Genomic DNA, 65,378 nt, shown 5'->3' with positions numbered 1-65,378 from the left:
CACTACTCTACTCTTACTCCTCCCCCCAGCCAGAAGATGCAGTCACCCTACAAACTAGGGGCTTGTTCTCCCCTTCTGGTCAGGGATGGGCTTGTGTGTGGATGCATGGTTTACTTAGTGTAGGGAGCTCCATTTACTTTTAGACACGATACCACCACTGGTTAGGGAGGCGATACCATTGTGGAAGTGGGACCGCAGGGGTTACAAGCAGAGGTTGGAGCTGAGCTCTGATTTCTACTGTTAACCATTTAAATGCCCCTCTAAATCTGTAACAAAGGCATTTAAGTATTGCAGTTTCTGGTGCTCACTTGAACTGGCTCCCCTCGGCTCCTCGCAACACAATTACAGTGCATTGATGGGTTACCATAGCATATTCGGGTCTGTGAAGTCTCTGTCACTGCCATCTGAATTCGCATATAAACCTCAGCCACAGGTGAAGCCTCATAGGTGACTGTGATTTTAACTATATACTATGGTATTGTAATATACAGAATAAGTGACTGAACATTTGCAGGTTCAAATCCCCTAAGGGGATTAAAAAGTAAAGTAACAAAATGAAGAAATTAAAAAAATTAGAATCTCGCCTCTTTTCCAACCTAAAAATATAGCAATAAAAAAATCATTTTGGAATTGTGACATCCATAAAACTCCAATTTATTAAAATACACTTTTCACTAATGAAATTGCAACACTAAGAAGGAAAAGTTGTGAGATTATTATAGACCTGTTCATGATATAGAATTAAAAAAACATTGAAACGTAATTTTCAAAACATTTTGATTTACTAAGTAATGAGTATGAGTGCCATGCACAGGACTAGACACACAGTACACGCCTTGGATACTATCAGGTTATTAATGGCTGTCTGTAAAATATTCTGCCACACTGAATGAACTTGGTAAATCATCAAGATCCACTGCTGGCAGCTGTCTTTGCAATTGCCGAACTATGATGTCCCAGATGTGCTCAATTGGAGACTATTCCAGTGTGAAATTTCCTCATGAAGGCTTCTTCATGGCATCATTGTCACGTGGTCTGCAAAAGGAGACCAGAGGCTAAAATGGAGCAATGGAGACTGGATAAGTGGTTTATCCTCTTTAGTGAAAAGTCCTGTTTTTCTCTTGGATGCAATGCTAGCTGGAGATTGGCCTGAATACCATGTGGGCAAGTTCACAAAATGGCCTTCATAAGGGAACATCACACCAGTCCTTCTCCCAAGAATTATGGTGTGGGGTGGCATAACGTGCTGTAGCTGGACCCTTCTAATCTTTATTCTAGGTACTACTCAGCACTACATTGATTTAGTCATGAAACCAGTTGTATGGCCATTTCTTCAAAGTGGCCCAGGAGCCTTTTCAAAATGACAATGCCAGGCCACATGTTGCTGGTACTGCGGTGTGCAGTCTGCATGGACTAATCATGGCCTGCAGTGTCTCCAAACTTGTATCCCATTGAGCACATCTGGGACCTCATTGATTGGTAAACTTGATTATTTGTGTGCAAAAAGTGGTACTGAGAGTGGCAGAACTTTCCTCAGACAACCAATTAGGTCATGGATAGCATGCCTAAGAGATGGAGCAGCAGGTTGATGCAGAGCGGCTCATTTAGTTATACCAAGCAGGGGTTGCACCTCACAATCCAAGTGAAATTAATGATAGCTTGCTATGATTACCAACAGCCAGAATGGCGGAAAGTGAACCAATGGGAACCTCGGTGGTGCCAGCGAGCATGGCAAGTTGCATGGTGGATTGTTTGTGGGTAACAAACATAGTGCTAGCATAAAGCAAGGAATAACTAATGGATAGCCATGCCTTTCGACCCTCTCTATAAATGCAAAGTGGGGTAAGTGTTCCTGCTTCCAATAAGGAGGCAAAATAGGTGTATTATGAGGATGCTGTGTTCCCTGCTTGGCAAAGCTTTCATTTAGCGAATATCTGCCTGTAAGACGTGTATCGGCAAGGTTTGCTTTACGGTCCCCAAAAACCCTGTTGCTGTACCCCTGAGTGTGTGTGTGTGTGTGTGTGTGTGTGTGTGTGTGTGTGTGTGTGTGTGTGTGTGTGTGTGTGTGTGTGTGTGTGTGTGTGTGTGTGTGTGTGTGTGTGAAATCTGGGATTTTGCTGCTTATCCATTTTCAGGCAATAAGTGATATGATGGTATGGGGACCTTGTCTTTACAAGGTGACAAATCAGTGAGACCAGAATCCATTTTAAAAAGATTAAAACTCCATTACTGGAATTTTTCAAACAGGATTTCAACAATTGATATGCATTCTGTACATTTCGTCTTCATCATGCAGAGGCTCCTTCATTGAGAGAATTATATAAGACATTTCGATAGCATAGGCACAATTCAAGAGCACAGAGTACTTCTCACGCTCTCTAGCTCTGTTTCAACATTCTTTATCCTCCACCCCAATGGGTACCTTGTGTTCCTTCACTGTCAGATTAGAACTTCTCTAAATCTCCAGAACCGGTTTACATGCTGCCTATATGTAGCCCATTCCTTATAGGTGTGAGGTGACCAGGGTGGTAGTCATAGTGAGGGGCTGTTGTGTTCCTACACCCTGGCACCCGCAAAGAAAACATAATGTCCCGTCTGTTGTGTGATGTGGGAGTATTGCACAAAAGTCACGTTTGCATTTACAGATCCTGGTTATCCCATAGTCCCGACTCCGGATGATATTACACACTCAGGAACAGACACCGTATTCTGCTTTAACAATGCAACTTGGTAACAAACAATCCAAAGCAGTTTCAGTACAGTACAAGTTCATGTTTGCAGCCTGAGCTTTCCCTCTCAATGCTGGCTCCTCTAGCCTCTGAGAAGATTGTCCTGGCTCTGAGGTCCTCATATTCCTGCGCTCACTTTCCAGTACTGGTTCCCACTCTGGCTCCCCTTCACTGGGAGATGAAAAAGGTCCCTCTGTCCTGATTCGAGCCATAGGCACCAGATTCTCTATGGGATACCGTTGTACCAAGTGGCGGCCACCGCATTCTGCTTTTCCGATTCGTTCTGTGCCTTTCAGTACTGTGTGACCCTCTGGCCTGTTCTACCTTCTCTTGAATCACTCTCCAGAACTTTCTTAATGTTACAACTGTAATACACTACTGTACACAGCTCCCACTGACTGACAGAATCAGGAAGTGTCCCACTGACAAAATCACTTACTCTTACCCCTCCCAACTTGGAAATCTCCTTATTTCCTTAACTATTCTTAGACTGGCACCTTAGCTTCCAGACTCTATTGTGCCCCACTATACAAAGCCCAATACAATCCTAATTTATAGCTACCCTCTTATCTTATCCTTCACATCTTTAACTAATGTAGCCACAATAACAAAGCACACAAAATAGATGTAAAACCCATACACAATTGTAGGAGGATGGTGCTGTTATAGATAGTAAGGAACATGCTGTTACTTTAAGAGACTGCACCCCCTTGTCTGGCAGGATGGAATATTCTGCTTCTCCTCTGGGAAATACTGTGTGAATGAACTGGACTGTGCAGATGTCAGGGGTGGAGCCTGAACAGCGTGTGTGAGCTGAGGCTGCTGCAGAGAGAACTTTGTGCTGATAGCTGCAAAAGAGGAGAACTGTGTCCTGATATAGCTGCAAGAGAGGACCCCCAGCCTGTAACGCAGTGGACTTGTGAGATTTCAGACTTTTCCGTGTGCAGCGAGGGTGGCTGTCCTGTGTTAGTTCGAGGAGCCACAAAGATACCGAGAAAAGGATTAACAGTTTCCAGGAGCACCTCCAGGACCCAGAAGCAAGGAGAAGACCGCGTTTCACAGAGCTGGCAGAAAGCCGTGCGCACCACCGTACTACACTGTAGGGGGCCCCCCGGGACTGGATCTGAGTCCCCAACATCACCGTGAGTTTGTTCCTGTTTTGTGCACATGTCAGGGCCTAGTGTAGGCTTCAATAGTCAGAACACGGCAGCCGTGTGGCCTGCTTAGTAAAGGCCAGGGAGATTATACGTAGCGTAGCATCATTCTTTGTTTATTGTTTGCATTTACTTGTGTGACATATATTGAGTCTGTAATAGTTGGAGCACCGTGCTATTTTACGGACAAGCTAAAGAATATAACTCTTGCAAATTATCTTTTGCCATTGCATACCCCTGTTTGCATCTTCCTCATCCACTTCATTCCTTGCCTTCCAATAAATCTACCCTACAGTTTGTTGTTTGCACCTCATCTTGTGTACAGTAGTCTTCCTGCACCGTGGTGGTGCCAAACTATACAATTATACACTATTATAGTGTTAAAAGTGTTTGTTATTCTTTTATGCAAAAAAATAAAAAATAATTCCAAGATTAAACAGTAAAAAACAAAGAATACTTGCATGACATGGGGATGGCATCTGTGCGCTTTTTTTTCTTAGCTGGATAGATTTGAATGGGAAAGTTTGATGCGTGACTCAGATATAAGATGGACAAGTCTCAATTTTTTCTGACACTTAATATACACATACGTTATAAACTATAATGGGTAAGTGTTTCAAGTATAGAAAACATGGATATCTGAAGGAGACCTTAGTTGCAAAAATTTTTTTCAACATGGCGTGGGACAAGGGGTGAACCTAGCCACACTGCTGCCTGAAGCGAACTTCAAAACGGCGCCCCCCCAAACACATATACAGTACAGCCCCCCCTATAGGGCTCCCAGCTCATATACTGTCCCCCCCATACATTACATGAGTGATAACTATTGTACATTCTACAATAGGTCATAAATCAGACAGTATAGTCCTCCATACAGTATTCTGGGCACCACAGTGCTCCATACAGAATAATGAGCCCCATATATTGCTCCATACAGTATAATGAGCCCCATATATTGCTCCATACAGTATTGTAGGCACCGCACAGCGCCCCATACAGAATAACATGCCCCATATATTGCTCCATACAGTATAATGAGCCCCATATATTGCTCCATACAGTATAATGAGCCCCACACGATGCTCCATACTGTATAATTGCCACACAGTGCTCCATACTATATAATGGCCACACATGATACTCCATACTGTATAATGGCCACACATGATGCTCCATACTATATAATGGGCCCACATGATGCTCCATACTGTATAATGGCCACGCATAGTTACTCCTACACACGCGGCTGCGCTCCGTACACCTTGCACACACGGCTCCACTCCGTACTCACACGGCTCCGCTCCTTACACCTCGCACACACCCGGCTCTGCTCCGTACACCTCATACACACCCGGCTCCGCTCCATACACCTCATACACACCCGGCTCCGCTCCATATACCTCATACACAAGCGGCTCCACTCCGTACACCTCATACACAAGCGGCTCCGCTCCATACACTGAATACACACCCGGCTCTGCTCCGTACACTGAATACACACCCGGCTCTGCTACGTACACCTCATACACACCCGTCTCTGCTCCGTACACCTCATACACACCCGGATCTGCTCCATACACCTCATACACACCCGGCTCTGCTCCGTACACCTCATACACACGCGGCTCCGCTCCATACACCTCATACACACACGGCTCCGCTCCGTACACCTTGTACACATTCAGCTCCGCTCCGTACACCTCGTACACAAGCGGCTCCGCTCCGTACACTGAATACACACCCGGCTCTGCTCCGTATACTGAATTCACACCCGGCTCTGCTACATACACCTCATACACACCCGTCTCTGCTCCGTACACCTCATACACACCCAGCTCTGCTCCGTACACCTCATACACACCCGGCTCTGCTCCGTACACCTCATACACACGCGGCTCCGCTCTGTACACCTCATACACACGCGGCTCCGCTCCATACACCTCATACACACACGGCTCCGCTCCGTACACCTTGTACACATTCAGCTCCGCTCCGTACACCTCGTACACACACGGCTCTGCTACATCCACACTGTAAACCCCTCCTGACCCCACACATAAGGCAGCTTACCATGGCAACCAGCAAAGCAGAGTCCTGCAATCCATGGAGGTCCCGATCATGTGACCCCTGACTCTTCCCCTCCTGTGACCTCATCACACGTCCTGTTTGCACAGAGCAGCCAATATGTGGTGTGCTGCTCTGCGGGTGCAGGGATGACCGGCTGATATTTCCCACCATGGGTTGTGACTAACCTAACAGTTAGGTTGTGGGTTGTGAGCAGGGGCGCGTGCACCGCACTAGTGACACTCAGCAAATGTCACGGATTATAGAGAGTCGGCACCAGGTGATCTGAGTGACCGCTGCTCTGCCGCCCCCTGTCTTTCAGTGATGACTGCTGCCTGAAGCAAAGGGCTCAACTTGCCCCATGATAGCGGCACCCTTGGTGGGGACTAGGGTTGAGCGAAACGGGTCGGCAATTTTCAGAAGTCACCGACTTTTGGCAAAGTCGGGTTTCATGAAACCCGACCCGACCCCTGTGTGGGGTCGGCCATGAAGTCGGCGATCTTCTGAATCTGGAATCGGAATTCCGATACCGATTCCCAATATGTTTAAGATATCGGGAATTGGTATCGGAATTCAGATTTAAGTGTAAAATAAAGAATTAAAATAAAAAATATCGCTATACTTACCCTCTGACGGGCCCTGGTACTAACCGGGAACATTCCTTCCTTAGAATCAGCCTTCCAGGACCTTGCGGTGACGTCGCGGCTTGTGATTGGTGGGCGGCCGCCCATGTGACCGCTCGCGCGACCAATCACAAGCCGCGACGTCACCGTGACGTCACCGGAGGTCCTGGAAGGGCTGATTGCAGCATCAATAGTAAAAAGATGTAATGTTAAAAATAATAAAAAAAACAAAAAACCTGCTATTCTCACCCACCGTAGTCCACCGAGGCGCGCGCAGCTCCCGCCATCTTCCGTTCCCAGAGATGCATTGCGAAATTACCCAGAAGACTTAGTGGTCTCGCGAGACCACTAAGTCATGTGGGTAATTTCGCAATTCATCCTGGGAACAGAAGATGGCGGCAGCCACGCGCCCATCGCCAGAGCTTCGCTGGATCCCGGCGGGTGAGTATATAACTATTTTTTATTTTAATTATTTTTTTAAACAGGGATAAGGTGCCCACACTGCTAAATACTACGTGGGCTGTGTTATATACCACGTGGCTGCTATATACTACGTGGCCAGTGTTAGATACTATGTGGCCTGTGTTTTGTACTGCGTGGGCTGTGCTATAAATCACGTCGCCTGTGTTATATACTGCGTGGCTGCTATATACTGCGTGGCTGCTATATACTGCGTGGCTGCTATATACTGCGTGGGGTGTGTTATATAGTACGTGGGCTGTGTTATATACCATTTGGGCTGTGTTATATACTATGTGGCCACTGTTAGATACTGCGTGGCCTGTATTAATGCATCAGGCATTCTACAATATGTATGTATGCATGTATGTATATAGCAGCCACATAGTATATAGCACAGGCCACGTAGTATTTGTCTGCTATATACTACATGGCTCCTATATACTACGTGGGCTGTGTTATATACTACGTGGCTGTGTTATATACTGCGTGTCTGCTATATACTACATGGCTCCTATATACTACGTGACCTGTGCTATATACTATGTGGCTGCTATATACATACATACATACATATTCTAGAATGCCCAATGCGTTAGAATCGGGCCACCATCTAGTAGTATAATAATAAGCTTGAAAAAGGTTCACATCCACAAGAACCGAAATGTTGCACTGTGATGGGCTAATAAAAGCAGCTCCTGCTTTTCTACTACAAATGGTGTGATGCCTCCATTTCTTGGATTCCTAGATAATAGATAGATAGATAGATAGATAGATAGATAGATAGATAGATAGATAGAATAGATATATAATAGATAGATAGATACATTAGATAGATACGATAGATAATAGATAGATAGTTTGATAGATAGATAGATATAGATAGATAATAGATAGATAGATAGATACAATAGATAGATACGATAGATAGATAGATACGATAGATAGATAGATAGATAGATAGATAGATAGATAGATAGATAGATTAATAGATAGATAGATAATAGATGGATAGAAAGATAATATAGATAATAGATAGAAGTCCAAAAAATCAGAGGCAGCACACCATTATGGATAAAGTTTTGAAGGTGTTCAAATTTTAATTGCCCATCATGGCGACGTTTCAGCTCATGTAGAGCCTTTCTCAAGCAAGGTGACAGTGTAAAGACATGGGGTTTATTATACAAACAATTTAAACATACTTAATATCATTTGTGCAAAAAAGATTACAACAGCTCATGAGAGATAGTATATATAAAGTGCATATAGTGACCAATATAAGTGCAGACACAATAAAGTGCAGTGCAATGACATATAAACATAGAATATCATACAATAGTCGATCCAATATTAATTGATAATTTATGCACAGCTGTACTTTATAAATCATTTCATGGCTCACCCCATTCTGTAATCAAATGTACACGCCGTTTTCGGTGTCCTGCTGCATAAAGTGCGCATGTCCAAAAGAAAAAAACAAAAGTGCATAGCAGGGAGCTCGCATAATCCCGCGCATGCGCAGTAGAAAATCCACAAAGCCAGCGCCACTTTGGTTGCTGGAAAACTTCTACCGAGACTCCTCACAACATTAAAATAAATGGCAATCCACGCATGGAGCATACTCTGGGCAATATAGTTAAGGAACCAAATGGAGTTAAACAGTATAAAGATATTTTCAAAGGAGCATAAGCACTCTCAATATAATAAAATTTGTGTATTCCTACTGGATATTGCTCATGGAACTGGTTCACAACTCAGCGTTATGGAGATGGTCATAGTTAACACATAATGGTACGCACACCCCCCATTGTCTGGGGCTGGTTACACGCCATAGGTGGATCAAAGGGAGATCAATACCCTGTGACAGGCAAGATCGCAGCCTAGGTAACCACAGGGAAAAATCAACCAGAGCTCCATCAATTGTGAGAAAAGAGAACCTCCATAGGTGTCCATACGGATTCCATTTATTCGTATGCAAAATAAACCATAACAAAACAAGAAAATAAAAATAAAAGAAAATAATAATTTAATGGAAAAAAGCATTCCAATAGTTGACTTCATGAATAGGGTAAGTCATATTTGAGTAAACTATTTTTATCTGTAGCCTCTATGAAAACCTCAGTGGATAATCTAATTTCCTCACATTTAACCAGTACATCTAAAAATTGTATTTCTGTTTCAGAATATATTAATGTGAATTTAATATCTTAATTCAAGCTATTAAGAAATATTTTGAACTCCTCCAATTCTACGATTGTCCCCTTCCATAGGAGGAAGACATCATCTATGTATCTCCAAATACAAAAAACATAGTTGACTCAAATATGATAGTCACAATCCCCGTAGATTAATAGAAGCATTGCCGTATAGCCAATATTTACAGGTTAAGAGGATAGTAAGTGACGACAGGAATTTGGCCAGCTCCTTAGAGTGATGACTAAAAAGTTTAAACAAAGGGGTTACCCTAATAAAATGTTAAAGAATTGGGAGAATACAGTAAAGGATATGAATAGAGATATCCTCTTGTGCAGAGCCAGAAAAGAAAAGACCGTGAAAAGAATTCCACTAGTCACAACTTATGTCCCTTTGATCCACCTATGGTGTGTAACCAGCCCCAGACAATGGGGGGTGTGCATACCATTGTGTGTTAACTATGACCAAATCCATAACGCTGAGTTGTGAACCGGTTCCATGAGCAATATCCAATAGAAATACACAAATTTTATTATATTGAGAGTGCTTATGCTCATTTGAAAATATCTTTATACTGTTTAACTCCTTTTGGTTCCTTAACTATATTGCCCAGAGTATGCTCCATGCGTGGATTGCCATTTATTTTAATGTTTTGAGGAGTCTCGGTACAAGTTTTCCAGCAACCAAAATGGCGCTGGCTTTGTGGATTTTCTACAGCGCATGTGCGGGATTATGCGAGCTCCCTGCTATGCACTTTTGTTTTTTTCTTTTGGACATGCGCACTTTATGCAGCAGGACACCGAAAACGGCGTGTACATTTGATTACAGAATGGGGTGAGCCATGAAATGATTTATAAAGTACAGCTGTGCATAAATTATCAATTAATATTGGATCGACTATTGTATGATATTCTATGTTTATATGTCATTGCACTGCACTTTATTATGTCTGCACTTATATTGGTCACTATATGCACTTTATATATACTATCTCTCATGAGCTGTTATAATCTTTTTTGCACAAATGATATTAAGTATGTTTAAATTGTTTGTATGATAAACCCCATGTCTTTACACTGTCACATTGCTTGAGAAAGGCTCTCCGTGACCTGAAACGTCGCCATGATGGGCTATTAAAATTTGAACACCTTCAAAACTTTATCCATAATGGAGTGCTGCCTCTGATTTTTTGGACTTCTAGAATAAGGTTTGGTACATGCCTGAGGGGCCTTGCACCCTAAATTTGTTTTTTCTGTGCTGCTCTTACTTTTTGCAATAGATAATAGATAGATAGATAGATAATAGATCGATCGATAGATAGATAATAGATAGATACAATAGATAGATAGATAGATACAATAGATAGATATGATAGATAGATAGATAATAGATGGATAGATAGAGCTATAGATAGATACGATAGATAGATCTATCCATCGTATCTATCTATCTATCGCTCTAACTATCTATCTGTCTATTGTATCTATCTGTGTGTCTAAACATTATTCTTCAATGGAGTACGTAAATGAAGAGGTTAGACAAGAAATTACATCACAATTTTTTTTTTTTGTATATCTTTATTTAGCTTACAAAAACACACACAAATCCGCATTAAAAAAAGCCTCAGAAACGCATGTAAAAATGCAGGTGACCTGACAGTGACCTCAAGTGCAGATTTGGTGCAGATTTTACCTGCGTCAAGTCATGTGTGTCAACTTCGAGTTAGGAGATCTACGGCGGGTCCATGTTTCTAGGCTTGAGTATGGAAAATGAAAAAGGGATGTGCTAAACTGGCCTAAGAGTTAAAACTTTTTCTTCTTATATTGGGCTCCATATAACCTGCATGTAAAATTCTGTCCGTCTGGAACTGCCCATAGAAGAAGGTTATTATATACTGTTCTATCATTAAATGTAACCTGTCAACCTGTACAGTGTGGCTGTAGCCCGCCATGTAAGATGCCCTGCAATGTGGCTGATATAATTTTTCTGCTTTAAAGACAGAAAGAACAATCTGATTAAAATGGCAGAGCCTTAACTACAATATGCAGAGATCCTTCTCAGAAATACGTTTCAGATACTTGTAGATCAATTATTTTTTCTCATCTTACTGATCTCTAATATTGTATGTTTGATTTATAGACATTATTATAACCTGAAAACTCAATGAATGAAAAGTCATGTAAAATAAAATCAAGAAGTATTTACCTAGTGTTGCCCTCCTCACTCTTGCATCATTTTTCCTTTACGCAATGGAAATGTTTGTTTACTAGGTTATAGCCATGATGTCCTACCTAAGGCCACTTTCACACATCAGGTTTTTTGTTTCAGGCACAATCCGGCTAATTTTTTTAAAAAACGGATCAGTCACAAATAGTGAAAACTGAAGCGACGGATCCGTTTTTCTGCGAGAGAGAGAGAGAGAGATTCCAGAATGGATGATTTCAGTAAAAAACTGGATGCAGTCGCCGGATTCGGCCATTCTCCTTACGTTTCATACGTTTTTCGCCGGATCAGTCGCTGTGCGGTTTTCCACCGGACAGAAAAAACGTTCCTCTGGACGTTTTCTCTGTCCGCCGGAAAGCTAATTTTTGACGGATCCGGCAAAAAATGGATGAAACTTTGGGACATCTGGCACAATCCGTCACTAATACAACTCTATGAGAAAAAAAGGATCCGGCGGGAAAAAAGATGGATCAGTTTTTTTAAAAAAATTCACCAGATTGTGCCTGATGCAAAAAACCTGATGTGTGAAAGTAGCCTAACACATGACCACTGCAGCTAATCACCAGGCACAGTGATTGTGCAAAGGGAGAATGACTTTAGACTACTGAGCCCAGTAATTGGCTACAGACTGTAGCGTAGCTATCAGGGGGGCAGAGGGTGTGGTCGCCCCAGGCCCACCGCTCACAGGGGCCCACCCAGAGCTACGCTACACTTAATTATATCAGTGTGCACCCACCGATATAGTTAAACTCCGTGGTAGTGCAGGGAGATAAGTAGTAGTGCAGTGAAGCATATGCCCCCCCCCCCCCCTATCGACACTGTACCTGTATCCAGTATACAGCAGACACACCCACATTGCAGTGAACTCATTGAACGTGTCTGCTGCAGAGAAGTCAGGACCATGGCACTGGGTCTTCCCTCCAGAGAGGAGCGGGACAGGACACAGTGCTGTAAGTAACAGCTCACACTTCTGCCTGTACTGGCCATGGCCGGAGGTGTCTGTACTGTGCAGGGAGGAGGTGGCAGGAGGCTGCTCCTCTCCTGATAAGCCCCGGCTGAATTCTTGTGCTGTATCTGCAGTCTCTGAGACACTGTAGATTTATGGTGGCAGCTTGAACTTTTAAACAGATTGGGTCACTGACAGTGCAACCGAGCATCGCCAGATCTGTAAAAAACTTCAGAGCAGCTGATATAAATCTAATGGTTCCTCAGATAGAGAGACAAGACTGGTCAGTGTCACGCTCATGCCCTGACTGGTGGGCGTGAGCTCGGGGGTTTTGTGGCCCCACTGGACCACAGACCAAACTTCCCTGGAAGGGGCGTAACTAAGTAGCTTCCTAGGTGTTCGCTGGAGCCTCTGATGGTGAGGTCAGACTTGTGCAATAGGAAGCTACCAGGTGCCACTCCAGGGTGGTGTCTGGCTGTGGCTGCGGATCCCACCAAGGAACGGAACATAGACAGGCAAGCGGGCACGGCTGGGACACAGGCAGGCAGACGGGTACAACAGAGACACTGGCGGGCAGGCGGACACGGCTGGCTCTCTGGTAGGCAGGCAGGTACAGATGGAACACAGGAAGAAACGGTGGGGACCGGTCTGCAGGCAGGTATGTGAAACAGGTAGGAACCTGTTCAGACAGGAGGACTAAATAACAAGTAGAGAAAGACCGCAAGGGCGGATGCAGAGCGAAAGCACAGGAGCTAGAACCAAGAACAGAAATGTAGGAGGCGGAGCCAAGTGCAGAGACGCAGGAGCCAGGTAGAACCGCAAAGAGCGGAGCCAGGTAGAACCGCAAAGAGCGGAGCCAGGTAGAACCGCAAAGAGCGGAGCCAGGTAGAACCGCAAAGAGCGGAGCCAGGTAGAACCGCAAGGAGCGGAGCCAGGTAGAACCGCAAGGAGCGGAGCCAGGTAGAACCGCAAGGAGCGGAGCCAGGTAGAACCGCAAGGAGCGGAGCAAGGTAGAACCGCAAGAAGCGGAGCCGCGGAGCGAGAGCTGAGCCGCAGAGCAGGGCCACAGAGTGCAGAGCAAAGTCAGAGTACAGAGCAAAGTGCAGAGCAAAGCTACAGAGAGCAGAGCTGAGAGCAAAGCCACAGAGTGCGGAGCTGAGAGCAGAGCAAAGTCAGAGTGCAGAGCAAGACTCAGAGAGCAGAGCAAGGTAACAGAATGCAGAGCAAGGAGCAAAGCAAGGTTGCAGAGAGCGGAGCCGAAAGCAGAGTAAAGCAAGACACAAAGGGCAGAGCAGGGCAAGGCAAGACACAGAGGACGCACAGCAGGGAAAGGAAACCAAGGCAGGGATATAAACGGACATAGGAGCAAGACTGGGCTAAGACAAAGTCAGGAACCGGACAAGACACAAAGACATGGACAAAAGCCAGGGTATGACACCCCTCTGGGTGGCAGACATAGGCCAGGGTACTAAGCCCCTCTGGGTTGCTACACAGGACACAGAGTAAGCGAGACTGGCGCCTCAGCAGCTAAGAACTGACTGAGGGAGTAAGTTGCACAGGCCCCCACCAATGGGTCTGGATGTCTTAAATACAGGAAGCCTCATGGCGATTGGCCAGGGACACCTTAGCAAGGTGCACACAGTCTCTATAAGAAACAGGAGTTGCCGGCGCCGCCCCCCTATGCATACAGACGGAGCATGCACAGAGCAGACAGCAGACATGAGGCACACAGCATGGAGCTGGCAGCAGAGAGAAGTCACAACAAGGCCCAGAGAAGTAAGTGAGTTTGAGTGTAATGCAGGTGGGGGATGGGAGGCCATGCAGTGATGCCAGCAGAGTTGTTACAGTCAGTAATGTGCACTGATAGATGTGACCGTGGCAGCAGGACCCCACAGATGAGGATATAGGTCTCTTTTACATACATATATCCTTATCTGTGGGGCCCTGCAGCCGGGGTCACGTCTATCAGTGCAAATTACTGACCAGTCTTGTCATTATATATACCTTGGATTTACGTATATGAGATCATACAGACATTGAACTGGTAGGATCCTGACCCCTGCTATAGGATATATATACACTGCTCAAAAAAATAAAGGAAACACTCAAATAACACATCCTAGATCTGATTGAATGAAATATTCTCATTGAATACTTTGTTCTGTACAAAGTTGAATGTGCTGACAACAAAATCACACAAAAATCATCAATGGAAACAAATTTATTAACCAATGGAGTCCTGGATTTGGAACTATTCAATATTCAAAATCAAAGTGGAAAATCAAATTACAGGCTGATCCAACTTCAGTGGAAATGCCTCAAAACAAGGAAATGATGCTCAGTAGTGTGTGTCTGGCCTCCACATGCCTGTATGATCTCCATACAATGCCTGGGCATGCTCCTGATGAGGTGGTGGATGGTCTCCTGAGGGATCTTCTCCCAGACCTGGACTGAAGCATCCGCCAACTCCTGGACAGTCTGTGGTGCAATGTGACGTTGGTGGATGGTGCGAGACATGGTGTCCCAGATGTGTTCAATCGGATTCAGGTCTGGGGAATGGGTGGGCCAGTCCATTGCTTAAATGCCTTCATCTTACAGGAACTGCTGACACACTCCAAGTCACATGAAGTCTGGCATTGTCCTGCATTAGGAGGAACCCAGGGCTAACCGCACCAGCATATGGTCTCACGAGGGGTCTGAGGATCTCATCTCGGTACCTAATGGCAGTCAGGCTACCTCTGGCAAGCACATGGAGGGCTGTGCGTCCCTCCAAAGAAATGCCACCCCACACCATTACTGACCCTCTTATGGGGACATGTCCTCGCTGAACCACAGCTATCATATGAGCTATCATGACTTCTTGGTCCACTCCTCCGCCTACCACAGGCTGAACAATCACTTCCAACCCATCAAGGTTACGATGCGTCCCCACTGGAAGGTATAATATAGTTTCTCGCTCGGGAGGCAGGACTATAAGTTCTTTACCAGGAGCCCTGATGACCCCTACGGTCTGATAGGATGGCACACTCTTCTGCGTCCCACAGATGCGGATCAGTAATTGAAGGGCTTCTTGAGTAGGCTTATGTGTAGTAGCCTCCTTCCAATATCCAGGTCCCCATTTGGTAAACATAATCTGATCGAGTTCACGTAGGATATTCATTCCCAGTACTACAGGCACATCTTCTTTAATAGGCTCAGGGACTAGCAGGATCCCTTTTCTCCCCACTTCTTACCCACAGATTTGAATATTCATCCACACGACTACTGTGACCGGGATCGATTGTTGGTTGGCAGCAAACAACCGGATCAATGTCTCTTTTTCTGGCTTGGCCAGGGCCTGAAAATGCTGCTTGAAATACGTTTATGGCATCGTCATTACTTGTGACCCAGTATCTATCAGGCAATCCACTAGAACTCCCTTGAATTCAGCACGTAGGATGGGACACCCAGCAATCAAGTGTTCGTTATGATATGGAGCGGCCTCTCTCCTCGCCTCCCCTGCAAAGTGCCGCACTACTGCGGGGGTTGGTAGTTTAATGGAGGCTTCCGCTGGCCTTGAGTATAGTTCCGACAGTCTCTAGCAAGGTGCCCCGTCCTCCACATTCCCAGCATTGGATGCCTCCACCTCGCAGGCGGGCACCTCGAGCCTGTCCTCGTGCTTCCGATGCCTGATGGGAGGGGGCTTGCTCCCACTGATCCCTTATCGGTCGGGCCGAAGAATGGTTGCATGAGTACGGTGGGTGAGATTGCTGTAGTTCCCCACACTCTTCGTTCCATCTGGGTCAGTTTCTCTTACACGTTGACAAGTGACCGATGCAAGTTTTGCACCACCTGGACTAGCACCTCCTGATGGTTTGGGTCCCCTCTGGTATTGGGGCTCTGGACATGCATCACCCCAGATGCGTAGCTCTCTTCTTTACATCAGGCCACCGTTTCCGCCAGGATCTTGGTGACAGTACCCTGCTCGCAGCGCCACTTGAAGCGATGGTCGGGGGACCACCACGGTGCAGGAAGACTACCGTACACAAGATGAGGTGCAAACAACAAAGGGTAGATTTATTGGAAGGCAAGGAATGAAGTGGATGAGGAAGATGCAAACAGGGGTATGCAATGGCAAAACATAATTTACAAGAGTTATATTCTTTAGCTTGTCCGTAAAATAGCACGGTGCTCCAACTGTAACAGAATCAACATATGTCACACAAGTAAATGCAAACAATAAACAAATAATGATGCTACTCTACATATAACCTCCCTGGCCTTTACTAAGCAGGCCTCACGGCTGCCGTGTTCTGGCTATTGAAGCCTACACTAGGCCCTGACATGTGCACAAAACAGGAACAAACTCACGGTGATGTTGGGGACTCAGATCCAGTCCTGGGGGGCCCCCCAACAGTCCAGTACGGTGGTGCGCACGGCTTTCTGCCAGCTCCGTGAAACGTGGTCTTCTCCTTGCTTCTGGGTCCTGGAGGTGCTCCTGGAAACTGTAAATCCCTTTCTCGGTATCTTCGTGGCTTCTCAAACTCACACAGGACAGCCACTCTCGCTGCATCCGGAAAAGTCTGTCAAATCTCACAAGTCCACTGTGTTACAGGCTGTGGGTCCTCTCTTGCAGAAAACAGCACAAAGCTCTCTCTGCAGCAGCTTCAGCTCACACACGCTGTTCAAGCTCCACCCTCACCCTCTGCACAGTCCAGCTCATTCACACAGCCTCTTGCAGGGGAGAAGCAGAACATTCCATCACACCAGACAAGGGGGTGCAGTCTCTTAAAGTGACAGTGTGTTCCTTACTGTCCATAACAGCACCACCCTCTTACAATAACATAGCAATATAGTTAGCAAGGCTGTAAAAATACATTTGTCCATCCAGTTCAGCCTATATTCCATCAGAATAAATCCCCAGATCTACGTCCTTCAAGTAAGTATACCTGCAGTGGAAAGTGTGCTGGCACATGTATACTGGCAGGGTCACATGGTGCAATTGCCAATCGCACCCATGCCAGTACTTGGCATTGCTATAATGAATCCTAAAGTGCCCACAGCCTAAAAGCTTATGGATTGGCTGTGCAGCAGCTTTTCAACAAGCTTTATTCGGCTGGCATATACAAACGTTATGCCGGACTTTCAGGAAAAAGTCCATGTTCAGGGTCCATGCACGGATGCTAGGAATCCGGTACGAACCCCAAACTTTATAGTTTGGGTTCGCTCCTCACTATTTACAAGCTGACAGGCAAGATGCTAAGATCTTAAGCTATAAGAAATACCAGTTGTAAGCTGTGTTATCTTTGTTAATGAATAAATATATAATCACTGTTGAACGGCTGGACAGCACAGACATTAATCCACAGCCAACAATGGGTGAAAATTCCCACAGACACCTCCATAATCTTGTTGAATGCCGCCCCAGAAGAGTAAAAGATGTTAAAGCTATAAAATAGGGTCATGTCCATATTAATGCCTATGAATTTAGATTAGGATATCAATAATGCTCATATAGGTGTACCTTTATCTATATAATACAGCTGGTTTCACTTTCAATTCTCTGTTGAATGCCATCAGTCTGTTCCTTCTGGCACTGAGAAGTATCATTTCTCTCTTCTCTCCTCCTACTAGTCACATTGTGCTCTTCTCGAAGGACTGTCAGGGTATAAAAACGTTGGGACAGAATCCCTCTCATACTCTACAAGATTCCTTTTCCATTAACAGAGAAATAGACAACGTGAGAAACAGAATGAGGTAAATACTTTTTCCTTCTCTTTAATATTTTGATAATTGATAACCCGTTATGCCATAGTAAAATGAAATGCTAATGGGACTGTGCTTTATATTTTATTTTAGTTGTTTCAATGTTAAGCTTTCAATTTATATTGGAAAGGCATCTCTATTCAGTCTTATGGAATGGTTGTAGGCAGAGGCGTAGCTAGGGTTTTGGTCCAGGGGGGGCGAAGCTTCTGAGTGGGCCCCTAACCAGGTAACCTTGATTACAACTCGATGACACGCCCTAATCCTGGAGGGGAACCTCAGCAGATGACCGCACTGTTACTAAAGATAATTTCTATATAAAGACCAATATGGATATTACCGCCATATGGTCAGTGGTAGATACCAGCCCTACAGAACATAGATCACTGCACAGTTACAGATAATGTCTTATCGCTGACGTTCTTTCTGATGGAATCGTTCACTTTTCCGGTCTTTTCCATCTGGCCCAGATGACATGACAACTTCTTCCAGCCAGGACTCATCTGCAGAGAATACAACACAGACACATTTCACTTCTCACATTCCAGCCCCATCACCATCTATTCCCAACCTGCACAAACTCCTCTTCCTTCTTATACACCAATACTGAGCCGCTGCTGCCGTATGTGTCCCTATTACTGCACCTGATACCCCAATAGTGAGCAGCTGCGGCCATATGTGTCCCTATTACTGCCCCTGATACCCCAATACTGAGTCTCTGCTGCCGTATGTGTCCCTATTACTGCACCTGATACCCCAATACTGAGCCTCTGCTGCCGTATGTGTCCCTATTACTGCACCTGATACCCCAATACTGAGCCGCTGCTGCCGTATGTGTCCCTATTACTGCACCTGATACCCCAATACTGAGCCTCTGCTGCCGTATGTGTCCCTATTACTCCACCTGATACCCCAATACTGAGCCGCTGCTGCCATATGTGTCCCTATTACTGCCCCTGATAGCCCAATACTGAGCCGCTGCTGCCGTATGTGTCCCTATTACTGCACCTGATACCCCAATACTGAGCCGCTGCTGCCGTATGTGTCCCTATTACTGCACCTGATACCCCAATACTGAGCCGCTGCTGCCACATAAGTAGTGTAGCATAGGGACCTCTCGTCAAACTCAATTTGACAGGTGGACACGCCCCTATCAAAGTGTATCAAAGTGTGTAACCCCCTCCTCCCCTCCCTGTCAGGCAGCTGTCCTCCCTGTCAGCCAGCTGTCCTCCTTGTCTGGCTGTTTTTGATATAGATTAATATTATTATCACAGTGTTTTAATATTGTTAATACTGTGATTATTATCACAGTAAGTGTTTTTTATATTAGATCTTTCGTTTACTGGTTTGGGATTATTGAGTCTGATACTATATTTGCTAGATTATCCCATCTCGCTGTCTATTCTGAATGAGCCTGTGTACAGGCTGCAGGGCTGCAGTCAGAAAGTGTGTGAGTCTCCTCTATTCCTTAAATAAACACAAAACAGGTGTGTGTCTGCATGACATACATTCAAGCCAGAGTTTCTGAGTTTAACAAGACATAGTATCACTGATTTTACAAGTGTTCAGAAAGTGGTGATAGAATAATTTTCAACACTGTCAGAGTGTGTGTTAAGAGGTGTTTACCAAATATGTGTTCTGACCAGCAGATAATTAATTAAAATCGCATAAAGCGTGTTAAGTAGACATTACACCAAAATCATAGTGAATCAAAATGTATTAAATTGGTTACTGATACGATTCCAGCAAATTGATAATAAATTGTTATCAAAGTGGCAGCAAAGCATATTAAATAGCTATCGCACCGAAATCATAGTGTATCAAAGTCTATTATTACAATTTATTTGACCACCAGATAATTAATTAAAATCGCATAAAGCGTGTTAAGTAGACATTACACCAAAATCATAGCGAATCAAAATGTATTAAATTGACTACTGATACGCTTCCAACAAATTGATAATAATATCAAAAGTGTACCAATAATATTTATTCTCTTTTATTGACATTTTCATAAACCTATAGTCCCAATAATATTTATTCTCTTTTTATTGACATTTTCATAAACCTATAGACCCAATAATATTTATTTGACCAGCAGGTAATTAATTAAAAACGCATAAAGCGTGTTAAGTAGACATTACACCAAAATCATAGCGAATCAAAATGTATTAAATTGATTACTGATACGCTTCCAACAAATTGATAATAATATCATGGGAGAATGAGGCTGTGCTTCTGTAGTATAATTCTGCAGTGAGCTTGAAGTCTGGTACTATAACTGCTAACAGCTACCAAGAGTTTCTGTGGTGGTGATTCAAACAACCCACTTGCTAGCAGCTGTTAAAATGTATCAGTACTGGCCACTAACTAGACGTCAGGGGTGTGTGTGTTAAGAGTTGTTTACCAAATATGTGAAACTTCTTACAAAATAGAGAACTTTTCAGATAAAAGTAATAACGTTTATACAAACTTCTTACAAAATAAATATCAATGCTGTAGCACGATGATTACACATCATTACACTTCTTATAATGTGCTAAGGAACCTCTTTTTATTGACATTTCATAAACCTATAGTCCCAATAATGTTTATTTGGCCAGCAGATAATTAATTAAAATCGCATAAAGCGTATTAAATAGATATCACGCCAAAATCATAGTGTATCAAAGTGTATTATTACAACTATTATTACATAGGCCCCTTTATTTATAGTCCCAATAATATTTATTTGACCAGCAGATAATTAATTAAAAGCGCATAAAGTGTGTTAAATAGACATCATACGGATACCGTAGTGAATCAAAATGTATTAGCAGCGCCAGAGCCACGTATATTATTCCATCTTTCTTTAATTCAACATTATTTTATCACATATTAATTTCACAGCTGTCTGTGCCGTCTATTTGCACACAACCATTTGAATCCATGTTTTGCTGACCTTAATCATGTTGTATAACAGATGTGTTTCTCCTGGTTTTTCTAGCGCAGCTCGCTGAGCGTTACCACTGTACTCATTTCTCTTTGCTGCTTCTGAATGTACACTATTCTCGACCATGGACCGTTTTCCTTTAAAAAATAAGAATATTATTGAATATAATGTTTTACATATGTTGCAGTATTTTATTTTCCTGGTGTTACTTTAATAATAATAATAATAATAATCATACACCGCAAAATTGTGTCAATATTGGGGCTACTATGAAATTTTCCATAAAAATCTTCTCGGTTATCCCAAGACACGTAAGAAACAAATGCATGACTTTTAGCAGCGCCAGAGCCACATATATTATTCCATCTTTCTTTAATTCAACATTATTTTATCACATATTCATTTCACAGCTGTCTGTGCCGTCTATTTGCACACAACCATTTGAATCCATGTTTTGCTGACCTTAATCATGTTGTATAACAGATGTGTTTATCCTGGTTTTTCTAGCGCAGCTCGCTGAGCGTTACCGCGGTACTCATTTCTCTTTGCTGCTTCTGAATGTACACTATTCTCGACCATGGACCGTTTTCCTTTTAAAAATAAGAATATTATTGAATATAATGTTTTACATATGTTGCAGTATTTTATTTTCCTGGTGTTACTTTAATAATAATAATAATAATAATCATACACCGCAAAATTGTGTCAATATTGGGGCTACTATGAAATTTTCCATAAAAATCTTCTCGGTTATCCCAAGACACGTAAGAAACAAATGCATGACTTTTAGCAGCGCCAGAGCCACGTATATTATTCCATCTTTCTTTAATTCAACATTATTTTATCACATATTAATTTCACAACTGTCTGTGCCGTCTATTTGCACACAACCATTTGAATCCATGTTTTGCTGACCTTAATCATTTTGTATAACAGATGTGTTTCTCCTGATTTTTCTAGCGCAGCTCGCTGAACGTTACCGCTGTACTCATTTCTCTCTGCTGCTTCTGAATGTACACTATTCTCACCCACGGACAGTTTTCCCTTAAAAAATATGAATATTATTGAATATAATGTTTTACACATGTTGCAGTATTTTATTTTTATTAATAGTTACTTTTAACTATTCTTTTAGAGTGTCTAGTAGATTTATATTCTTTGCCTGATATATTTCTACACAAAGCTTCAAAACTATTTTGTAATTTATAATGTATCACAGTAGTTTCATATGAAGTTACATCTTAGGCTCTGTTCAGACTATTGTAATATCTGTAGCTTAAAATAGAGCCAAATAACTACTTACAAATCCGGACATACAGCTTGATTTTAATGTGGTCTAAGGGGGTTCTATCAAGGTCTCCACATAATAGTTATGGAAAGAATAATGCTACAGAATTGGTCGCTCCAGTTATAAAACAAAAATGATGAAAATTATCCATGATGATAATGTGAAAAAGGCTTATGCAGTGGGTTTATGGATCTCTACAATAAACAACATGTGTAGAAATTTGGTTCTAGAACTTGCTGGATTAGTGAATATAATAACGTTTGTCATATTTTATAACATGCAGCTAATATTTATTTCTTCTACTACACGGCAATTGTCACATTCAGTTATTTTTATTTATTTATTTATTTATTTATTTTTTTCTTTCCTTGGAATTTGTTAGTCATTACAATTATTTTTGCTCCCAAGATAGGTTTTTAGAGTCACCAAGTTACATAAATGTGCAGGCTCCTGAATATTACAATTACAAAACATTCAAAGTTTGTTTCTCCACTTTTTGCAGATAATAAATCTTAATTTCTTTATAATTTGACTTTTAGTTATAGTTTGTTTCAGTTCTTTGCCGTTCTATGTATACCGTAAATTTTGCCTCCTTTCACTGAATAATATAAGACAAATTATTTTTATTCAAAAACATCTAACTTACGTATACTTTTAAAGCTTTGTTACATTTCTAGCCACTCTACACCAGGTTGTGTAACATAAATACATGTGGTCTTGTAGTGTTTTAATATAGTGCACCAAACATGATATGGTTTTTGGTTTCTCTGAACTGTCGCAAACAAAACATATAAGGTAGTACGGCACAAGATGTGAGCGTACCCGCAGCTCACTGAGCATTACCACGCTACTCACTTCTCTTTGCAGCTTCTGAATGTACACTACTCTCACCCATGGAGAGTTCTCCTTTAAAATATGAATATTATTGAATATAATGTTTTACTTATGTCGCAGTATTTTATTTTCCTGGTGTTACTTTTGTTCATGTATTACTGGTCTCTGCTGCAGTTGTGATTCGTACCTTTCTATATAAATATGGGTAAATGAATTGTCCATTATAGATTTTGAACCCGTGTTTGTAGACCATAAACATTTTGTATAACAGATGTGTTTCTCCTGATTTTTTTTTTTTTTTTTCTTGGTTAAGGGATCACAGATGTTTTAATAAACTTTGAATAAATAACTGTGCATACATAAGAAACCCTGCAATATATCTTTATAGAAATAATACTTCTACACTCATGGCCACTTCTCCTCCGCCTTTGCCTCCTGAACTCATCATTCACTGTGAAACAATGCAAAAATCCATCTTTGGGCTGTTGGAGGCATCAACATTTTGCCATTAAAAGTTATGGCTCTGTAAAGAAAGATGAGAATTGTCGAAAGGATAGAACACACGCACAACAAACACACAGAACACATGCACAACAAACACACATAACATACAGAGCACACACAACACATACAACACACACAACAAACATACACACACAACATACAGAACACACACAACACATACAACACACAACAAACATACACACACAACATACAGAACACACACAACACATGCAACACACACAACAAACATACACACAACATACAGAGCACATACAACACACACACACACGCAACATACAGAACACACACAACACATGCAACACACACAACAAACATACACACACAACATACAGAACACATACAACACACACACACACAACATACAGCCCAAAGATGGATTTTTGCATTGTTTCACAGTGAATGATGAGTTCAGGAGGCAAAGGCGGAGGAGAAGTGGCCATGAGTGTAGAAGTATTATTTCTATAAAGATATATTGCAAGGTTTCTTATGTATGCACAGTTATTTATTCAAAGTTTATTAAAACATCTGTGATCCCTTAACCAAGAAAAAAAAAAAAAAAATCAGGAGAAACACATCTGTTATACAAAATGTTTATGGTCTACAAACACGGGTTCAAAATCTATAATGGACAATTCATTTACCCATATTTATATAGAAAGGTACGAATCACAACTGCAGCAGAGACCAGTAATACATGAACAAAAGTAACACCAGGAAAATAAAATACTGCGACATAAGTAAAACATTATATTCAATAATATTCATATTTTAAAGGAGAACTCTCCATGGGTGAGAGTAGTGTACATTCAGAAGCTGCAAAGAGAAGTGAGTAGCGTGGTAATGCTCAGTGAGCTGCGGGTACGCTCACATCTTGTGCCGTACTACCTTATATGTTTTGTTTGCGACAGTTCAGAGAAACCAAAAACCATATCATGTTTGGTGCACTATATTAAAACACTACAAGACCACATGTATTTATGTTACACAACCTGGTGTAGAGTGGCTAGAAATGTAACAAAGCTTTAAAAGTATACGTAAGTTAGATGTTTTTGAATAAAAATAATTTGTCTTATATTATTCAGTGAAAGGAGGCAAAATTTACGGTATACATAGAACGGCAAAGAACTGAAACAAACTATAACTAAAAGTCAAATTATAAAGAAATTAAGATTTATTATCTGCAAAAAGTGGAGAAACAAACTTTGAATGTTTTGTAATTGTAATATTCAGGAGCCTGCACATTTATGTAACTTGGTGACTCTAAAAACCTATCTTGGGAGCAAAAATAATTGTAATGACTAACAAATTCCAAGGAAAGAAAAAAATAAATAAATAAATAAATAAATAAAAATAACTGAATGTGACAATTGCCGTGTAGTAGAAGAAATAAATATTAGCTGCATGTTATAAAATATGACAAACGTTATTATATTCACTAATCCAGCAAGTTCTAGAACCAAATTTCTACACATGTTGTTTATTGTAGAGATCCATAAACCCACTGCATAAGCCTTTTTCACATTATCATCATGGATAATTTTCATCATTTTTGTTTTATAACTGGAGCGACCAATTCTGTAGCATTATTCTTTCCATAACTATTATGTGGAGACCTTGATAGAACCCCCTTAGACCACATTAAAATCAATGCTGTATGTCCGGATTTGTAAGTAGTTATTTGGCTCTATTTTAAGCTACAGATATTACAATAGTCTGAACAGAGCCTAAGATGTAACTTCATATGAAACTACTGTGATACATTATAAATTACAAAATAGTTTTGAAGCTTTGTGTAGAAATATATCAGGCAAAGAATATAAATCTACTAGACACTCTAAAAGAATAGTTAAAAGTAACTATTAATAAAAATAAAATACTGCAACATGTGTAAAACATTATATTCAATAATATTCATATTTTTTAAGGGAAAACTGTCCGTGGGTGAGAATAGTGTACATTCAGAAGCAGCAGAGAGAAATGAGTACAGCGGTAACGTTCAGCGAGCTGCGCTAGAAAAATCAGGAGAAACACATCTGTTATACATATGATTAAGGTCAGCAAAACATGGATTCAAATGGTTGTGTGCAAATAGACGGCACAGACAGTTGTGAAATTAATATGTGATAAAATAATGTTGAATTAAAGAAAGATGGAATAATATACGTGGCTCTGGCGCTGCTAAAAGTCATGCATTTGTTTCTTACGTGTCTTGGGATAACCGAGAAGATTTTTATGGAAAATTTCATAGTAGCCCCAATATTGACACAATTTTGCGGTGTATGATTATTATTATTATTATTATTAAAGTAACACCAGGAAAATAAAATACTGCAACATATATAAAACATTATATTCAATAATATTCTTATTTTTAAAAGGAAAATGGTCCATGGTCGAGAATAGTGTACATTCAGAAGCAGCAAAGAGAAATGAGTACCGCGGTAACGCTCAGCGAGCTGCGCTAGAAAAACCAGGATAAACACATCTGTTATACAACATGATTAAGGTCAGCAAAACATGGATTCAAATGGTTGTCTTCAAATAGACAGCACAGACAGTTGTGAAATTAATATGTGATAAAATAATGTTGAATTAAAGAAAGATGGAATAATATATGTGGCTCTGGCGCTGCTAAAAGTCATGCATTTGTTTCTTACGTGTCTTGGGATAACCGAGAAGATTTTTATGGAAAATTTCATAGTAGCCCCAATATTGACACAATTTTGCGGTGTATGATTATTATTATTATTATTATTATTATTATTAAAGTAACACCAGGAAAATAAAATACTGCAACATATGTAAAACATTATATTCAATAATATTCTTATTTTTTAAAGGAAAACGGTCCATGGTCGAGAATAGTGTACATTCAGAAGCAGCAAAGAGAAATGAGTACAGTGGTAACGCTCAGCGAGCTGCGCTAGAAAAACCAGGAGAAACACATCTGTTATACAACATGATTAAGGTCAGCAAAACATGGATTCAAATGGTTGTGTGCAAATAGACGGCACAGACAGCTGTGAAATTAATATGTGATAAAATAATGTTGAATTAAAGAAAGATGGAATAATATACGTGGCTCTGGCGCTGCTAATACATTTTGATTCACTACGGTATCCGTATGATGTCTATTTAACACACTTTATGCGCTTTTAATTAATTATCTGCTGGTCAAATAAATATTATTGGGACTATAAATAAAGGGGCCTATGTAATAATAGTTGTAATAATACACTTTGATACACTATGATTTTGGCGTGATATCTATTTAATACGCTTTATGCGATTTTAATTAATTATCTGCTGGCCAAATAAACATTATTGGGACTATAGGTTTATGAAATGTCAATAAAAAGAGGTTCCTTAGCACATTATAAGAAGTGTAATGATGTGTAATCATCGTGCTGTTTATTTTGTACGATACAGCATTGATATTTATTTTGTAAGAAGTTTGTATAAACGTTATTACTTTTATCTGAAAAGTTCTCTATTTTGTAAGAAGTTTCACATATTTGGTAAACAACTCTTAACACACACACCCCCGACGTCTAGTTAGTGGCCAGTACTGATACATTTTAACAGCTGCTAGCAAGTGGGTTGTTTGAATCACCACCACAGAAACTCTTGGTAGCTGTTAGCAGTTATAGTACCAGACTTCAAGCTCACTGCAGAATAATACTACAGAAACACAGCCTCATTCTCCCATGATATTATTATCAATTTGTTGGAAGCGTATCAGTAATCAATTTAATACATTTTGATTCGCTATGATTTTGGTGTAATGTCTACTTAACACGCTTTATGCGTTTTTAATTAATTACCTGCTGGTCAAATAAATATTATTGGGTCTATAGGTTTATGAAAATGTCAAAAAAAAGAGAATAAATATTATTGGGACTATAGGTTTATGAAAATGTCAATAAAAGAGAATAAATATTATTGGTACACTTTTGATATTATTATCAATTTGTTGGAAGCGTATCAGTAGTCAATTTAATACATTTTGATTCGCTATGATTTTGGTGTAATGTCTACTTAACACGCTTTATGCGATTTTAATTAATTATCTGGTGGTCAAATAAATTGTAATAATACACTTTGATACACTATGATTTCGGTGTGATAGCTATTTAATATGCTTTGCTGCCACTTTGATAACAATTTATTATCAATTTGCTGGAATTGTATCAGTAACCAATTTAATACATTTTGATTCACTATGATTTTGGTGTAATGTCTACTTAACACGCTTTATGCGATTTTAATTAATTATCTGCTGGTCAGAACACATATTTGGTAAACACCTCTTAACACACACTCTGACAGTGTTGAAAATTATTCTATCACCACTTTCTGAACACTTGTAAAATCAGTGATACTATGTCTTGTTAAACTCAGAAACTCTGGCTTGAATGTATGTCATGCAGACACACACCTGTTTTGTGTTTATTTAAGGAATAGAGGAGACTCACACACTTTCTGACTGCAGCCCTGCAGCCTGTACACAGGCTCATTCAGAATAGACAGCGAGATGGGATAATCTAGCAAATATAGTATCAGACTCAATAATCCCAAACCAGTAAACGAAAGATCTAATATAAAAAACACTTACTGTGATAATAATCACAGTATTAACAATATTAAAACACTGTGATAATAATATTAATCTATATCAAAAACAGCCAGACAAGGAGGACAGCTGGCTGACAGGGAGGACAGCTGCCTGACAGGGAGGGGAGGAGGGTGTTACACACTTTGATACACTTTGATAGGGGCGTGTCCACCTGTCAAATTGAGTTTGACGAGAGGTCCCTATGCTACACTACTCATATATGACCCTATTACTGCCCCTGCTGTGTGGTTCTCTGTGCCCTCTAAATTCTAAAGCAACTCTCTACAATATAGTAATGCCGGGTGCAAGTGCCTTAGAAAACAGTGCCCATATTTTGCCCCTAGAAAGTAATAATGCCCTGTGTTCCCCTTTGATAGCCACAGTAACCTGCGTTCCCTTATAACAATAAGTGCCCACTTTACATTTAATAAAGTCCCAAGTCTCCCCCTGTACAGCTCCCCTATACCATACCTCCCAACCATCCCGGATCCAGCGGGACTGTCCCGATTATGACAGTCAGCCCCACGATCCCGGGTGGGACATTAGTTGTCCCGCACTGGTTGGGAGGTGTGTAATATCACCCGGTCAGTCCCTGAGCCCCTGCACCCGCCCGCAGAGAACTGCAGCATATTGGCTGCTCTGTGCGCACAGGCTCAGGACCTGTGATGAAGTCACAGGATGGGAGGAGTCAGGGGGTCACATGATCGGGAGGACCATCATGTACAGGACTCGGCTGGTTGTCATGACGCTGCAGGAAGGTAAGCATATGTGTGAGGTCAGGAGGAGGTGTTTACAGTGTGGATGTAGCAGAGCAGTGTGTGTACAAGGTGTATGGATCGGAGCAGCGTGTGAAAGGTGTATGGAGCAGAGTCGTGTGTGTAAGACGTGTACGGACCCGTGTGTACGAGGTGTGCGGATCGGAGCAGTGTGTGTACGAGGTGTGCGGAGCTGAGCCGTGTGTGTGCAATGTGTACGGAGCGGAGCCGTGTGTGTACGAGGTGTATGGAGTGGAGCCGTGTGTGTGCGAGGTGTACGGAGTGGAGCCGTGTGTGTATGAGGTGTACGGAGTGGAGCCGTGTGTGTATGAGGTGTACGGAGCGGAGCCGCATGTGCAAGGTCTATGGAGCGGAGTCGTGTGTGTACGAGGTGTACGGAGTGGAGCCGTGTGTGTACGAGGTGTACGGAGTGGTGCAGTGTGTGTACGAGATGTATGGAGAGGAGCCGTATGTGTATGAGGTGTACGGAGCGGAGCCGTTTGAGTGCAAGGTATACGGAGCGGAGCAGCGTGTGCAATGTGTATGGAGCGGAGCTGTGTGTGTACGAGGTGTACGGAGTGGAGCCGTGTGTGTACGAGGTGTACGGAGTGATGCCGTGTGTGTACGAGATGTATGGAGAGGAGCCGTATGTGTATGAGGTGTACGGAGCGGAGCCGTGTGTGTGCAAGGTATACGGAGCGGAGCAGCATGTGCAATGGGGAGAGAGAGGGGACTCACCTCTAGTTTGAGGTACGTAGTAACAGCCGAACACAGCCTGGGTGTCGGCGGCATGAATGTAAGCAGCAGACCAGTGTGAGTGGACTGGAGCTGCTAATTATAATGCCTGGCTAGTGTAATCGTGCGTGGAATGAGTGGGGCTGAGCAGGGAGGGACGGACACACTCACAGCCTCCCTCTGTTTGCCTCGGCTGCTCAGTGCTCACTGCTGTGTTATCTTATTGCAGAGCGACAGATGCAGATCAGTGTGAGTGAGTAGTCCATGTCACAGATGACTCACTGACACGTCTGTCTCCAGTCAGTGCATTTGAGGAGGAGCAGCTGCAGCTCCCTGGGAGAGGGTGATGACACGACGCTATTGTGGCTGCTATTTCCACATGCATAAAAAGGGCTAAGCCAAAGCCCCTGTGACAGTCTGACACTGTATCATCATGTGCTATAATGAGACAGCAAATCATGGCACAATTAATTCATTGCTCTACACAAAAATTACAAGCAGCTCTGCTCAGTACACATACGCTGCTCCGCTCGGTACACAGACACACACGTAGCTCCACTCGGTGCACTTCGTACACACACACAGCTCCGCTCAGTACACCTCGTACACACACACACACGGCTCCGCTCGGTGCACCTCGCACACACACACGCGGCTCCGCTCGGTGCAACTCGTACACACACGCTGCTCCACTCGGTACACCTCGTACACGCACGCAGCTCCGCTCGGTGCACCTCGTACACACACGCGGCTCCGCACGGTGCACCTCGTACACACACGCGGCTCAGCTCGGTACACCTCGTACACACACACAGCTCCGCTTGGTACACTACGTACACACACACACACAGCTCCGCTCGGTACACCTCGCACACACACACGTGGCTCCGCTCCGTACACCTCGTACACACACACAAGCGACTCTGCTCAATACACCTCACACACACACGCGGCTCCGCTCGGTACACCTCGTACACACACACAAGCGGCTCCGCTCGGTACACCTCGCACACACACACACGCGGCTCCGCTCGGTTCACCTCGTACACACACGCGGCTCCGCTTGGTACACCTCGTACACACACACGCGGCTCCGCTCGGTACACCTCGCACACACACACGCAGCTCCGCTCGGTACACCTCGTACACACACACACACGCGGCTTCGCTCGGTTCACCTCGTACACACACGCGGCTCCGCTCAGTACACCTCGTACACACACGCGGCTCCGCTGTATAGATCAGCTGACGTGCTCAGTTCAGTGCGGGCTCAGCGCCGGAGCCCGCGCTGAAACGGGGTTTATTACCTATGTCGTACTATTACGGCATAGGTAATAAAGGAGTTAAAGAACAGCACCAGAATGGGGGGAGCATATACCAAGATAAGGGATATATATTACCAGGATGGGGATATATATACCAAGATGAGGCCCAGTATAAGGGACATATACCAGTGTGTGTATATAGATAGACTAGCTATTGAACCTGTTCTACGCCTGGGTGGCGAGCATTTATATTGGTATATGGTCTCCATCCTGGTATGTACTGCTTCCATCCTGCATCCCAATCCTGTCATGTGCTCCCATCCTGTGTCCCTATTCTGTCATGTGCTGCTCCTATCCTGTGCCCCCATTCTGTCATGTGCTGCTCCATACCTCACAACCATCCCGGATCCAGCGGGACTGTCCCGATTTTGACAGTCAACCCCGCGATCCCGGGCGGGACATTAGTTGTCCCGCACTGGTTGGGAGGTGTGTAATATCACCCGGTCAGTCCCTGAGCCCCTGCACCCGTCCCGCAGAGAACTGCAGCATATTGGCTGCTCTGTGCGCACAGGCTCAGGACCTGTGATGAAGTCACAGGATGCGAGGAGTCAGGGGGTCACATGATCGGGAGGACCTCCGTGTACAGGACTCTGCTGGTTGTCATGACGCTGGAAGGTAAGCATATGTGTGAGGTCAGGAGGTGTTTACAGTGTGGATGTAGCAGAGCAGTGTGTGTACAAGTTGTATGGATCGGAGCAGCGTGTGAAAGGTGTATGGAGCAGAGTCGTGTGTGTAAGACGTGTACGGAGCCATGTATAAGAGGTGTACGGAGCAGAGCCGTGTGTGTACGAGGTGTACGGAGCGGAGACGCATGTGCAAGGTGTATGGAGCGGAGTCGTGTGTGTACGAGGTGTACGGAGTGGAGCCGTGTGTGTACGAGGTGTACGGAGTGGTGCCGTGTGTGTACAAGATGTATGAAGAGGAGCAGTATGTGTATGAGGTGTACAGAGCGGAGCCGTGTGTGTGCAAGGTATATGGAGCGGAGCAGCGTGTGCAATGTGTACGGAGCGGAGCCGTGTGTGTATGAGGTGTACGGAGTGGAGCCGTGTGTGTGCGAGGTGTACGGAGTGGAGCCGTGTGTGTATGAGGTGTACGGAGTGGAGCCGTGTGTGTATGAGGTGTATGGAGCGGATCCGTGTGTGTACGAGGTGTACGGAGCGGAGCCGCATGTGCTAGGTGTATGGAGCGCAGTCGTGTGTGTACGAGGTGTATGGAGCGGAGTCGCATTTGTACGAGGTGTACGGAGCGGACGCTGGCTGAGTCGCATCGGAGCAGATATTGCTCCTTGCTCTGACACTGACTGGCACAGGAGACACAGGAGGTCTTTATCAGTGGCTTATCACAGCTGCAGCGACGTGAGCAGTCAGCGGTGCAGCTGGATGACACCATTCAGCGCCGTGGGAGTGGAAGCTGCCGGCTGCTGCGAGGGAGCGTGGTGAAAGGTGTCTGTGTGTAGTGATGGAGAAGGCAATGATGGGGGTGGGGTAACCATGTGTGGCCATTATACTGCACCCAGCATTGTGTGGGGCCATTATACTGTATGGAGCATCGTGAGGGGCCATTATACTGTACCCAGCATTATGTGTGGCCATTATACTATACCCAGCATCGTGTGGGGCCATTATACTGTACAAAGCATCATGTGGGGCCATTATACTGTATGGACCATCACGTGGGGCAAGTATACTGTAGGCAGCATCACGTGGGGCCATTATACAGTATGGAGCATAATGTGGCCAATGGCCATTGTACAGTATGGAGCGTCATGTGTGGCCATTATACAGTATGGAGCGTCATGTGTGGCCATTATACAGTATGGAGCGTCATGTGTGGCCATTATACAGTATGGAGCGTCATGTTTGGCCATTGTACACTATGGAGCGTCGTGTGTGGCCATTGTACAGTATGGAGCGTCGTGTGTGGCCATTGTACAGTATGGAGCGTCGTGTGTGGCCATTGTACGGTATGGAGCGTCGTGTGTGGCCATTGTACACTATGGAGCGTCGTGTGTGGCCATTGTACAGTATGGAGCGTCGTGTGTGGCCATTGTATAGTATGGAGCGTCCTGTGTGGCCATTGTACAGTATGGAGCGTCGTGTGTGGCCATTGTACAGTATGGAGCGTCGTGTGTGGCCATTGTACAGTATGGAGCGTCGTGTGTGGCCATTGTACAGTATGGAGCGTCGTGTGTGGCCATTGTACAGTATGGAGCGTCGTGTGTGGCCATTGTATAGTATGGAGCGTCCTGTGTGGCCATTGTACAGTATGGAGCGTCGTGTGTGGCCATTGTACAGTATGGAGCGTCGTGTGTGGCCATATTTTTTTGTTCATAATTATGGTTTACGAAACATTGTGATCAGAAGTGCTAAATGGGTGTGGTTCGGGCGTGGCTAGTTGTGAAATGGGTGTGGTCAGAGGTGTGGCCTAAAATTTGACTTTGTCCCTCTTTCCCTTCCTCGAAAGTTGGGAGGTATGATATATATAGACAATGCTGTTATATTATGTACTGCATGGCTGTTATGCCATGGATTACTACCTGATTATTCATAGCAGATATATATATACATACTGCCATAGGGTTTATATATGGGACTGGGGGTATTTATAGACACTGTAGCAAGTTGGTGTATCGCGATGAGATATACGTATTGCAAATGAGTGCATGGTGAATATATGGGATTCTTCAATATAATGCATGGCATGTATGTATATGCTGCAATTGAGTCCAGGGGTGTATATTGATACCACATTACAGTGCATGGCGCTTGTATGAATACTTTTACTGTTAAGGGTGATAGCAGACGTATCACAATTGCTACTAGGCAAACTATCCGATATATGGGTTCTGGATTATATATTTCGATATTATTATATTATTTATATGCCGCCATTAATTTCATGGTGCAAAGGGGTTACATCAATATCACTCTCTATTAATATCTTCATACATTATTATTATATATCAGACACTGGGTATAATACATGATGGTATATACATATTGCTGTAGGATTCATGGCGGATATATCGATATTACATTATCCAGATATTTCTGGATCATACAAGGCCTATTGTGGGACACGGGATGTATGGGTATATATATGTGGGTGTATATATATATATATATATATATATATATATATATATATATATATATATATATATATATATGTGTGTGTGTATTTATGTGTGTATGTATATGTATATATATGTGTGGCGGATCTACAGATATTTAGCATGATTCATTGCTGATATATCAGATAATTCAGTATAGTGTATGGCATAAAGCCATGTATATACTACAACCATCTTAACACCATTACTGAAGAGACACTATTACCATGTGTCCCAACCTGTACTTCCAGTTTTATGATCCCCATTACACCAGGCTGTATGCTGGGGGAGGGGTGAGGCCCTGAGGGGAATTGCACACACACTCCCAAGGGAAAGGGGGGAAGCTGGCCCTGTGCTATATACTTAACATATGGTGTATATGGAGGCTATCTATCCATGCCAGTTCTGCTGGGAATATATTCGCTTCACCTATATATGTTGTACCCCTGAGAATAGCTGCACCTCAGTATATATATATATGGCTGTACCCCGGCATATATTATTATTATTGGTTTATATAGCACCATTAATTCCATGGGGCTGTACATGAGAAAGGGGCTACATACAGGGTATAGATACAGTAAACAAATTTACAATGGCAGACTGGTACAGAGGGGATAGGACCCTGTCCTTGCGGACTTACATACTACAAATATTCTTACATTATATATATAGCAGTCCCCCTATATATGTTGTACCTCCTGAGCTATAATATATACAGGTGTCCCCCGGTACGTATGGCTTTTCCTCTATATGTATACTTTTACTTCAGAATTATTGCAGGCCCACAGTATAAGGGTGGACTTAATAATAATAATAAAAATGGTCTTTGTTTTTGTGTCGCGCTGGCATGTCCGCGGCGCTTTGCAGTTTGCACACATTGTCATTGCTGTCCCCATTGGGGCGCACAATCTAAATAGTTTATATGGCACTTCCTCTATATGTATAATCGGACCTGGAAATTATAGTGCTACCCGGGGATATACATTATTATTATTATTATTTATTGTTATAGCGCCATTTATTCCATGGCGCTTTACATGTGAGGAGGGGTATACATAATAAAAACAAGTACAATAATCTTAAACAATACAAGTCATAACTGGTACAGGAGGAGAGAGGACCCTGCCCGCGAGGGCTCACAGTCTACAAGGGATGGGTGAGGATACAGTAGGTGAGGATATATATATTATATATTCATTATATATATATATATATATATATATATATATATATATATATATATATACTCCAGAAGCCCAGTATATATGGCCAAGAGGCAGAGCCATAAACACACATGCCAGCATTACTGAGGGCAGGCAGAACCATGGACATAACAGTGCTGGCTATTACTAAGGGCTAGCAGAGACAAACACAACAGTGTCGGCCATAACTTAGGACAGGCAGAATATAGAATATATACACGGCACTCTGAAAAAAGGCGTTGGTGCTCAAGTAGGGTATCCGACCCGCAATCAAATTCGTAAAAGAACTTGGCACTCAAGAGTTTTCTAATATTTTCTAAAGTTTTTATTTAACATCCTGAGAAATTAGTCAATTGCTTAAATTGCTAGGACAGGCAAGAATCATGAGTGGTGCCTTTATCCTATATGGATTACCGTAATATATATGAATTACCGTAAGTTAAGTAATATAGTGGGTGAGGAAATAGTCAACGCAGGACGCAGGTGACTAATGGGTATAGTCTGATGTTATGGACTGTTATACTGACCAAGTCTTGTTTCTTTAAGGCTGTCTTCTGCACAAGCAGTAATCCAGTGCAATAAACTGAAGAGCAGTATACCTAATCGGGGGACCTTCAGTCCGGGGGAGTGACTAAAGAAAAAAGTGATCACGTGCATTAACACAAAGGACAATAGGCCTATTCCCAGTGCCCTCCAGCCAGGGGAAGCAGATAAGATGGGAGCGGTTTCAGACATTGGGCCCCGGAAGCAGAAGAAGAGGGCCTACCCTGCCCTCCCGGACTCTGGAGGGTGGCATCAGGGCTGCCAAGCCACTGAGCAATTCATCCTTATCAAGTAGCACGTGAACGGCTTATCTTTGCACATGGCAGCTGGGGGAATACTGGTTGGGACAAGGGAGGGAGGACTTGACAGAGGAGGAGCAGATAGGGATTTTTTATTAATGGGAATTAGGCAGGCCACGGTTGGTAAGTGGTCTACAGCTTTATTACTGCTTTATTACTGTATTGTTAACATTGTTACCCATGACTGTTGTGTTTGAAACTGTTAAACTGTAAAGCGCTGCGGAATATGTTGGCGCTATATAAATAAAGATTATTATTATTATTATTATACTTCTGGCTCGGGTTTTCCCGAGCACACTTGGGTGGTCTCCGTGTATTTGTGAGTGCTCGTAGATTTAGTTTTGGTTGACACAGCTGCTTGATTTACGGCTGCTAGCCAGCCTGAGTACATGTGAGGGTTGCCTGGTTGCTAGGGAATCCCCACATGTATTCAGGCTGTCTAGCAGCTGCAAATCATGCAGCTGCGTCAACAAACACTAAATTTCCGAGCACTCACAAATACTCGGAGACCACCCTAGTGTGCTCGGGAAAACCCGAGGAACGGTATACTCGCTCATCAGTATGCTATCTCTTCACCGCAAGAGCTGGTTTCACAGGTTGACTCTCAGTTGCTACACACTTACCACTTGTGCCCAACTATTCTACAATACATACTGCCTCCTTCACAATCTCTCCATCAACTAAGAGGAACTAGCTTCCTGTACTAAATGCCCCTGTATCTCTTCCACACCTGTGCTAACACTAGCTGTTAACCCTGTCACAGCCTAGCTATCTGCTACATAGCAAAGTACATGTAAAATCACTTTTAAAACAGCAAATCTATACAATAACACTAGAGAAGTCTTCACAGAGGGTGTTTTGACAACTTCTCTTTTACATATTAATGCCAATCCACTCTCCTATTTTTTTCACAGTGGATCATCGAAAGATACGTTAAAGCCACGTTTACTTCAACTTAACTGTCACTTTACTTGGAATATTTTTTTACATGACAAGGACCCTGATGAATTGGAAATCAGCTTATATGACCAACTGATGTTTCTTGTCACGAAGAATAAATACATGGTGTACAATCTACTGGCCTATGTGATGCATCTGAGAAGAGACTACAAAAAAGCTATTGCCAATTTAGAGAAAGCAGAAGAAATGATTAAAGAGAACAATGGGGCTGATCAAAATTATTTGGTGACATATGGAAATTATGCCTGGGTGTACTACTACATGAAGCAGTATGAAGATTCCCAGAAATATGTAGATAAAGTAGAGCAGATTTATAAAGAACTGCAAGATAGACAAGACATAGCAGAAATCTATGGGGAAAAAGGTTGGTCACTGGTAACATTTTGTGGACAATATTATGACGAAGCAGAACAATGTTTTCAGAAGGCTTTAGAGCTAGATCCAGAAGATCCTGAGTGGATCACGGGATATGCAACAGTGGTCTACAGACTGGAAGACTTCCCTGGCAGAAGATGTGCTGCTTCAGAATTCAAATCACTAGAGTTATTGAAAAATGCAGTAGAGAAGAATCCAATTGATCCCGTGGTGAAGGCGCTTCTTGCATTAAAGCTCCAAGACCTAAACAGAACTGGTGAGGGAAAAAGATATATTGCAGAAGCCTTAGACCAAGCCCCAAACTATCCATATCTGCTCCGTTATGTTGCAAAATTTTACAGAAGAGCTGAGATGGTAGATGAGGCCTTGCGTGTCCTTAAAACTGCAGTAGGTCTCACCCCAACTTCTGGATTTCTACATCACCAGATTGGACTATGTTACAGGAAAAAGTATTTCCTATACAAAAGGCAATTTGGAAATAGAAATGTTCCTAACAGACAACAGCGCACACAATTACATGACCTCATCCAAAATACCATATCTCATTTTGAAAAGACCCTGGAGTACAAGAAAACATTCACTTATGCATATGTAGACTTAGCAAGAATGTATTGTGAAGCAAAGGAATATAAAAAGGCAGACGACACATATAAAACCATTCTGGCATTTAGCAATCTTATGGAAGATGACATGCAGCAGATCTACTACAATTATGGATGTTTTATGGAGTACTATAAGAAGTCTGAATCTGAAGCCATTTACTACTATAAAAAGAGTTTGGAGATTACGTTAGCCACGCAAGAGAGAGACTCAAGTGAAATGTCTCTGAGAAGAATTTCTGCAGAGAAACTTAGGGAAAATATTCAGGATCCCGAGGGTTACGCTTTACTTGGCTTTGTCCATAAGGCTAATGACAAAAGAAATGAAGCAATTGATTGCTATGAAAAAGCCTTGAAATATGATCCTTGCAATAATGAATATGTGACTGAGCTCTGTGAGCTGAAGCTGATGATATGAAAACAAAGTAAAGTAGTCGAAAGATGTTGCGATCTTGCATTTTAAAGATTACCTTATTTATGTTTCCTAAATTTGTAAAACAAAAAAAAAAAATCAAGAAATAAATCTGATGTGAAAAATTAAAATCTAGATATAAAGGTGGGAGAGGAGAGGGATGCTGCTGCAATATTTCAATGTCTAGGTGAAACATGAAAGAGAGAATGAAAGATGAACAGAAGAGGGAATCTGAATAGTTAGACCACACAGCAAGCATAGAGAGAATAATTATTCCTTAATAATCACACTGTTCTATATATTGTATTAGCTTCCATCAAACCATCAACAGATAGTTAAACTAGTTGTCCAGACATAAAATAAAAAATAAAAACTTTAAACCGTAACCATAGTTTTAACTTTTATTTCATAAGTCAATAGTACACATGGAAAAAAGAAAATTTACAATATATCTTATTGAGAGCAATCTACTTCTTCATCCTCCTGCACTGATCTCCCATTCTTGATTTGTCTTTAGTGAATACAGAATTTCCAATTACCGAGACAGAAAATGTCTGGTGGTGCTCATAAAATTCAATGGAGAGGGGACGGTGAGGGGCCGAGCTGGAGACAGACACAGACATTCTGCTGCAAAATCTACTGAAATGACAGTTTAATGTTATAAAATAAATAGAGAAGTTATGCTTCCCTTACTGACTCCCTGTCACATGGTTCTGATGCTTCTCGGTTCCCTGCCGGCCTCTGTACCTCTCACCAGCTGATTACATGCTGTCTGTCCAAGCTACTGCTGCAACTGGGGACTGATCAGTGTCATGAGTACGATTTCTTTTTTTTATATAATATTTTAAGCTGCTTAAAAAAAAAATCAATTTTAGGAAACTTCCTAAAAATGTAAATATTTATAAATTGCACAACTCATGATATAAAAATGTATTACCTTTCCGCTTGTCATAGGGAATGAAAATTAAATGGTGAACTCACTACAATACATTGTTCCCCTTTACGTATTTTTCGACTGCAAACTGACATTCATTAGTCTATTCATGACGCCCATACTATTTGATTAGGCGGGCTGACTAGCAAAATATAGGAGCACCCCACCAGGACAGTCACCCTAAGCTAATAGTGTGGGCATCACTAACAAGCTGTAAGCTAAACACAGTGCAGTGCATATGTGTGACCAGCGCCTTAGGCTACTTTCACACAACCGTTTTTAGCCATCAGGCACAATCCGGCAAATTTTCATAAAAACAGATCAGGCAAGACTTGTATTAGCGCAGGATTGCGCCGGATGGCATCACGTTTCGTACGTTTTTCGCCTCAGATCATGAATAAGACTCTGTAGTTGAAACGCGTTGATCGTCCTCACTGGTGCATATTTTTTGAAGAACATTATACATTTTTAAGTTGCCCAATAAAGCTTCACAAAGTTTTAGCCACCTCTGCCTCAAGCTGGATCATTTTTCCTCTTGTTCACATTTAGCGTGGGTGCTCACCCCGATCCGTGCTGGGCATTGGCAGGTTTTTGGATTTCATCTCAGACCGGTAGGCTGACTATATTTTTCACAATACTAACAACACTGTTATTACCACCAGTGACATTATACATAGTACCCCTGTATATAGTGTCAGTGTACAGGTAATACAGTGATCACCAGTGACATTATACACAGGAGCTCTGAAAATAGTGTCAGTGTGTAGGTAATGCAGTGATCACAGGTGACATTATACACAAGAGCTCTGTATATAGTGTCAGTGTACAGGTAATACACTGATCATTGGTGACATTATACACAGGAGCTCTGTATATAGTGTCAGTGTACAGATAATACAGTGATCACCAGTGATATTATACAAAGGAGCTCTGTATATAGCGTCAGTGTACAGGTAATACAGGGATTACCAGTGATATACACAGGAGCTCTGTATATAGTGTTAGTGTATAGGTAATACAGTCCTCACTGGTGACATTATACACAGGACCTGTCATGCCGCTGCAATGCAAGTAAATGCAAGCTCCACTAGGTGGCAATAGAGTGGTGGAAGGACTTCACACAGCAAGACCAGACCTTCAATGAAGCGGCGATACCACCACCAGGTGGCAGCAGAATAGTCAAAACAACCCGGGTCAATATAAGACTGTAATGCAGTACAAAAGGAATAAGCAAACACAGAGTCAACAACAAGCCAAATGGGTCAGTACCGGTCAGGAGCAGATATGCCAAAGACAAGAGACAAAACTGCAGGTCAGGGTCCAAGTCAAAACCAGAGGGTCAATACACGAAAGGGGGACACTGAATCGGGAAGGGAAGAGGGAAAAAACAGACACAGGTTCAGTAAGCAAGCAGCAGAACAAATAAGGGCAAATGAAGTCAGCTACGCATGCTGTAGGCAGAAACTATAACTTACATTGTCTGCATGACACTGTTTCGATAAATAGCAAACCTGAGACCAGACTGAGGCTGAGAAAGTTAACTTCTGGCATGCCCAGCCCGGAAAAAGGGGAAGACAGGATTCAAAACCTGGTCTGGATCATGACAGGACCTCTGTATATAGCATATAGTGTACAGGTAATACAGTGATAACCAGTGACATTATGCACAGGAGCTCTGTACACACTATATAGTGTATTGTGTGCGTGTACATGTAATACACTGACTCACCAGTGACGTCTGTAGTTGAAGTCCTTCATCTTCGCTTTTCTTCTTCAACCAGCACAGACCGCCATCACTTCTTCCAGCCAGGACTCGTCTCTGCAAAAAATAACACACAGTCATCAATAGCTGATCGCTTCCAGAGCACTTTCCCCACTTTTTCTTTGACTTCTACACTAAGTCAGATGAAGAAGAAAAGCAACGTAGTGCCGCCCTGCACAGTAACAAGACCCCCATTTTGTTCCCTCCATAGAAAACTGTTTCCTAAAAAGTAAATTATATTACAGTATTAATAATGTCCCTAATTGGACCCTAAAGAAATTATGTTCCCCACTTGTCTCCATAAACTAACATATCATGTTCCTCATTCAGACTATCGAACAGTAATTAAATTCCTCATCCTGGCCCCCTTTATTTAATAATCTCACCCAGCTTGGCCCCCTTTATTTTATAATATGCCCCAGCCAGGCCCCCTATATTTTATAATATGCCCCAGCCTGGCCCTCTTTATTTTATAATTTACCCCAGCCTGGCCCCCTATGTCTCTTGTCCAGCCTGGCCCCCAGATATCCATCCCGCTTCCCCAGCTATACATATTGGCTCTCATACGTCCCTTGTCGTGCCCCACCATATATCTCTCCTGGACCCCCATATATCTTTCCTGGTCCCTTGTCCTGGCTCCCCCATTTATCAATCCTGGCCCCCATCTATATGCATCCTGCTCCCCCATATATATGCTTCCTTGTCTCTTGTCCTGCCCCCCATATATCAATCATGGCCCCACATTTATGCAACCTGGCTTCCCCATGTATATCCATCCTGACCCCTCCCCATATATATGAGTCCTGGTCCCTTGTCCTGCCCCCCCCCCATAAATCCATCTTGGCCCGCATATACATGCATCCTGGCTCCCCATATATCCATCCTGGTTCCTTGTCCTGCCCCTCCCCCACATATCATCCTGGCCCCCCATATATGCATTCTGGACCCTCATATATCCATCCTGGCCCCCCATATATCCATCCTAGCTGCCCCATATATGCATCCTGGCCTGCCATATATATGCATTCTAGCCCCCCATATATATGCATCTTGGTCCTCATAAATTCATTCTAACCCCCATATATATGCATCCTGGCTCCCCAATATATCCATCTTGGCACACCACATATCAATCCTGGTCCCTTGTCCTGCTACCCCCATATATCCATCCTGGCCCCCCATATGTATCCATCCTGGTCCCTTGTCCTGACCCCCATATATCCATCCTGGCCTCCATATATATCCATCCGGCCCCTTGCCCTGCCCCCCATATCTCCATCCTGGACCCACACGTGTCTCCATCCTGGCCCCCATATGTATCCATCTGGACCTCTTGTCCTGCCCCTGGCCCCCCATATGTGTATCCATCCTGGCCCCCATATGTGTATCCATCCTGGCCCCCCATATGTGTTTCCATCCTACCCCCATATGTGTATCAATCCTGCTCCCCACGTGTATCCATCCTGGCCTCCATATGTGTATCTATCCTGGCCCCCCTGGATGTGTATCCAACCTGGTCCCCCTGTATGTGTATCCATCCTGGTCCCCCTGTATGTGTATCCATCCTGGCCCCCCTGTATGTGTATCCATCCTGGCCACCCCGTATGTATATCCATCCTGGACCCCCCTCTGTGTATCCATCCTGGCCCCCACGTATGTGCATTCATCCTGCCCCCGTATGTGCAGTCATCCTGCCCCCGTCTGTGTATCTATCCTGGTCCCCCTGTATGTGTATCCATCCTGACACTCCGTATGTGTATCCATCCTGCCCCCCTGTATGTGTATCCATCCTGGCCCCCCCGTATGTGTATTCATCCTGACCCCCATATATGTATCCATCCGGGGGCCCCCCCATATGTGTATCCATCCTGGCACCCCCGTGTGTACCAAAACTACAGATGGCATCACGAACACAAACTTTACTCATGTAATCCCTTTTAAAGACTTTTCCCTTTAACATGGGCGCCCACGGCCACCGACCGGGTCGCCACCACCATGACACATCCCCTTAAGTATCGGACCCAGTACAGAGATTCCCAGGCCCTGGCGGGCACACCATTTTGGCGTCACAGGTCTTGTGCGCCTAAGAGACTGTGGGACTGTAGAACTGCTAATTGCGGCCCAAACCGCTGCCATTACAGCCCCACGAGGAGCGCAGGAGACGAAAAGTGCGCCATCATGGGCGGAGACTAGCTGTGCAGCGCGAAAAGTCATGAACGCCCACTTCAAGTGTTATTATGTCACCGGAACATGTCCATCAGCTAGAGAGGTCCGTCTGTTATGGCAGGAACGAGAAGAAGCCCTGCCCCCGGAAAACAGAGCAGGAGCAGAGCGTGTGTGCAGCTGCGGACCCGGAGGAAAAGATGGCGACCGGTGGCCACCTGGAGGGTGGAGAAGCAGCCAAGGACTGTCCCGGATGATGGGAGGAGGACCCAGACCTACTGACGCTTTTAGATCTGGAGCTTCTTGGAGCGCAAGTGGAGGAGCTGAGCTGCCAGCTCCTGAGCATGGAGCTGACCGCACTGAAGAAACTGAAGGCGGCCCTGCGCAGAAAGACCATGCTGGAGGAGCCGCGGCCTATCCAGCGATCAGCGTCCACGGCCTCTGCAGCGGAGCAGACCGGCACCGGAGGAATCACATTGGAAGCAGGTAAAGAGAATGACCGCCCCCGCTCCAGCGACTGCTCCTGACCCAGCTACTGACTCCGCTCCAGCGACTGCTCCTACCCCAGCTACTGACCACACTCCAGCGACTCCTCCTGCCCCAGCTAATGACCCCGCTCCAGTGACTGACCTTACCACCACTGACGAGAAACTAGTAGGCCCGATCCCTGCACCCTCAGCCCCCCGACCTGGTTGGGGTCATTACAATGTTCCCTGGGACCAGGAATCCAGGATGGAGAGGCACATGAGCACTCCGCTGACATGCATAGGCACACCACTGGAGGTGAGCGCAGAGGGGGTAGTCTTTCAGTGGGACAATCCGGGAGCAGAACTGATCGGGTTCCCTGGGGAGGCCCAACCGGAGGGGTCTCATATAGAAGTCCTCAGCTGGGAGGAGTATAGACACCGCTTAGAGTTAAAGTGGAAAAAGAAAAATGAGGAGCATGATGCCCAGCATAGGGCCATTGAAGAGCACAATCTGTGGGCCAAAGCTCAGGCCAGTAAAGCTAAACGTTTAGGCTGGGTCCCATGGAGATAGGGCATTATAGCAGCCTTTTAACTTAAAAAGGGTTGGGGCTTCCTTAAAGAGCCTGGACTGTTGGCAGAGGTTTTTGTCACCTGACGTGATGTTGAATCTCACCTTCTGGAGGGGCACCCGGACAGGGAACTGTACCCAGGGGATCGTGTGACCTACACCAGTCACTGGGGTGAAAAGCGATCGTACGCTCTAAATGTAAGAAAGTACAAACCAAAAGCTACCAGTCCTGACAAGTTAGTAGCACTAAAATCAGCAGCGCCAAAGCCAGAAAAACCTAAGCCATCTGCAAGTAGTGCAGCCCCAAAATCTAGAGGTCAAGTTAGTGCCTCTGACAGTGAAAAAGCAACATACAGTGTGCTCACGGGCTATACAAACTGAACTGGAAACAAAGTGCAGGAGCACTCAAACCCGCATAGTTGGAACAGACTAAATTTTCATTATCCCAGGGATAAGACTGGAACACGAGTGAGCGTAGCATCCAGGAGCTACCAAAGCAGCAAGATTTAAAAAAAAAAAAAAAGGAAAAGTGAAATGACTGTAAAGAGTTAAAAGTTAACCTGGTTGTTTATGTTCCTATTGTTCAAGTTTAACAGAACTATAGAAAATGAACCAAGCATGATCAAAACTTTCTGGTATATAGTTGGGACCTCTTTAGGTGCTTTCTACTGGTTTTACATGGAACATTTGACGAAACTGTTTACTACTGTTTGCCTTAAAGTTTGTTTTGCCCTAAAGAGACCTGAAGCGAAAAACCGTCTGGCGAGGCTGAACACCGGGTCTGGATATCATGCCTTGTAGTCCGCCTAAGACCTACGATGGGGGTTTATGACGGGTCCCCCGCTCGTTGCTGCTGTTAAAATGTTAAAATGTTATTAAATGACTTGAATATTGATTGCACGACCAAACCCACTACCTCTGTATAGAACATGTTGACCTTGTTGCACTGCATTAAAGTGATAGTGTTTAATATTGTGAGAGAATTTAGCCAGTATAATAGTTTAAATGTCAGATAGTTAATGTATGCAGATAATATTGAGCATTGCAGAGAGTTTTAAAGCTAATATTTATGCACTGTAGCAGAGGAAGTGATAGTAAAGACAGTATACCCTTAAAGGGTAATTGCAATTTCATATTTAGTATGTAATATTTAATATAATAGGAAAGTTCTATTTTTGAAAAGTCATATTATACCTTGTATTAAAGTTTTTCAACATTTAAGCCTAATCACCTCCCATAAAGGGAAGCTAAAGTTTTCTTAACCCTTAAGCATTTAAAATGTTTTCGTATGTCTTTTCCTAACCTGTAGTGTTTTTGTTTTCCCAGTCCGGGAGTACTGGACTTAACGGGGGGGGGGAAGTGTAACACCCCAGGGTCATGGTTGTTACAGTGGCATTGCTTTCCTCATGGGGAGAGTGATGTCACGCTTGGAAGCAGGGAAGGATCTCTGGCAGGTGTAATCACAAACATGCAGCATGTTCACACTCCAGGACAGAAGGGGGAGCTCTGATCCAGCTTGTGGGTGGCTCCCCTATATATATATTCTGGTCTGGAGGGAAAGTTAGTTAGTGCCAGACAGCAGACTGGAGCAGTCTGAAGAGAGAGGAAGTCAGAGGGGCCGTGCAGCCACGAGGGTGCTGCCGCTTCTGGAAAAGGAAGAGAAAGGAAAGAAACATTTTGTAGAGAGCTGGAAGGAGGAAGGAAGTAAAGGCGAAGTTAAGACCTGGGGAGAATAGCTGCGACTGGGCTACCTCCCTGCAGAGCGCAGACACCGGTAGCCGGAAGACCAAGGTTGTGAGGGGCTCCAAGACTCACAGCAGAAACCGACAGGACAGCTGGACTACACGTCACCTAACCCCTGGAGACACAGTAGTGCATAGAGCCTGGGTCATGATAGCGACCCTGTAAAAAGGCTCGATCCACCTGTCATACAGGTTAGTGTCCTACCCTTTAAGGAGGAGAGAGAGAGAGAACATGTGAGGACCTTGTGAGAGGCCTAGGGCAGCAAGGAACAACACCACAGTCCTAGAGGGAAGGCTTCTAACCCCACCTGGTAAGGGGGACTCCCAATTTGCTTCGAAGCCGGACGGACCATGCCTGTACCTGTGATCCGGTACCCTGGACTGTGGCTGCCTGAGATCTTCAGTAAACCAGGTAAAGAGACTGCAAACCTGTGTCCTCCGTTTCTTGCTACACTACTCACCATCTTCATCTATACAGCAGGAGCCCTGGGGGGACCCAGCTTCACATGTGGGAAGTGATACCATCCCTGTTGCCACAACATCACCCCAGAGGACCCCTTTAAGCAGCATCGGTCACCCTGACCGAAAACCACCGGTGGCGTCACGAACACAAATTTTATTTATATAATTTTATTCATATAATCCCTTTTAAAGACTTTTTCCTTTTACATGGGCGTTCAGGACCACAGACCTGGTCGCCGCCGCCCTGACACATCCCCTTAAGTACCGAACCAGGTACCAAGATTCCCAGGCCCTGGCAGGTGCACCATATCCATCCTACCTCCCATATGTGTATCCATCCTGGGCCCCCTCGTATGTGTATCTATCCTGCAACCCCATATGTGTATCCATCCTGGGCCCCCCCTGTATGTGTATCCATCCTGCACCCCCGTATGTGTATCCATACTGCCCCCACTATGTGTATACATCCTGGCCCCCCGTATATGTATCCATCTTGCACACCCGTATGTGCATCCATCCTGGGCCCCCTGTATGTGTATCCATCCTGGACCCCCCATATGTGTATCCATCCTGGACCCCCGTATATGCATCCATCCTGGGCCCCTCCGTATGTGTATCCATCCTGGGCCCCCCCATTTGTGTATCCATCCTGGGCCCCCCATATGTGTATCCATCCTGCATCCCTGTATGTGTATCCATCCTGGGCCCCCCATATATGTGCATCCATCATGCACCCCTGTATGTGTATCCATCCTGGGCTCCCCATATGTGTATCCATTCTGCACCCCCTGCATGTGTATCCATTCTGCACCCCCGCATGTGTATCCATCCTGGTCCCGCTGTATGTGCATCCATCCTGCACCCCGTATGTGTATCCATCCTGGCCCCCATATGTGTATCCATCATGCACCCCCATATATGTATCCATCCTGCACCCCTGTATGTATTTCCATCCTGGGCCCCCGTATGTGTATCCATCCTACACCCCCATATGTGCATCCATCCTGGGCCCCCCGTATGTGTATCCATCCTGCACCCCCGTATGTGTATCCATCCTGGGCCCCACCGTATGTATCCATCCTGCACCCCCATATGTATATCTATCCTGGGCCCCCCCATATGTGCATCTATTCTGGGCCCCCATATGTGTATCCTTCCTGAACCCCTGTATGTGTATCCATCCTGGGGCACCCCCCGTGTAATTGTATCCATCTTGCCCCCCCCCCCCCCCCGTATGAGAGAGAGAAGAAAAAAAAAAAGATTACTCTTACCTTCCTGCGCTTATTAAAATGGCCGTCGACATAGCAGAGGCCGGTGGTGAATGTGTGTGCCCATCGCATGCAGCTCATGACACTGACGTCATAGGCCGGTGACGACGGGCTCACACTCTTCATTAATTGGGTCGTGCGCTGCGGCACTTTTGGTAATTAATACTGCATGCACGCGCCCCAGCATATACGCGGCCTGCGCTTTTAAAGGGCCCATGCCCCTAAAAACCGCAGTCTTTTTTCTTCTTCTTCTCCTCATCTCCATCCCACAGCCAAGGGCCCACCAGGAAAATCCCCGGTACCCCTGCCAGGCCAGTCTGACCCTGCTTGCATTAGTTCTGTGACCCAAGCAGGTAAATACTGTTACACTTTTTTGATATGTTAGGCCACATGCACATGTTCAGTATTTGGTCAGTTTTTTACCTCAGTATTTGTAAGCTAAAACCAGAAATGGATAAAAAATGCAGAAGTGGTGACCTGTTTCTGTTATACTTTTCCTCTGATTGCTCCACTCCTGGTTTTGGCTTACAAATTCCGAGGAAAAAACTGACCAAATACTGTATTGTTCAGACTATAAGACGCACCGGACCATAAGACACACCACAAATTTGGGGTGAAAATTGCAGAAAAAAATATTTTTTATAAGATGGGGGTCCGTCTTATTGTCCGAATTTACAGTATCTTACCTGAGGGCTGGCGGTGGCAGAGCAGGGTCACAGGAGTCATGGTGTCGGCAGAGGTGGGGTGATGCGGTACGGCGTGCACCTGAGCAGGGTCCCTTCCTGCGTAGGTGGGCGACACCATGGCCTGGTGTCCATCGGGGGTTGCAGCAGTGGTGTGGCGACGGCAGAGGTGCGGGGATAATGAGCGGTATGGCGTGGGCAGGGTCCCTTCCACAGGTGAGGTCGTCCGCAGCGGCCCAGAATGCAATGTGAGCAGCAGTGCTGGGTTAATCACCGATTTATCGGTGGCGGAGGCCATCTTCCCGAGGCTGCGTGTGCGCAGATGGAGTGCTCTGCTTCCCGGGGCTTCAGGAAAATGGCCATGGGAGGCCGCACGTGCGCAGATGGAGATCACGGCGGCCATTTTCCTGAAGCCGAAATCTAAATCTGCGAACTTGGCTTCAGGAAAATGGCCGCCACGATCTCCATCTGCGCACGTGCGGCATCCCGCGGCCATTTTACTGAAGCCCCGGGAAGCAGAGCACTCCATCTGCGCACACGCGGCCTCAGGAAGATGGCCGCCGCCACCGATAAACCGGTGATCAACCCGGCTCTGCCACTCACATTGCATTCTGGGCCGCTGCGGATGACCTCACCTGTGGAAAGGACCCTGCGCACGCCATACCGCACCTCTGCCGCCGCCACCACACCACTGCGGGTAAGCCTGCATTACGACTATTAGACGCACCCCCTATTTTCCCCCTTTTTTTGGGGGGGAAAAGGTGCGTCTTGTAGTCCAAAAAATACGGTAATAAGTAGTGTTTCCCACATGTTTACTTTACATCAGCACAATTTTGGAACCAAAATTTTTTTGTTAGGGAGTTATAAGGGTTAAAAGTTGACCAGCGATTTCTCATTTTTACAACACCATTAATTTTAGGGACCACATCACATTTGAAGTCACTTTGAGCGGTCTATATGATAGAAAATACCCAAAGTGACACCATTCTAAAAACTTCACCCCTCAAGGTACTTAAAACCACATTCAAGAAGTTTATTAACCCTTCTGGTGCTTCACAGGAATTTTTGGAATGTTTAAAAGAAAAATGAACTTTTAACTTTTTTTCACACAAAAATTATATCATATCCAAATTGTTTTATTTTCCCAAAGGTAACAGGAGAAATTGGACCCCTACAGTTATTGTGCAATTTGTCCTGAGTACGCTGATACCCCATATGTGGGGGTAAACCACTGTTTGGGCACATGGCAGAGCTCGGAAAGGAAGGAGCGATGTTTGACTTTTCAATGCAAAATTGTCTGGAATTGAGATCAGACCCCATGTTGCGTTTGGAGAGCCCCTGATGTGCCTAAACAGTAGAAAACCCCCACAAATTACACCATTTTGGAAACTATACCCCCCAAGGAACTTATCTAGAAGTGTGTTGAGCACTTTGAGCCCCCAAGGGCTTCACAGAAGTTTAAAGCGTAGAGCCGTAAAATTAGAAAATCTTATTTTTTCCACAAAAAAGATCTTTTCACCCCCAATTTTTATTTTCCCAAGGGTAACAGGACCCAAAAGTTATTGTGCAATTTGTCCTGAGTACGCTGATACCCCATATGTGGGGGTAAACCACTGTTTGGGCGCATGGCCGAGCTCAGATGGGAAGGAGCACCGTTTGACTTTTTCAAAGCAAAATTGGCTGGAATTGAACTTCAAACGTTGTTGAACAATTTGTCCTGAGTATGCTGATACCCCATATGTGGGAGAAAACTACTGTATGGGCACACGTTGGGGCTCGGAAGGGAAGTAGTGACGTTTTGGAATGCAGACTTTGATGGAATGGTCTACTGGCATCATGTCGCATTTGGAGAGCCCCTGATGTGCCTAAATAGTGGAAACCCTCCAACAAGTGACACAATTTTGGAAAGTAGACCCCCTAAGGAACCTATCTAGATGTGTAATGAGCACTTTGAACCCCAGGCGCTTCACAGAAGTTTATAATGTAGAGCTGTAAAAACACAAAAAATCATATTTTTTTCACAAAAATAATCTTTTCGCCCCAATTTTTGATTTTTCCAAGGGTAACAGGAGAAATTGGACCCCAATAGTTGTTTTGCATTTTGTCCTGAGAACGCTGATACCCCATATGTGGGGTTGACTTTTTCAATGCAGAAACTGGCTGGAATTGTGATCATATGCCATGTCGCGTTTGGACAGCCCCTGATGTGCCTAAACAGTGGAATCCCCCCAATTCGAACTCCAGCCCTAACCCCAGCACACCCCTAACCCTAATCCCAACCTTAACCAGAACCACAAACCTAACCCTAACACACCCGTAGCCCTAATCCCAACCCTAACCCTAATCCCAAGCGTAACCAACCATAATCCTAACTTTATCCCCAAACGTAACCCTAATTTTAGCCCCAACCCTAACTTTAGCCTTAACACTAACCCTAATGGGAAAGTGGAAATAAATACATTTTTTTTTTTTACTTTATTATTTTTCCCTAACTAAAGGAGTGATAAAGTGGGGTTTGATTTACTATTTAAAGCGGGTTTTTATAGCGGGTTTTTATGTTTGGCAGCTGTCACACACTAAAAGATGCTTTTTATTCCAAAAAATAGTTTTTGCATCACCATATTTTGAGAGCTATTATTTTTCCATATTTTGGCCCACAGAGTCATGAGAGGTCTTGTTTTTGCGGGACAAGTTGACGTTTTTATTAGAACCATTTTCGGGCACATGACATTTTTTGATCGCTATTTATTCCAATTTTTGTGAGGCAGAATGAACAAAAACCAGCAATTCATGAATTTCTTTTGAGGGGGGGCGTTTATACCGTTCCGCGAGTGGTAAAATTGATAAAGCAGTTTTATTCTTTGGGTTGGTACGATTATAGCAATATCTCATTTATATATTTTTTTTATGTTTTGACGCTTTTATACAATAAAAAATATTTTATATAAATAATAATTATTTTGCATGGCTTTATTCTGAGAGCTATAACTTTTTTATTTTTCTGCTGATGGAGCTTTATGGGGGCTTGTTTTTTGTGGAACAAGATGATGTTTTCAGTGGTACCATGCTTATTTACATCCGTCTTTTTGATCACGTGTTATTCCACTTTTTGTTCGGCGGTATGATGATAAAGCATTGTTTTTTGCCTTGGGGTTTTTGTTTTTTTTATGGGTGTTCACTAAAGGGGTTAACTAGTGGGACAGTTTTATAGGGCGGGTCATTATGGACGCGGGGATACCTAATGTGTGCACTTTTATTGTTTAGAATTTTTTTCACTCAAATATTTATTTATTGATATAATAAATATTGATTTGTTAATTATTATAATTTAAAAAATATTTTTACAATTATTAAAAAAAAAATTAATTTGTTCTTACTTTTACACTTTGTCCCACTATGGCTGCTCCTGGCACTTAGTGCCGGGTATCAGCCGTGAGAATCAGCTGTCACCAGGCCGCGATCGGCTGCACACCACCCGTGAGCGCAGGTGATCGCCTATGACGTACCATCCCGTCCATGGTCAGATGGGCCCAGGGCACATGGATGGGATAGTACGTCAGATGGCAGAAAGGGGTTAAAGTATATAAAATTAAAAAAAACATACTCACCTTCCCTCAGCTCTACCGCTGCACCGTGCCCTCTTCTGAAGCTGGCAACTCACTTCAGCGTGCAAGCCAACGTTAGCTGCTTGTCTCTAATTTGCCGGCAGTGTGTATTGCCACTGTGACAAATAGTGTTGACCATTCCGATACCGCAAGTAACGGGTATCGGCCGACACTTGCGGGTATCGGAATTCCGATACCGAGATCCGATACTTTTGTGGTATCGGGTATCGGTATCGAAACAACATTAATGTGTAAAATTAAGAATTAAAATAAAAAATATTGCTATACTCACCTCTCCGATGCAGCCTGGACCTCACCGAGGGAACCGGCAGCGTTCTTTGCTTAAAATGCGCGCTTTTACTTCCTTCCGTGACGTCACGGCTTGTGATTGGTCGCGTGCCGCCCATGTGGCCGCGACGCGACCAATCACAGCAAGCCGTGACGTAATTTTCAGGTCCTCAATGCCTAATTCTAGGCATTCAGGAATTTAAAATTACGTTCCGGCTTGTGATTGGTCGCGTCGCGGTCACATGGGCGACGCGACCAATCGCAAGCCGTGACGTCACGGGAGGCAGGAGACGCGTGCATTTTTAAAATTACGTCACGGCTTGTGATTGGTTGCGTGCCGCCCATGTGACCGCGACGCGACCAATCACAGCAAGCCGTGACGTAATTTCAGGTCCTCAATGCAGAAATAGGCATCAGGACCTGAAATTACGTCACGGCTTGCTGTGATTGGTCGCGTCGCGGTCACATGGGCGGCACGCAACCAATCACAAGCCGTGACGTCACGGAAGGAAGTAAAAGCGCGCATTTTAAGCAAAGAACGCTGCCGGTTCCCTCGGTGAGGTCCAGGCTGCGTCGCAGAGGTGAGTATAGCAATATTTTTTATTTTAATTCTTTATTTTACACATTAATATGGATCCCAGGGCCTGAAGGAGAGTTTCCTCTCCTTCAGACCCTGGGAACCATCAGGAATACCGTCCGATACTTGAGTCCCATTGACTTGTATTGGTATCGGGTATCGGTATCGGATTAGATCCGATACTTTGCCGGTATCGGCCGATACTTTCCGATACCGATACTTTCAAGTATCGGACGGTATCGCTCAACACTAGTGACAAAGTCACTGGTGAAGTGATGGAGGGGATATATGTTTCACTGCGCATGATGGCATCAGTGATGTAAAACCAGAATAGTTTCCTCCAGCACACTACGTATTGGGACGGTTTACTGAAAGTTATATATTGGCTGGTTTTAGTGGACATTCATATAACGGGAGGGAGAATGACAATGTATCTCCACCTGCAGTGTCCTGACGACCTGTGTGATGTTGAGATCATGTGATCAATCACATGGTGGAGGAGTCACATGGTCTGGGCTTTAATGGCTGACTGCCAAAGCTTTCAGTGTTCGTTGTGTGCCTGGAGAGAGAGCACTCCAGGTAGGTGTGTGCTAAATCTGAACTGTGGAAAACCGAAAATACAGAAATAGCATTTCAGGAATATAAACATCTCAATATGAAATGTTAAAAAGAAATCAAGCTGGCAAAGTTAGCTACTGAAACACAAATTGCCAGCAACATTAAAATAAATCACCTAAAATGTTATGAATACATCAATTCCAAAAAGAAAATGAATGCACGTATGACAAAGTAATCCTATTGCTGCATGTAGATTAACCCCTTTCTGAGCTCAGATGGGATAGTATGTCCGAGGTCAGAACCCCTGCTTTGATGCGGGCTCCGGCGGTGAGCCCGCATCAAAGTCAGGACATGTCAGCTGTTTTGAACAGCTGACATGTGCCCGCAATAGCGGCGGGTGGAATCGCGATTCACCCGCCGCTATTAATTAGTTAAATGCTGCTGGCAAAGGCTGACAGTGTCATTTAACAGGCGCTTCCGGGCGGAAAAGAGCGCATCGCTGACTCCCGTCACGTGATCGAGGGTCAGCGATGCATCAGCATGACAACCAGAGGTCTCCTTGAGACCTCTATGGCTGTTGATGCCCTGCTTGCTGGAAGCACCATCCTGTGGTCGGCGCTCAAAGTAAGCCTGTAATTCAGCTATATAGGAGCGATCTGAGAATCGCTCGTATGTAGCAGAGCCAATCAAGTTGTGCCAGCTTCTAGTTTCCCATGGAGGCTATTGAAGCATGGCAAAAGTAAAAAAAAAAAAAAAAAGTTTTAAAAAATATGAAAAAAATTAAAAAAATATAAAAGTTTAAATCACCCGCCTTTCGCCCCATTCAAAATAAAACAATAAAAAAATCAAACCTACACATATTTGGTATCACCATGTTCAGAATCGCCCGATCTATCAATAAAATAAAAGGATTGACCTGATCGCTAAATGGCGTAGTGAGAAAAAAATTCCAAACGCCAGAAATACTTTTATTTTGGTTGCCGCAACATTGCATTAAAAAGCAATAATGGGCGATCAAAAGAATGTATCTGCACCAAAATGGTATCATTAAAAACGCCAGCTCAGCGCGCAAAAAAGCCCTCATCCGACCCGAGATCACGAAAAATGGAGACACTACGGGTGTCGGAAAAAGGCGTAATTTTTTAAAAATTTTTTTAGCAAAGTTTGGAATTTTTTTTCACCACTTAGATAAATAAGAACCTAGACATGTTTGGTGTCTATGAACTCGCAATGACCTGGAGAATCACAATGGCAGGTCAGTTTTAGCATTTAGTGAACCTAGTAAAAAAGCCAAACAAAAAACACGTGTGGGACTGCACTTTTTTTTGCAATTTCACCACACTTGGAATTTTTTTCCCGTTTTCTAGTACACGACATGCTAAAACCAATGATGTTGTTCAAAAGTAGAACTTGTCCTGCAAAAAGTAAGACCTCACATGGCCATATTGATGGAAAATAAAAAAGTTATGGCTCTGGGAAGAAGGGGAACGAAAAATGAAAACGCAAAACCGAAAAAATCTAGGGTCATGAAGGGGTTAAATGGAAGCATATTGGGGACTGCAGAACAGGATAAGGAGGACTTGAGTATTTGGATTACAAATAAGCTGAGCAGCAATGCTCAATGTCAAGCAGCAGCTGCAAAAGCAAACAAGATTTTAGAAGGGTAAAAAAAAAATACAGCTCTGGCAAAAATTACATATACAGCGCCGTTTTGCTGTATTGGCTTCCTCAATAGGGGTAGCCAATACGGCGAAATGGTGCTGTTGGGGTGGCTGAGGGGTATCCAGGACTGGGACTTATACTTATGTAAGTAATATGGCTTGTACAATTCCGGACTGCTGCCTTAGATAAGGCACCTTTTTGCATTTTGCTCTTTACATTGATTCCCTTGCACTGATTATAGGTATAACATAATTGTGGCTATGATAATGATTTATAGAATTAGCACTATGCACTTTTACTGAACATTATCTGACGAACAATATATTGTATTGATATTTACTATTTATAACAACAGTGTTTGAGCGTCACACAGCTGCCTTGTTTCTATGGTCTCTTGCCCGTGTTTTACCCCCTGCTTTATGCATTCTGAGAAATTCCTTTGCTTAATTTTATTTTATTTTTGTACAGTATAATAAATTGATTATTTTAACATAACACAATATTTTGCCTTTGCCTCTTTTTCCTTTTTACAAAGGATATGGTAAATTATGATTATATTAAGGTGGTGATTCTATTGTAGTTGGACGCTTGATATATAAAAATGTTCAGTTTGTCTGATTTTTCTCTTTATAGGTATATTTTTGAATAAAATGCAAATTGTTCTTTTATTCTATAAACTTCTGACAACATGTCTCTGAATTTCCAAGCAATCCATTTTTTATTTTTTTTCTGAAAAGGAGAAATGGACAAAATTAAAAACCCCCAGTGCTTTCAGACCTGCAAAGAAAACAAGTTCATAATCATTTACAAACAACAATACTAATGTTTTAATTCAGGAAGAGTTCAGAAATCAATATTTTGTGGAATAACCATGACTTTTAATCACAGCTTTCCTGCGTCTTGGCATGCTTTCCACCAGTATTTCACACTACTTCTGGCGCAAAAACTTAAGCAGTTCTTCTTTGTTTGATGGCTTGTGACTATCTATCATCCTCCTGATTACATTCCAGAGGTTTTCAATGGGGTTCAGGTCTGGAGATTGGGCTGCCCATGACAGGGTTTTGTTGCAGTGGTCTCTTAATTTTTGCCAGAGCTGTATATAATAAATATATATGAAATCCTGTTATCTCAATGTATTGTTACCCCTCTATAAATATATAGTATTATGTATTCCCCATAGTCCTCCATACAGTATAATGCAGCCCCTTATAGCATAATGCACTCCCAATAGTCCTTGATTGAGTATAATGCAGACCCATATAGTGCATTGTATAATGCAGCCCACATAGAATACACATAGTATAATGCTCTCCCCTTGGTCCTTGATAGAGTATAATGCAGACCCATAGATTATAAAGCAGCCGCCATAGCGTATACTGCAGCCCCCATAGAGTATAACGCTGCCCCCATCGAGTATAATGCACCCTAAGGCCAGTTTCACACGTCAGTGATTCCGGTACGTGAGGTGACAGTTTCCTCACGTACCGGAGACACTGACACACGTAGACCCATAAAAATCAATGCATCTGTGCAGATGTCATTGATTTTTTGCGGACCGTGTCTCCGTGTGCCAAACACGGAGACATGTCAGTGTTCGTGGGAGCGCACGTTTTACACGGACCCAATAGAGTCAATGGGTCCGCGTAAAACACGGACCTCACACGGACATTCTCCGTCTGGGGTCCGTGTGCGTGCAGGAGACAGCGCTACAGTAAGCGCTGTCCCCCCCACATGGTGCTGAAGCCGGTATTCATATCTTCCCTGTAGCAGCGTTTGCTATAGAGAAAATATGAAGAATAGTGTTAAAAATAAAGATCCATGTGTCCGCCGCCCCCCCACCCCCTGTGCGCCCCCCCGCTGGTCAGAAAATACTTACCCGCTCCCTCGCTCCTTCCTGGTCTGGCCGCGCCTCCTACTGTATGCGGTCACGTGGGGCCGATCATTTACAATCATGAATAGTCGGCTCCGCCCCTATGGGAGGTGGAGCCACATATTCATGACTGTAAATGATCGGGCCCACGTGACCGCATGCAGGAGAAGCCGCGGCCAGACCAGGAAGCAGCGAGGGAGGCGGGTAAGTATTTTCTGACCAGCGGGGGGGCGCACAGGGGGCGGGGGGGGCGCCGGACACATGGATCTTTATTTTAAACACTATTCTTCATATTTTCTCTACAGCAAACGTTGCTGCAGGGAAGATATGAATCGCAGCTTCAGCACCATGCAGAGTGGGTACCACACGCTCCGTGTGGTACCCACTTGCCATACGGGCGGCACACGTGTGCCGCACGTATGGCCTCCGTGAGTTCCCAGGCACACGGACACGGATAACTCCGGTACCGATTTATTCCGGTACCGGAATTATCTGGACGTGTGGGACAGCCCTAATAGAGTATAATGAAGCCTCACAGAGTATAATGCACCCCCCATTGTGTATTGGGTGGTTCCTGTTTGACTCTAGCACTTTTTTATTATTGATTATACTTTTAATATATTAATAAAAGTTAATTTTTAAGGGATCTCTATCCCCCCCCTCTTTTGTTTTTTTTAATCTATTTTCAAAACGTTTTGCAGTAACTACAATATTCCATCATAAAAAATTGTATTTTAACATCTTTCTGCCAGCTGACGGAATAGTACATCAGCTGGCAGAACCCCCGCTTTGAGGTGGGCTCCGGCGGTGAGCCCACCTCAAAGCCGCGTCATGTCAGCTGTTTTGTACAACTGACATCTGCCCACGCCCGTTAAGTAGTTAAATGCCACCGTCAAACGCTGATGGCGGCATTTAACTAGCTCTCCCGGCCGCGCGGCCGGAAGTGCTCGCTCCGCTGACCCCGTCACATGATCGGGGGTCATTGGTGCATTGCCATAACAACCAGAGGTCTCCTTGAGACCTCTATGGTTGTTAATGGCCGATTGCTTTGAGCGCCACCCTGTGGTCAGCGTTCAGAGCCACCCTGCATTTCTGCTACATAGAGGTGATCTGTGCTTCACCTCTATGTAGCAGAGCCGATCATGTAGTGCATGCTTCTAGCCTCCTATGGAGGCTAATGAAGCATGCCAAAATTAAAAAAAAAAGTGTGTAAAAATATAAAAAAAATAAAAAGTATCTAAAAGTTCAAATCACCCCTCTTTCGCCCCAATCAAAATAAAACAATAATAAAAAAAAAATCAAACCTACACATATTTGGTATTGCCGCGTTCAGAATCTCCCGATCTATCAATAAAAACAAAGGATTAACCTGTTCGCTAAATGGCGTAGCAAGAAAAAAAATCAAAACGCCAAAATGACGTTTCTTTGGTCGCCGCAACATTGCATTAAAATGCAATAACGGGCGATCAAAAGAACGTATCTGCACCAAAATGGTATCACTAAAAATGCCAGCTCGGCACACAAAAAATAAGCCCTCACCCGACCCCAGATCACGAAAAATGGAGACGCTACGGGTATCGGAAAATGGCGCAATTTTTTTTTTTTTTTTAGCAAACTTTGGAATTTTTTTTTACCACTTAGATAAAAGAGAACCTAGACATGTTTGGTGTCTATGAACTCGTAATGACCTGTAGCATCATAATGGCAGGTTAGTTTTAGCATTTGGTGAATCTAGCAAAAAAGCCAAACAAAAACAAGTGTGAGATTGCACTTTCTTTGCAATTTCATCACACTTGGAATTTTTTTCCCGTTTTCTATTACACGGCATGGTAAAACCAATGGTATCCTTCAAAAGTACATCTCGTCCCGCAAAAAATAAGCCCTCACGTGGCCATATTGACAGAAAAATAAAAAAGTTATGGCTCTGGGAAGGAGGGGAGCGAAAAACGAAAACGAAAAAAACGAAAAAAGCTCCAAGGTGAAGGGGTTAACAAATTTGTATTTACCAGTTTAGAGACTTTATTGATAAAATCAATGATTAGATAATGTTATACCATTCTGTCTATCATATTTATTTATATACCAATATTTAGATATTCTCATATTTCTTTGAATAGAATACAGTCGTATTGAAAACAGTGAAGGTGAGTGAAATATAAGTATACCAATTTTACATAGTTATAACTTTTGGGTAATTTGTGGCTGGAGCTATTATTTATTGAACAGGAGTACGGTATCTTTAAGAAACACTTATATTTACAAAACAAAATGTAAAACATAACTAAATGTCATTCCTAAGCTAATTGACCCTTTTACAATAAAGTAAATATTTATCATATGGGATGTTCTACAATAGCCCCAAACTCTGCAGTTCAGTCCCTTAGGTGTCTAGTGGTTAGACAGAACGGATGAGCCCTCTTGATCACCCTATTGTCCCACTGCAGGGTGATCGCACAGAGCTTGTAAGTTGTCATTGAAGATGGGGACTGATTAAGGTCTCTATATCTGCCATCTTTGCATATCTATGAAGCCCTACTGCCCAATCAGTGGTGTAACTAGAGTCCAATGGGCTCCAGTGAAAGAATTGGACCTGACCCCCATCTTCCCGCACAAGTTTGTCAAATGTATGATCCCCTTTACCGTTCTAAATCCAATAAGGACATGCAAGTTGCACCTTCCCCATTATGCAGTAATGTCCCCCATCTTGGGCTCCTTCCTGGCATAATGTATTTCCTCCTGGGCCCATCGTAATATATATGGCCCCCATCCTGGCATGTATATTCCATATCTTGGTCCCATCCTGGTATTTATAAATAGGTCCTCCATCCTGGTATATATGCTTCCCTTCCTCGCTCCATCCTGGTATATATATCCCTCATCCTGTTATATATGTCCCGTCCTGGTATATATGTCTGTTATCCTCGGCCCGATCCTAGTATATATATGTCCCCCATTCTGGTATATATGTCCCTTATCCTGGGTGCCCTATCCTGGTATGTATGTTCCCCATCCTGGCATATGCCCCCATTCTGCCCCTATTCTTTAATGCACAGAAAAAAATGATTCTACTCACCTTCCCTCCCATCTCCGCCACGCGACGTCCTATTCTGAAGCCAGTAGCTGACTTCAGCGTGCAAGCAACGGGACCGCATGTTATCACTGACATGTGCCCCCAGTCACGTGAACACCGATATCAGCTACTGGCCTCTGATTGGCCAGCGACGTGTGTTGCAGCACACAGACCGGATGAGTCTCTGTGCCCGCAATACTCTCTAGGTGAATGCGCGTCCGAGGACACACATCGAGTTGAAGTTTGCTTTGGCATCGGCGAGAACCTAACCAGCACAGACCCGGTCCCTTCGCTGATTGGTCGAGGCCTGGCGGCCTCGACCAATCAGAGACGCGGGATTTCCATTATGACATCATCATCGCCATGCTGTGCCCGTCTCTGATTGGTCGAGGCCTGGCGGCCTCGACCAATCAGAGACGCGGGATTTCCAGGACAGACAGACAGACAGACAGAAAGACAGACAGACAGACAGACGGAAAAACCCTTAGACAATTATATATATAGATGGTCTTTTACCATGTTTCTGTAATTTTTAATGGGATCTTATTTGCTTATGCTTTTATTGACTGTGATAATGAAGCCTTTGGCATTTTTAACTAGTCCAATCTATTCATTCAGTAATTTTTTTAAAATAGTAAAATGTTAAAATCTAAACAAAAATGGCAGAATTGCATTTTTACCATGCTTCCACAATCCATAAAAGATTGTTTTCCAATTTTCAGTCTATTACATGGTATACTAAAAAGAATTAAAATAATTCAATTTATCTTGCTAAAATAAACCTATTCATATGGTAAAGATGACAAAAATAGAAAAGAACTTAGATCTTAGGAGATGGGTAATATGGGATAATAAGAGGAGAAAAAAAAATTAATTTGGTGTTGATCCTAAAGAAGTTACTATAATTTAGATGGTTTTGCCAGGATCAATGCATTTTCTCTATATGTGTTGTGTGCCATGACTAATCCCAGTTTGTGTTCCACTTCCCCTGTCCCCCTCATGCTGTTTCATTGAAACACAGAGTAGTGTGTATAGTGACTGCTCGGATCTCCTCCTATAGTGACTGCATGGGTTTTCCTCCTATTGTGACAGCACAGTTCTCCTCATATAGTGACCACACGGTTCTCCTCCTATAGTTAACACATGGTTCTCCTCATATAGTGACAGCAAAGTTCTCCTCCTATAGTGACCGCATAGTTCTCCTAAAGTGCCCCCACGGTTCTCCTCCTATAGTGACTGCATGGTTCTCCCATAGTGACCGCGCGGTTCTCCTATAGTGACCACACGGTTCTCCTGCTATAGTGACTGCACGGTCCTCTTATAGTGACCATATGGTTCTCCTCCTATAGTGACCGCACAGTTCTCCTCCTATAGTGACCGCACGGTTCTCCTCCTATAGTGACCGCACGGTTCTCCTCCGATAGTGACCGCATGGTTCTCCACTCCTTGATCAGTTATTCTTCATTTTTGTATAGGAAACTGGGTATAGCATGTTGGCATATGCAACAGGTTAGGACTTATTATAAGTGAAAGGAGGACTTTATACTAACCAGACAGCAGATGGCGATACTGTGTAAAGTTATATACTTGCTGTAATGTGGGGAAGGAAGCTCTCAATTGTTGGTTGTTTTCTTACTTCCTGTTTTTCTTCTTCTTCTTGAATGTGTTATGTCAGCAGTGCATGGACTGTGTGACACTGAATTGTATCTCATGTTTATCCAGTATGAAGTAAATACTGTTTACTCAAGATATCTTGCTGATTGAAGCTCTCGTAAGTACAGCGGTGACTGCAAGAAGATGCACTCTGCAACAGGTTATAGGCCCAGACACTACAGATCTGCACTACAAGCCCAGGAAGCAGGATTCTGGTTTATAACCCCAGATAATGGAGCACACAGATAAGCTCTGTAAACAGAAGGAAATAAATCCAGATACAGAGAAACAGAGGAATTTATGATCCCAGGAGCTGGATATAATTACAGAGAATTCAGCACAGGCCGGACATACAGGAGAATATCTTCAGTACAACTCTCTAAACAAGTAAGACTATATAAAGATGATGAGTAACACAGAACTGAAATTTACAGTAGCTAAACTGAATAGTGAAAATTATCAGTTATGGAAATTCAAAGTAGAGATGTTGTTATCTAAGGATGATCTATGGGAAGTAATTGTTACAGCAAGACCAGATAATCAGACATGGGATAAGAAGAATAGACAAGCTAAAGCCACCATTAGCTTATTAGTGGATGATGCTCAATTAATACATATAAGAAATGAAGAAACAGCTAAGGGAATGTGGGAAGCATTAAGAAAACTGTATGAAAGACCTAGCTTGAATCACAAGTTATTTTTATTAAGAAAGCTTTACAGTATGAGATTGAGTGCAAATGACGATATGCAGAAGCACATATTCTCAATGATGGAAGTGATATCACAGCTAAGATCTATTGGTGAAGACGTTAAAGAAAGTCATGTAGCAGCTATATTGTTGTGCAGTTTACCAGATTCGTATACAGCCTTGATAAATGCCCTTGAGATGAGACCAGAAACTGACATTACATTAGATTTTGTGAAAACAAGACTAATAGATGAATATCAGAGAAAAAAAGAACAAAGAAATGATTCTTCTACTGAAAAGGACAGTGAAAACGCTCTTAAAGCTACAGAATTCAAAAAACCCTATAATAAAGAGACAAGAGAATGCTTCAGATGTAAGAAAAAAGGTCATTTAAAGAAAGACTGTACCATATGGAAAGCAGAACAACAAAAATTACAACATAAACAGCATACACAGAAAGTAAAAAACACAATTTCTGATTCATGTGAGAATAATTGGAATGGCACATTTAAAGTAACAGACAAGAAATCATCACTTGGTTGGTTTATTGATTCAGGAGCAACGAGTCATATGACAAGTGACAAGAATTTCTTTACTGATCTTGGTTTAGATAAGAAAGAAGCCATTTATCTTGCAGATGGAAGCAAAATAACCGCAGAAGGTATTGGAAAAGGTATGCTAAATTGTTCAAACAAGTTCGGGCAAGATTCAAAGATACTTGTACAGGATGTGTTGTATGTTCCAAAATTGGAAGGTGGATTATTATCTGTGAAACATTTAACAGCAAAAGGACTTACAGTGAAATTCAAAGAAAATGAGTGTGCAATTATTGCAGGAAACAAGGTGATAACTAAAGTCAAGGCAGATGAACAATTATATCATTTTGACACTCCAAAGGAACAGATTAAGGTATGTACACATGATCACAAAAACTGTATTCACATGTGGCATAGACGTCTAGGACATAGACACCCTGACAGTATAAGGGAACTACAGAGAAAAGAATTGACAAAAGATTTAAAGATATCAGATTGCTCAATTACCATAAGATGTGAATGTTGTATAAAATCCAAAGCCACAAGGATATCTATTCCAAAAGAAAGTGAGATGAAAAGCGAAAGACCACTTGATTTGGTGCATACTGACATATGTGGACCCATGAAAGTGACTACATCAGGAGGCAATAGATACATGTTGACTTTTATAGACAATTACTCAAGATACACAGTCATATACTTAATCAAAAACAAAAGTGAAGTTTTTGATAAACTTGTAGACTATGTAACAAGATCAAGTAACAAATTTCAAACGAAGCCAATTGTCATCAGAAGTGATAATGGAGGTGAATTTACAGGTCACAGAATAGAAGACTACTTAAGACAAAATGGAATAGAACACCAGAAAACGGTTCCATACACACCTGAACAAAATGGAGTAGCAGAAAGAAAAAACAGAACTCTAACAGAAATGATAAGATGTATGCTGACGGATTCCAATCTACCAGATAAATATTGGGGTGAGGCAGCAATGACAGCTACATATCTACAGAACCGACTTTTTTCCAGAAAACTGACGAAAACTCCATATGAACTGTGGCAAGGTATGAAACCAAGTGTCAATCATTTAAAAGTTTTTGGATATAAAGTTTTTATATTCATTCCAACAGAAAAACGTTCCAAACTTCAAAACAGATCCATGGAAGGAATATTTGTTGGATATAGTGAAAATTGCAAAGGATAAAGAATCCTAGATCCCAAAACAGACAGAGTTACGGTGAGTAACAGTGTGACATTCATTGAAGATTTAAATGAAGACATTATGATTTCAGTTGAAACAAAAAATGAGAAAACCAATAGTGACACAACTGAAGAAATATCTGATGAGAAAGAAACAGAAATTAATGAAGAACAAAATACTGAAAGTGAAGAATCACAACTACAAACAGACACAGAACCAAGACGTTCAATGAGAGAGAACAAAGGAAAACCACCAAAACGTCTCTTATACAAGACAAGCATAAGAAAAATCTATGAGCCTACCTCTTGGGAAGACATATCTAAACTTCCTGTAGAAGAAGCTAATAAATGGATAGAAGCAACAGAAACAGAAATTAAATCCATGCATGATTCAAATGCATGGACACTAACAGATTTACCAGAAGGAAGAAAAACCATAGGATGTAAATGGATTTTTAAAGTTAAATACCAAACAGATGGCACAGCTGAAAGATACCGAGCAAGACTCGTAGCTAAAGGGTATTCTCAAAAATATGGAGAAGACTATGATGAGACATTTGCTCCAGTTGTCAAACACACTACAATAAGAACTTTACTTACAGTTGCAGCAATGAAACAGATGCAACTGAGACATCTGGATGTAAAGACAGCTTTTCTGAATGCAGATTTAACAGAAGACATTTATATGGAACAACCTCCAGGATTCAAAGATGAAAGAAATCCAAACAAAGCTTGTAAACTACAGAAAAGCATATATGGTTTAAAGCAAGCAGCTAAAGCGTGGAATAACAAAATCACGGAAGTACTTACAAATGTAAAATTTCAAAGAAGCAAAGCTGATCCATGCTTATACACAAAAAGGCTGATTAATAGATGGATTTATATACTCATATATGTAGACGACATTTTGATTTGTTTTGAACAAGAAAGGGATAACGAAAACATTCTAAAAATCCTGAAGCAACATTTCGAAAT

General features: G+C 43.1%; 1 protein-coding gene across 1 annotated transcript; it reads left to right on the top strand.

Annotated features, from left to right (window-relative positions):
• The first annotated feature begins 14,006 nt into the window (after positions 1-14,006).
• Positions 14,007-38,797, top strand: LOC143769899 (interferon-induced protein with tetratricopeptide repeats 5-like). The gene is made up of 3 exons (XM_077258932.1): positions 14,007-14,167; positions 18,005-18,127; positions 37,216-38,797. Exons 2-3 carry the CDS (start codon positions 18,123-18,125, stop codon positions 38,651-38,653), a joined length of 1,443 nt encoding a protein of 480 aa, XP_077115047.1. The 5' UTR covers positions 14,007-14,167; positions 18,005-18,122; the 3' UTR covers positions 38,654-38,797.
• The last annotated feature ends 26,581 nt before the right edge of the window (positions 38,798-65,378 follow it).

This window comes from Ranitomeya variabilis, chromosome 4 (genome assembly GCF_051348905.1).
Source record: "Ranitomeya variabilis isolate aRanVar5 chromosome 4, aRanVar5.hap1, whole genome shotgun sequence".
NCBI lineage: Eukaryota > Metazoa > Chordata > Amphibia > Anura > Dendrobatidae > Ranitomeya > Ranitomeya variabilis.
The sequence above is the reverse complement of the archived record's forward strand: the minus strand, read 5'-3'. Positions and strand labels throughout refer to the sequence as shown.